This window comes from Pecten maximus, chromosome 7, assembly GCF_902652985.1.
Source record: "Pecten maximus chromosome 7, xPecMax1.1, whole genome shotgun sequence".
Classification (NCBI taxonomy): Eukaryota; Metazoa; Mollusca; class Bivalvia; order Pectinida; family Pectinidae; genus Pecten; species Pecten maximus.
Genome location: NC_047021.1, coordinates 28,331 through 100,419, shown reverse-complemented (window position 1 = coordinate 100,419; position 72,089 = coordinate 28,331). Strand labels below are relative to the sequence as shown.

The 72,089-nt window shown below is 35.2% G+C and overlaps 1 protein-coding gene across 1 annotated transcript; it reads left to right on the top strand.

Annotated features, from left to right (window-relative positions):
* The first annotated feature begins 24,579 nt into the window (after positions 1-24,579).
* LOC117331262 (muscarinic acetylcholine receptor M3-like) lies at positions 24,580-42,450 on the top strand. Its single transcript, XM_033889860.1, has 2 exons — positions 24,580-25,075; positions 40,775-42,450. The coding sequence occupies exons 1-2, from the start codon at positions 24,630-24,632 to the stop codon at positions 41,643-41,645; spliced, it is 1,317 nt and encodes a 438-aa protein (XP_033745751.1). The 5' UTR covers positions 24,580-24,629; the 3' UTR covers positions 41,646-42,450.
* Positions 42,451-72,089: the final 29,639 nt, after the last annotated feature.

The following is a 72,089-nucleotide window of genomic DNA, read 5'->3' as shown; positions in this document are numbered from 1 at the left end:
TTGTATATACATTTCATAAGGAGAGGGCTTTTATAGGCTTGTCCTGTTGCCTAATTCCCTTTGTCTGTACCATCTTGACAATAAAATATTCTGAAATAAAAAAAAATATAATAATAATAAATAAAAATCGTTGAATTTAATTATCATAACGAATTTCACATATATTTCATTTAAGATTATAACATATCTCAATACACAGAATAGAACTCAGAACTCCATTATATGTCAGATAGGGTAGGATTGTTTGTCTCATCGAGATTATTATTTGAATGAGCATAAGAGGCCACACACAATTTCTGTCAACATGTTACTATGATGAACGAATCCATTTAAGAGACTGGCATTTTACAGGAATAACGCTCTCTCTTATAAATTTACAGGTATGTCAAATTGCCTTATGCACTTGATTCTTTTTAACGCAATCTGCTACTGACGCGGCACGACTGTATGCTTCGTAAATTCAAGAAATGTCAAAAATACTATATTTAGAATTGGTGGCTGAGCCCTTGTGACCGTTGTTGTCACAGACGCTGTATTGGCAGCAGACGACACATTAGCTTGCATTGAAGGGCGTGCGGTTTTCGTTTTTGGGCTCTGGCTAAATATATATAACCGTGAGCCGTACATGTTTATATTCCACAAATCAGTGTCAGATGATTACATTGCGGATACAGATTATAAGTCTACATTAATAAATACTAAAGAATATTTTGTTATTCGGTACATAAAAACACTGGGAAATGATGAATAATCAGCCAAATGTTAATTGTTGAATGAGAGGTGTTTGTGAAACAAAACATGATCACAGTAAAAAAGCAATAACATATGAACATTCTGAAAACAAATCCATTATGGCATTTTCAGTTTCAAAAATGGTCAGACAATTAAGGCTTTATAAAGATACCATCAAGCTGTGTAACAGCAGATTCCTACCCACCAGGGACTCCTATGTAAGCAGCCGTGTCTTGCATGACATCGCTGATTTGATCCTCAAGTACCCCCAAAGCAGCGGGAGAACCCCTCCTCCAGTGTTCTGTCTCTCCAGGCGATGATGTGTGCATTTGTCCTTCGCACTGCGAGACATATTACGCCAGCGGCTCCTTACTTCTTGCAAGCTACCCCCAAGGCATTCACCTCTTCGGTTAAAGACTCCAGACGGCCTGCTTCTGGGTATTACTAAGATCATTTGAGTGCATGCCTCTGATGGTGTGCAGCATCACTGTAGCCCTGCTACTGATTAAGTTACTGTCGCTGCTGCTAAAATATTAGACCAGCAGCAGAACCCAGTTGCATTGTCTGAAAAAAACGAAACTAACTGTCGCTAGTATTAACTTTTCTTGTTAAGTGATTAACATTTGACGTTAGTTAACGACAGCGTCAAATGTGTTTGAACAACAACATTTAACGTAGTCGTTGATTAACGCAGATTAAGAAGATAACGACTCGTTAAAGATGACGATGTCGTTAGTTTAACTATAGTTTTGAACAAACGTGTCCAGATTAAAGATATCTTCTTGCAGCCATATCAGTAACGTCATTCCCTATTTCTGTGCGCTAATTTATAGACATTCTGTTTGAAATGTTTCCAAGCAGACATTATTCTTCTTGCTTCCCCTTTTCCTCTATTTCTCAACGAAAATCCATAAAATGAAGGAAAATGGCTATCATCTCGTAACTCCTGATTTTGTGAATTTACTTGTATCAGAAACCTTGATTTTACTTTAAAATATAATGATTGTAAACAAGCCATGTAACCATTGTCATGAGGTACATTGCATTCATTGTAGCGTTAAATTCATTAAATTTATGTATCCCGCTTTCAGGAATCTGGCATACACTTTGTCAAACCCTTAAGATATTTAACCCTGGTCACAAATTGCCAAACAAAAGTTATTGCATGGACATTGCAGTTGATTATGTTTCCTGAACTGAAGGCGCCATAATTCCACAAAAAAGCCCACTGAAAATCATCAAACTTGGTCGACCCTTTTAGTCCAGTCCCTTAGTGTAATTTCTTTGTCTAATCGTAACAGGGTTGATAAAAGCACTGCCATAATATGGCAAGCCAACTTAACATTTATTCATGGAGCGATGTCAATACCGAGCTTCATATACGTAAGCTATATAAGATATTTTACATAGAAACAATCTTTTAATTATATACTATATAATATGTCATATGTTTTAATTTAGACATATGGTATTGTATATTAGATATCTTATATTGCACTGAAGAAATCTCGTTTAGAATATAATAAATCTCATTTATAAGATATATTGTATAGTATATATATGATATCGAGTATACATGTATGGTACATCTTATATAAATTTTATTGCGTTAGCCCTGACCCACTGAGGACCTGTATATACTGACCAGTTGCTATTTATATTGAAGAGAACTCTACCTCAGTTATTGCCTACTTCCAACATGGCTACTAGTAATCTAAGGAGTGGTAGTGCAAGTGGAAAAACTGCTAAAAATAATAACCCCAGATTGAGTGATGCTAATTTAACATCTCGAAAACTATCAACTGATGAAAGACTAGATAAAATCTGTGTAGTGTTAACCTCACTTAAAGATGACATGAGATCTCAGATAAGGGCACTCGGTGATGAGATGAAAGTTGAAAATGGAGATCTTGTTTACAGGCTTGAAAGTAGAGTGTTGGACTTAGAGCTAGGAATTAATGTTCTTAATTAGAAAGTGACCCTGTTGGAGCAACAAGTTATTGACCTAAAGGAAAATCAAAGAAAACAAGAGTGGGTTGAAAATGATAATGAACAACAAGGACGAAAAAAATATATTAGAATAATTGGTCTTGAGGATAAAAACAGAAATGAAACTGTAGAACAGAGTGTAGAAAAGATAGTTAATTTTGTGAAAAACAAATTGAAGGTGCCAATTACTGAGGCTGATCTTGATACGGCTCTCAGACTTGGACCATATACTGGACAAAGACCGAGAAATTTGATATGCAAACTTACACACAGATGGAAGAAGATGGAGATTATCAGGAACCGACAAATTCTCAAAAAGTCAGGAATTATCATCACAGAAGACCTCACTAGGTTTAACCAACAAAGGCTGGAAATAGCTTATGAGTTACCTTGTAATGAGAAATCCTGGAGTATGGAAGGTAAACTTTTTGTGTTGCTGAAAATTGGTAAAAATAAACAAAAACTCCTCTACACAATAGAACTGGCTGAGAAGTTCTTGACAAATGACAGAAACTTCCCAAGGAGCTAGTAATGTTTCCGTTGTGCAATCTTTCAAGGACAAGTGAACTCTGTCAAACTTGTGTCTCATACATAATATACATAAACATAGATTAATATAAGCATGCATTTACATATATGTTTTACCAAAATATGTTATCTATATAAAGAATAATATTAATATACATGTAAAAATAATATAGCTTCAGTATTATGTTCAACACAGAGGAGAGTTAGGTTTACTCCTAAAATATGCTTATGATGAAGTGTTGAGGTTATTTAAAATTGTGGTGGCATTCTTTTTTGTTTTTCTTTAGCCCATTATTTTTTCTTTTTTTTACTCCTTAGCAGCACTGTATTGGGTTAAGTCTTTTTGACCTATTTCAATGATTTTACGTTTCCCGTTTGTTTGTATGTTTTTCTTGTTTGTACTTATTGTGTCTCGTTTAAATTCCCTTTCTTTCCTTCCTTCTGTTCTATCAGGTCAGGCATTTCAATATGATACTCCAGATACATGTATGTACGCCTCATACTTGCAGGATTTAAACACGTAATCTGTTTCACGTAGTCCTCTAAATGTAATATCTAGGCATGTCGAAAATACCTATTGTGTATCCATGTTACCGTTTGTCCAAGTTGACAAGTTGACAATATCATTTCTTCATGCATTAATAGTTTTGATTTCAACAATCCATTTAGAGATAAGAGTTACCTTCTCATAACTTTTATGGAAGGAATTAAGATATTAACTGCAAATTGTCAGGGGCTTGGGGACAAATTAAAAAGGAAGGATGTTTTTCATACTTAAGGGACAAAGTTTATAATATTTACTGTCTTCAGGACACACACTTTACAGATGAAATTGAAATTATAATTCAGTCTGAATGGGGGTATAAATGTTATTTTAGCTCTTTTAAATCTAATGCTAGAGGGACTGCAGTGCTGATAAATAATAACTTTGATGTGAAGAGTTTTAAAGACAAAAAAATTGACAGGCATTTTTTTAGCATTGTATTTAGAAATTGATGGTAATAAAACCACATTAATCACTCTTTATGGTCCAAATTTGGACACTCCTTCCGTTTTTAATAAGATTTCAGAAACTTTCTCAGACTTTAATTTGTGGAGATTTTAACTTAGTAATTGACGCTGACATAGATTATGATAAAAAATATAAACGGGTAAATAATCCAAAAGCTAGGGAAAAGATTTTAGAAGTAATAGAGAATTTTAATTGAGTTGATGTGTATAGAGAGCAACATCCTAATACTTCAAGATACACATGGAGAAAGATTAGACAAATAAAACAAGCACGATTAGATATATACTTTTTAGTATATGTAAACCTCCTACCAAGTATCTCTGATTCAGCCATAGATCCAGGATATGGATCTGATCATTCCTTTCCAAAAATAACTTTAGAATTTAATAAATTAAAAAAAGGTAAAGGCCTATGGAAATTCAATAATTCACTGTTGCATGATCAAAACTATCTTGATATGATTAAATGACACATTTGAAAAAATTAAAATGCAATATAGTCTTCCAGTTTACAATCCTGAAAGAATAACTGATATCCCTGATTCATGTTTGCATTTTTTTTTTATAAATGATCAGCTATTCTTAGAAACTCTTTTAATGGAATGAAACTATTTCCTACTCATCTTTTAAAAAGAAACAATGTCGACTAAGAGAAAAAAAATCTCCTACATGAAGTGCAATTGTTAGAAAGTCAAAATAATGTTGACGTTGAAGTTTTAAATCTGAAAAAAAAAACGAATTGGAAGATATAAGGTCACATATAATTAAGGGCAGTATAGTGAGAGCTAAGGCTCAATGGATTGATGAAGGGGGAAAACCAACAAATGATGTTTGTAATTTAGAAAATAGAAACTTTACATCAAAGGTAATACCACAATTACAACAAAATAATGGGGAAATAATAAAAAATTAGGAAGATATTTTGACTGAGGTAAAAACTTATATGAAAATCTATATGGAAAAGATTGTAAGGTCTATAAATTTTGGTTTTGTAAGTGGCCAATTACCGATTACCCAACGACAGGGCATTATTAATTGTATTCCTAAACAGCATAAATCTAAATATTTTATAAAAAACTGGCGACCGATATCCCTTCTAAATCTTGTTTATAAAATTGCCTGTTGATCAATTACAAGTACATTTAAATCAGTCTTTGATAAACTAATTAACTCGTATCAGACTGGCTTTCTATCAGGTCGTTATCTTGGAGAAAATACTAGACTTATTTATGACATCATGCAATATACAGAAGAAAATAATACACCTGGTATGCTTTTGCTTATATATTTTGAGAAGGCTTTTGATTCTGTGTCTTGGGAATTTATTAATATTGTTTTGAAATATTTCGGTTTTCGTATTGACATAAGAAAATGGGTTAAAATATTACATTATAACAGTAATTTTGCCATTAATCAAGGAGGTAATTTGTCATCTTTCTTCAATATCAAGCGAGGCTGTCGCCAAGGCGACCCGATCGCCCCATACTTATTTATAATGTGTGTAGAGATTCTGGCAATACGAATCCGAAATAACAAAGATATAAATGGTATACATGTTAATAACTACCCTATTTTAAACTCTCAATATGCAGATGATACTTCACTAATATTAGATGGAACCGAGAAATCAATGAAGAAATCAATGGAGGAATTAGATTGTTTTGCAAAAAAAAAAAAAACAAAAAAAAGAAATCAGGGCTAAAAGTCAATACAGGTAAAACACAAGTTGTTTGGATAGGAAGCAAAATATACAGTAATGACATTTTTCTACCAGAGTTGAATTTTAAATGGGGAGTGGATAGATTTACCTTCTTGGGATTATATCTCATGTAGATTTACATAAAATACCTAAAATGAATTTTGATAAAAAAAATTACTAAGATGAAATCAATAATCAAGAGTTGGAGTAAAAGGTTACTTACTCCAATAGGAAGAATCACAATAATTAAATCACTATTAATAATTATTATCACAGTTAAATCATTTGTTTATTTGTTTATTTTCCTACCAAATCCAGGCAGAAAGTTTGTAAAAGAACTGAATTCACTTATGTTTAATTTTTTTTATGGAACAGTAAAACAGATAAAGAAAAAGGGATGAAGTTATTCAACATTATATTGATGGTGGCCTTAAAATGGTTAATTTGATCGCTTTTATTTACTCTTTAAAGATAGGTTGGATAAGAAGGATCTTCAATTCAAAAGAGAAATGGTTAGAAAATCTGAAGACCCGAGTAAACCTAACCTTTTGGCTATTTCTGGAAGGAAATATCTTGATCAAATTTTGACCTGTTGTAAAAATGTTTTTTTGGTGGATGTTTTTAAAGATTGGAATAATCTTGCAGTGAGAGAAGAAATACATGTAAATAAGAAAGATTGCTATTCTATTCTTAAATCACCGTTATGGTATAATAAAATATAATTGTGGGTAAAAAAGTACCCAAACTGGTTTAAGAAAGGAATAATTAGAATTAATTATCTAATTAAGGATAAAAGTGATGGTTCTTTCTTTTCATTTAAAGAATTTTGCAATATATATGGGAACATTTACTATAACTTTTTACAATATCATGGAGTGATAGGAAGCATAAAAGAGTTCTTTAAAAACTATCCTATCCTAAATATAACCCCACAATTCCCGATCATCCCATTAGATTTAGAAATTATTTTAAACAGAAAAAGGGGTCTCAAGATTTTTACAAACAACTTATAAAACAAGAAAACATTGTTTTAGCTTAAAATAAGTGGGGAAATATATTTGATTTTAATAATGATGCATGGAAAAAGATATACTCTCTCCCATATAAAATAACAAAAAATACAAAATTACAATGGCTACAGTTTAGAATTAATCATCAGATATTAACCACTAATGCTTTTATTTTGGCCTAACAAATAATCCTAACTGTACATTTTGTAATGGTGACAGGGAGCCAATCACTCATATTTTATGGGAATGTAATGAAGTTCAACAGGTTTTTGGTCAATTTTGAATCACTTTTAGAGATCATTACTATTCCTTTTGCAATTAATAAACACGCTCTGAATTTTGGATTATTTGAACATATAGGCATTTATAATAAAGTTGATAATGAAATTATTTTAATTTTTAAACAATATCTGTACCAAACCAGGTACGCTTATAAATCATTAAATATAATGGCATTGGTTAATTTGATAAACGATTATTACAAAGTCCAAAAGTACATTGCTCAGGAAAAATGTGAACAGTGCCTCAATGTTTTTAATGATGAATGGAAAAAAATGGTTAAAACTTGTTGAACTTGCCTGATCGAAAAGGTTGAAAACACTTGTTCATTTATTGTCCACAAATCCCAGGCGTCTAGATAATAATCCGGAATACACAACCAGAATCCGTGTTTCTAATTTACCCCTATCGGCCGATTACGGGCAAATTAAAAGAGCTCTCACACAACACAAGTGCGTAATAAAGTCCAGGTATCGTGAGAAGTTGAGGGTAGACAATAGACTAACAAATTGTGATATGGGAGACCGTATAGTGGTAACGGACAAACTAACCACCCCACTCCCCAGAAGCATGAAAATTGGTAGATATAATGCAACCGTATTTCATTCGGAGCAACCAAGACCAGATATACAGATTGATACTTGTAATGCGATCTGTAAAAAGTGCTTACAGACAGGGCATGTGATCAAAGACTGTAGAAATGTATGGGTGTGCAAACAATGCAACATGCCAGGGCATCGTATGATGGATGATAGACTGTCCCACCATACTGCAGGACACACAAACTATACATGTACATGACGAACAAGAACTAAATTCAGGTCCCCCGGGGGAACGCAATGTGCAATATGAACATCTTACTGACATTGACAGGTCCGATGATGGCACAAGTACATGCACAGATGCAGATCGCGATAGTGACTCATCAGATGGTGATGAGATAAGAAAAGAGACTCTTTCGCGCGCGAGTTCGAGTAAGTCAACCCCTGTACATGAACAGCGCAGAAAGAAGAATGCAACAAGATCTAAAGGCAGAAAGATCAATCGTTTATCTCTCGAAGAGTTCATGAGCACTTCTAGTAACGTGAAAGGCACACCAAAAGATTCAAAAACATTGCTGAAACAATCGCGAAGAACTCCACCTTCTCCTCTAGAGCACTCCTCAAAGAAAGAATCCAAGTTGCAGGTGCAAGTACAGGTGCACAGAGACAGTACATAGCACCCACATCATGTTCAGTAGCTGCAAGCAAACACTTTAAGTGTTGAATTGGTTAGTAAAATGGAAAAAAAAACTGAGATATCAAAACAAACATTTACTGTTATAAAAAAGCAATAAGGAGACATGAATGCAATATAAGGTATGTGATTATATCCAGATATACAACTTTGGGAACAAATAATAATAATAGAAATGATAAAAAAAAAAGATTAACAAAGATGAACATATACTTTTATGAGAAACTACCGACTTTATATATATATATATATAAATATATGTATATTATATTGTTTACATGAAAAATTTAGAAATGTACATAAAATTTACAAAAAAATCCAAGGAAAAATTATATATGTAAAATATAATTTGTGCAAATATGTATGTACATATCCTTGCACTTTTCTCATATGCATTTATAGGTGCAGGTATGCAGGTAAATGTTGCGGACATGTGAGTACTCAGATAGGCATAAGTACAATTGTACATCATACATGTATGCATATGCAAAATGAAAGTATAATAATTAAAGTAAACATGCAATATATATACAAATTATTATTATCCATGTATGAGAGAATGTACATACACATTAGTAGTTGTATACATATTATTATTCGCAATCATGTCTGAGAGAATATACATACATGTTAATTGTGTATACGTATTATTATTTTCCGTGTATGGTAGTGTATACGTATTATTATTTTTATCCATGTATGAGAGCATGTACATATATATAAGTAGTGTATACATATTATTATTATCCATGTATGGGAGAATGTACATACATATTAGTGGTGTATAAATATTATCATTCATGTATGAGAGAATGTACATACATATAAGTAGTGTGTACATATTATTATTATCCGTGTATGAGAGAATGTTCATATATATAAGTAGTGTATACATATTATTATTATCCGTGTATGGGAGCATGTACATGTATATAAGTAGTGTATACATATTATTATTATTCATGTATGGGAGCATGTACATACATATAAGATGTGTATACATGTCATTATTATCCATGTATGAGAGAATGTACATTTATACAAGTGTAAGTATAAATGCATTCAATTCTTTATTTAATTATTTTTTAACATATGCAAATTTCATGAATGAAGGAGCAAGTGTAAGTTTTCACAAAATACATGTGTACGAAAATGGCACATATAATTGTATAGATGTACCCATCTGTTTTGAAGTTGTTGCAAAATGCCTAAAAATAGAAATACACTATGTAAAATGTAGGGGGATACGTTTGAATGCATTTGTATATGTATGTCACAATCAGTTACATATATGTACAAATACATGTATAGTGCATATTAAAATAACATCATCAATATATTCAAAACATAAAAAAGTGCACAAGTATACACAGAATGTATGCATTCGCACAATATGTATGCTTATGCATGTATGACGTTAACCTAATATGCAAGTGTAAAGTACTTTGTTACAAGTCATTGAAGTCAACTATGCATAATCTATTAGAAAGTAAAAGTGTAAAATATGTTGACAGAGGGGAAAAAAGTTGATGTACATGTATGGATTTGTATACAATTATCATTACAAGGTATGCAACTTACATGTGCCACATTAATGAATACCTGTATATTAGGGTAGTATAAAAATTATGTTTAGTGTATAGCTGTAAATATTATATAAAGATGTGTACAGGTTCGTTTAAAATACATGCATTTCTAAGTATCAATTTTTACCATAAAAAGTCAAACGCAAAAAACAAAAAGAAAATAAGAAAAAAAAAGAAAACAATTTGAAAAAAAAAATCAATCATGGATAATAATACCAAGCACCTACACTTCATAACATTAAATACACAGGGATTAAGATATATATCAAAGAGAAATCGCCTGCTACAATATATACAAGAAACACATTATACACCAGAATTATTTACACTCCTAGAAAAAGAATTTAGTGGATATATTTGTCACAGTATTGGAAAAAGTGATAGCAAAGGGGTAGCAATTTACATTAATAAAACTGTACAATACACATTAATAGATCAATACAAGTCAAAGATGGAAGACTTTTAATCCTAGTTTTAAAAATAGATAACAATATATTTACAATTATAAACATCTATGCACCAAATGACTCAAGCAAACGTAATGCTTTCTTTAAAAAGATTAAAGAAAAGATCTCTCAAGTAAGTGTCGGTATTAATATTATTGGTGGTGACTTTAATGAAACTTTATTACAAATAGATAGAAAATCACGAACAAAGCAAGCTAAAAATAGAAAGCCTGTTTTTGGTCTAACAGATTTAATTAAGTCCTTTAAATGTACTGATGTTTGGCGTACTAAGCATCCAAATATTATGCAGTTTAACTGGAGGCGAAACAATGGAAAAGAAGCAAGCAGGTCAGATTACTGGCTGATTACAAAAGATTTCTTAAATAGGGTAAAGTAATGTGACATAAGACCTGCGCAGATTCGCTCAACTGATCTTTTCGCCATATCACTGACATTGATAAATGTAGGTGAAAACAGAGCAAAAAGGATCTGGAAATTAAATAACAGTATATTAAAAGACAAAAATTATACTGCAAAAATAGAAGATGTGTTTGGGAAAACAATAAGAGAATGTCTAAAGACTAATTTAAATAAAAGACAAACATGGGATTATACTAAAATTATTATCAGGAAAGCTACAATAAATTACTGTAGAATAAAAAGTAATGAAAGAAAAGAAAACATCTTGTATCGGAAGAAAAGCTTGTGCAACTATATGCAAAATATGATAGTGTAGAAGAAACAATAACTGAAGAACAGATGAAGATATTAGAAAAGGAAATAGAAGAATATTATGATTATAAAGCACAGGGAGAAAAAAATTAGAGCAAGATGTCAGTATGTTACTAATGGGGAGAGAAGCAATAAATATTTTCTAGGATTAGTAAAGCAAAGAGAGTCTAAAAAGTTATACATGAAGTTCGAGATAAAGACATTTTTTAGTAACTGAGGAAAAAAATCTTGATGTGATACGGTTGTTTTATAAAGATCTATATACAAGTGAAAAACTAGATATAGTATCCATGAAGATTTATATAGAAAATACACATATTCAAAAGACTCTAAATGAAACAGAAAAGGAAATATGTGATGGGGTTCTAACAAAAACAGAATGTACACATGCTATCAAAAAAATGGAAAGAAAAAATAAAAGCCCTGGCTTAGATGGTCTAACTGTAGAATTTTATGAGCTTTTTGGAATATGATTGGGGACACTGTTATAGATGCACTAAATGAAGGGTATAGTGAAGGTGAAATGTCAGAATAACAAAAAATAGGTTTATTGTCATTAATTTATAAAAAAAAAAGGTGATGAAACTTCCTTACAAAACTGGAGACCTATCACTCTGTAAAATGTAGATTATAAAATTGCAGCATATGTTTTAGCACAAAGATTGAAAAAAATAATGCCAAAAAATCATACACACGGACCAAAATGGATACATAAAAAACAGATTTATTAGATTTAATTTTAGGCAAATACAGGATATAATACAGTATTCAGAGAATTTTCAAATAGATAGTGCAGTTTTATTTTTGGATTTTAAAAAGGCTTTCGATACTGTTGAATGGGATTTTATGCTAGAGGCTTTAAAACATTTTGGATTCGGATAATCTTTTGTATCCTGGGTTAAAACAATGCAGTATGATATATATGGGTGTATATCTAATACTAATTGTATTTCTGATACTTACCAAATATCGCGTGGAATAAGGCAAGGCTGCCCGTTAAGCTGTCTAATCTTTGTAATTGCAGTTGAAATTTTGGGAACTAGAATAAGGGAAAACAGTAGGATTAAAGGAGTTACAATTAAAGATAACACGATGAAAATCTCCCAACTGGCCGACGATACAACTTTGTTCTTAAAATCAGATGAAATAAAAGAAGCAATTAAAGAAGTAGATTGTTTTGGTAAACATTCAGGACTTGAATTAAATAAAGACAAATCTGAAGGAATCTTATTGGGTAAAAATAAAACAAGAAGGATTGGTTTGGGATAAAGATGTCGAGAGGAAACATCAAGTCTCTTGGTGTGATATTTGGAGTTCAAAAAAAGGAGTAGAGCAAATTAACTGGGAAAAAAACATAGACTCTATAAATTATCTAATCAAGAATTGGAAAAAAAGAAAACTCACTTTAATGGAAAAAAGTACAATACTAAATGCACTAATTATACCTAAAATAACATTCCTAGCATTAGTGAAGCATGTTAGTACTGAACAGATAAACGTTTTAGAAAAAATAGTATTTAAATATCTATGGGATGATAAGCCAGATAAAATTAAACGAAGTGTAATGAAAAATGAATATGAAGAAGGGGGGCTAAAAATAAGAGATATTGAAACACATGTAGAAATGCTAAGATTCACAAGAGACTGTTTGATACAACACAACAATATTCTGACTTGACCATAATACCTAAACTTTATTTTATTTGGTAAGGACCTGATGCTTTTTAGGATGAGAATACAATCATTAAGGAAAATAGATAATATAGGGGAAAAAATCCTTCCTTTTACAGAAGCGTTCTGGAGTCGTGGATAACATTTAATGCTGGGGAAAGAAAAAGTAAACCTAAACATATTCAAAATGAAATAATATGGGGAAATACTCACAATACCTGTGGTGGTAAATCAATCATAATAAAACAAAATGGATAGAAAGTGTTATAATGAAAATGGAAGACTTATGTGATGAAACCGGAAAAATAAATGATGCTTATATTTATGCGAAACTAGTAATTAAAGGAAATTGGATTGCTGAACTGATGAAATTAAAAAAATCAATACCCAAAGTATGGATTGAAGAAATGAACAAAACTGTAAGGACAGAAACAAGTAAAGACGAAATTGAAAGATTAAGTGGGCATACAAATAAATTCATTCATAAAACCTTACTTAAAAATAAAAAAATAAAATCCATATTTAGCCGAAAAGTGGAATAACAGTATTCAATGTGAGAATATCAATATACAAGATTGTTTTGAATTCATATTCAAGAAATTGCCTGATAATGTCTTAATTTTTTTAAATGGAAGCTGATAGATAATATCATTCCAACTAGGAAAAATCTTAAAAGATGGAGGATTGAAAATACAGATGTATGTCCACATTGTAATCAAGTCGATGACAACTTGCATTTTTTCATAGAATGTTCACATTTAGATGATTTTTGGAATGTTATAACAGTGAATTTACATAAAATGGGAATATTTACAAAAATAAGAACACTAAAATGTATTGTCTTTGAGTATCAACCAGGAAAAACGAAGTTTCAACAGTTGAATTTTTTACTTATACTAAAAGGCTATATTATATATAAATCATTTTATGTCAGTGAAAAAAGAACAAAAAAACTAGATAATTACAATATGTTCATGGCAGACCTTAATTACTACACGAAGTATTTTCATAAGGCCCTGGACCAATAGTTGTATGGTATGCTGACTGCAATCCAGGGCAGATCTTCGTCTTCAAGCACCAAATCCTTCTAAAAATAGATTAAACGAAAAATTAACATGAACAAGATAATTAGTTAAAGTAAAAAAAAATAAAAATAGAAATAAATAAATAACCAAAACGTCATGGTCAATAATAAATATTGCAGGTATAAACTTTAATAGTAATATTTTATCAATTACCGTGGCCGGCATGTGCACTACCCGCACTGGTATATTCAATTTTCAACTTTTAATGCCAAATGTCGTGCATGCTGATTATATAAGTCATATGTCAACAATGAACTGAATAATAAGTTTTCAAAAATACTTACTCTACATCATGTTACCCTATCCAACTCGCTTAGCTCCGGGAGATCCGTGCAGCTTCGTCCACGTGCTGTCTTTCATTCAAGACTTCCGGTATAAAATTACCTCCCTTATTTGTAGGTAGCACGACACTAATTTACACGCACATTGATAACAGACATACATCTAAAGTTAAATTTAAGGCATCTACATACATATGTTATATACTTTATACGAACGATTAGTAATAATGATATACATGGTATGTTATTGATTTAAATGTTGTGCGAAAGGGCGAGGATGTGTGAATGAGAGGGAGATGAAGAAAGAGTATTATGTACTGGTATGATTGAAGAATGGCGAATGATAGCCCTCTTACACGAGGACATTGATGTATATGTATGAGACTTCGAAAAATAAAAGTTATTTCAACTTAAAAAAAAATACATACAATATACACAGTCACAGATAAAATAACGTAAATCATTTTCAATAAACAAGTGTGTCAAGAAACAAAACAGAAAAGTTTCTCACGATAGCGACAAAGTAAAATAATTTTAATCATTTTCAATAAACAAGTGTGTCAACAAACAAAATAGAAATAGTTCACACGATAGCGACAAAGTCATAAAACACATGTACACGTTATTGTATCACAGGTTTCAACCTCAAATCAAAGTCATCATGTTAACCTGTATTCTCCCCGGATGTTATTATCGGGACTAGATTTTATTGTTATCCTTGTGTAGTTTTAATTAGGAGTCACCATCACCATATTTATACCTTACTAGACAGACGTCTGTTATTAGCTTAATGAAAATGTCTTTTGTTTTAATAGCGCTTCTACTACATACATGTATTATACTTATATGGAGTTTCACAGCTTCAATTATCAGAAAACAAAATTAAAAGATACCTTACTAAGTTGTTTATAGCATATTTCGTTAATAAAGGAACTATAAACAATTAAACATCATACAATGAGTAACACTTCTGAAGAAATATAGAACATCAAATGTGCTCCTTTATTATTTTATAAATTTTATACTTGATTTTGTCAACACACTCACGTATACCTTTTTAATAATCGCAGGCTAGATAAAAATGTTCGCTAGTTACCTTTCACCAAACCTTAATCATCATTTCGATAAATCTATCACTGGTTACGTATGATGTAGGTAATATCAGCGTTGAATAACACGCCATGATAGTAACCAGGCTGTATGAATGATTAGCGATTGCTGTTTCGATAGTGAACTTTCATTTTCTTGGTGTTAATATATTTGATTCTCAAGGTGTTGCTATAGCCTGCTGTGAATGAAACTTTTTTGAGATAGATATCTTACACTGAGGCATTATCCTTTTGTGAATTATGTTATTTTTCATGTGAAATTGAAGGCTTGATTTAACTATCAGTTAGTGAAATAAATACTAACGTTTCTCTGTATGCATAAAAAAAAAAGAAAAAAAAAGAAAAACAAGCTTTATCAAACGTGCTCGGTAGAACTTACAAAGGCAGAGCTGAAAAGAAACAGCGCTGTTTACCAACATTCTGGATAACGGAATGATTTATTTATAGAAAATGAGTTTACCAAATGCTTGTCTCCGTGTGTCTATCATTTGTAGTGTATGATTCCATTGACGGGCAGGGATTTAGAGTTTACAGTATGATGTATAAATGTGGTTATATTGTATACCATCAGAATAAAAGACATCATCAAGTAAAAAATATACATTTTATCAGGAGTTTCAGGAAGCAAACGAGTTTGGTGCAATTGTTAATTATTTGTGTTTACGGCAATGTTGTTAAAGGCAAAAGTTGGTATCAATCTTAACGCCGCGTAAGGCATGACATTAATTCTATAAAACGCATTTTAGTAAAGAAAAAAAAACCAAAAAAAAAAACAAAAAAACAAAAAAAACCTACCTTTTTAATATATGAAGCGAAAGTCTGACCATCTCTCACCTTCATATCCCTCTCTTCCCTATCTTTTCCACCCCCCACCCCCTTTTCTCTCTCTTTCTTTGCTATAGCTCTTCTATATGTGTTATGTTTTTGTTCTGCTGTTTCTTTGTGTTTTGTCCGTTTCTATATGTCTTCATGTTGTATGCGAGTGTGAATGTAAGGTGGGTTGGATCTAACATAAGCATTATTGTGATCAGTTAAACTGTTCAAATGAGAAATCTGTGAGCGAGTAATTATTTAATTATACTTGTGAAATGTAACCTATTAGTTGTTTATCATGCAAAATGTTTAAAAAATAAAAGAAATATAAAAAGAAAAAATAATCTTATTGAATTCGGGACCTGCATTTACTCATTGAATAAGTGTTAAGTTGGCTTTCCATATTATAATCTTTTTGTACTCTATCTATGAGTATAACTTTATGATTTAGTACCAGGGAGCCCAGTTTTAGAGGTCCAGTATTTCAGAACATACGTTAATTCTACGGATTAGTGCACCCACCTCACGTCGCTAAAGGATATATGCATACATATTATAAATACAAAAAGATGACAAAATATAATGTCAGTTTGACGTTTGATTTTTTATATGAATGTCTCCAGAAAATTAATTCAACAATCGGCATAATGTCATTATTGGCGGAGCAGTTGTAAATCTTCGAATTGGCGACGAAAAAGCGTTGGCAATGCAATTTAACATCAAATGCCAATTTCATATACCGAATGATCGAATGATACATAGCAAACATACTAATGAATGACACATACCAGCATTGATTGGATTCAATAAGTGTGTCCTGTATTTATAATTCTCGTGATCGTAGCCCTATTTTTTAACCCTTTGAGTGCCAAGTTTGTTAAATTTGCAAATCAAGCCAGACACCTGCAGCGAACATATTATGATGCTTTCCCATTGGTGACGTCATCAAACACAAGCAAATTGAAGAAATTTCCTAGATATATTTTATTCACTATAATTTTGACGTCATAAGCCGATTTACTATGCATTGTTTAACATTGGTGATCCCATTCCGAGCTGAAAATAACATTGTACTGTGTATGTTTATCTATGTACATTTTCGCCGGATACGCAATTGCGTATACAATTAAAAATAACAACGGTAACCAACACAATATAAAAAGGTGTATGTCAGGTTGTCGAGCATGTTAGTCATACTCGGCATTTGTAAATGATAATAACAGTGCATGTACATGTTCTCTGTTTAATTAAATCTTAGTTAATCTAATACTTCATTGATATCATCTAGATAAAGTGCCGCTCAACTTATATTTGAATTATATCTTAATCTAGTCATAATACATGAACTTTGAAACACGTTTTATACTTTACATAACAAAGCACAGTTCTCTCACCATTTCACCATTCCTCAAAGTTTACCCCCAATTTCATATTTCGATACATGTGGTGTGCCTTTCCTGACAGTGTCTATGAAGTCCCTTTTTACACAGGGAACAAACAGTTCTAATCCTTCGGCGTATTCCCCTTCCGTTAGGCACACAAAGCGATTCCTTTCCTTTCCTGGAGGTTCAGTAGTAGGATCTAGCATTGCCGACGTGCACGTCTGGGTAAGATAGTCGGCCCGCGACCAGACAGGGACTCGACAATCTGCATTATGAACTGTAATCGACTCAGCACGGGGCGATATATAGTGTTCTCTCTGTAAAGAATATAAGCATTTAACATAAAACTACGTAGTATATGTAGAAACACCGTTTCCCCATACTCTCTTAGTTTTCTGCTGGGTTCCAAAAAAATGCTTTATAACCAAATCCATATCAACCGCACCCATTATACGGTTATACGCCGTAACCGTTTTTGGCCGCCGTTTGGAAGGTCTTGGTAAGGGAGAATTGTAGAAATAAGCCGCACTGGCTTTTTGTCGTCGGCATCGCGAGAAGCTACGTATGCAGTAGCGCATGGCCAAGATGCACGGATGTGAAAAAGCTATCACAGAACCAGCATGGTAACCATGGCCAAGGAGGGATGCTTCTTGCAGAAGGTTGCGCACTCACATGAAGCCGACTCACATAGTAACCAGACTTTCACACCGTATTTTGCCGCTTTGGAATATGCTAGCCAAGGACTCATCAACGCAAAGCTCCCTCCGTGGAACTATTAATCTCTCTGTTGGCAAAGTTGAGAAGGGGCCGGAATTTTGCGGCCGGGTCATATGCTGAATTAAAACGAAAAATAACTTGTTAATCATGCTAATGAATCTTCATTCTTATGATCATATGTCTAGATTATATAGTTATAGCTTAACGTATCTATACAGCTCACTTTCTCCGCCACTCCAATATGTATACCAGAACGTACACATTGGGAAAGGAATTGATATAAGCTTTAAGTTTGTTTTTTATCCCAGATTATACAAATGTATACTTGATGAATATTGAAAAAAACATTATCAAAATAAATCACTTATATTTCGTTTCATAAGGTAGTTATGATCGCGTTTATTTGCGAAGAAAGTCAATAACGAATTCGAACCTACTATAATCATCATTCGGATTTTAAATACCTTTGTAGTTGTTCGTGACATTATGTATTTTGCAAGATATCTGATGAGTTGAGCCCCCGAATTGATATTTTATTAACAGTAAATTGTTTGAGGAGCTGAAATTGTGCAAGTAGAGACCCGATTTCCCTGCTGGCAGAATGCTTGCCAAAGTCGCTAGTTTGAGCCTCGTCAAGGGCAAAGTATTTCTCTTTACTCCTTCGATATAACAAAATAAATTAGTTTTCCTTTATACATAATGACGAACGTCTTTATATACATTGTATTACTGTACTTTAGTACAGTCATTGACTCGGATTGGAGGTTGGTGTATAATAATAGGCCTTGTTTATCCGTGATTACATATTGAGTTAGAGACTCGTCTTATGGTCAGGTAAAATGTTACATTATTTACACCACCATTACAATATTGATATCAATAGCTAAATAGAAATACAACTGGTTAAGTTAAGTAATAATTGGATACAAAAATATGTAATACATGTAGTTGTAAATAGTTTAGTAGTAATATAATGATGGACAAATATCACAGTTATATTATTTGAGATTGACGTATTGCACTAATGTTCCAGTTTCCTTGTAGCCTGATCAATCATGCAGAAGGCTTTGCTGCTGTGTTGGTCGTATCAACTCTTACAACGTCTACAGCGTCATAAGCACGATTGACCAGAGGCTCAACACTGATTTACCAATTTTAATTAGTACAGATACTTCTATCACAGCTTTTAATGATTTCATCTAAAAAGCAGTATATTTCAATGGTAACAAAGTAAAACAAATATTGGATTACGAAATCATAAAATACTGTTTTAGTACATCAAAATAGGCACCTTTAAGTTTTTCTTCAGTAAATTGTTGAAGTGTACTCAAACGTTCGGGGGTAACACTTCTATTTGTGTTCAGTATAGACTGTTGCGAAATGTTTGTAAAATACTGGTTAAAACATTACTGATTTTATTTGTGTCTGTTACGTCTTGTTTTTCAAAATGAATAAATGTTCGGGATCGTTTTTCAGTTTTAGGGCAAACTTTTCTGAAATGTTTCCAGTAAGTTTTGCTTGAATTTTTGTATTGCTCTAAGACTTCCCAAAAGTATTTTTTCTTTGCATTTCTGATCATATTTGTAACCTTATTCCTCCGTTGTTTGTACAATTCAGTGCTGCCTATTTTATTTTTGTTTATTTCTGCTGTTAATTCCCATGTTGATTTCATTGTTCCAGCACTCAGGAATGGTATGATATTTAACATGCGTTTCCTTGAGTGGTGCTTGTTTGTCTATTATGACTAAAACTAAATGCTGAAAACCAAAAATGATGTCTTCTTTACAGTCAAATGATCGAGATATGACCATGGAATGTTTTCAATATCTTTTCTAAACTTGGTTTCATCAAAGTTTTTAAACATCTGTATTTAATTGTCTTTAGTTATTTTGTGTCCTTTTTGCCTGGTGCTCTTATTGCACTGACAGGATAGTAATGGCTGGGAGCTATGTCAGGCACCTCAGTGTGTATGATGGTTGTGGGGCGTGAAGTCAAAATATGATCCATTCAAGTACCACTGTCTATTGTTGGCAGATTTATGACGTTATATAGATTAAACGAGTCGTGCATCAGTGAGTTAAAACGATCAAAAAGCACACTTTCCATTAGATAGTTGATATTAAAATCTCCCATGATGATGTGTTCTTTGTTTTCATAGAAATTGTTTTCAGGTATAGTTTCAAAGTTTTCCATCCATTTGTTGTGAGAAACTGGAGGTCTGTATAATCATTTACTTATATATAACATGGTACATACATTTGCCTCTCTTCCAACCATTTGCTGATAGTCAGCGATCTGAATGACTTTAAATACGTTTTGAAATCTGTTCCTCGCAATCGTCTGATGTAAACAATCAGAACGTTGACTTGAAGGCGTTGAATTCCACCAGTGCGAAATCGATGGGTTTCTAATAATGGACATATTTAAAGATAAAACCTCGGTATACCCCGTTATTATAGACACGCCAGTCAATAACTAAATCAAATCACATTTTAATAATTCCATTCCTGACTGAAACTCGCATCATTAAAACTATAATCTTGAGTTTGTGATATATTGTAATTGTTTTTTCGATCATTGTTTTTTTTTATTTGAATTTAGTCTTAACTTTGAAATTTCGTATATACAATTGCAAGTAATTTTAGTAATCATGTCGTCAAAAAAAACAAAAAAAACAAAACAAAAACAAAATAGAAAAACACAAACACATAACAAAAACAAACACAGAAAACAAAATTCTATGATATATAAGCTGTTTTCCATTTTTTTTTTTTTTTTTTTTTTAAATATCTTATTACGGAAGCCAGTTATGGTCACAACGAAAAAATATACTATGTCGTAACAACGGCTTAGCTATGTCTTAACTTTGAGCAAGTCATCTGTGGGGTATTATTGCGTGCACAAATATACAACATATCAACAACGACTGGGGTTAAAGCCACGTAACAATTTTAAATTCTAGTTGCACACGTATTAAATGCAATCCTAGATGCTCATTCACTCTCTCCTAACATTAAAATGACCATTGGCCTGGACGCTTGACCGGGGGAGTCCTTGAGACATTAGTGTATAAAAATAACTCGCCGCATTTATATTTATCTTGAGATTTGTCAGGGAGCCGAGAACGAGGCTATAGCTGCATAACAACGTGCACTGCACATAAACTACACACATGGCCGTTGTTTACATATCGAGCATACGTGAACTTTGTCCTAATAATGTTTTCATTTAAACATATTAACAGAATATTCGCATAATAACAGAACAAAATAAACATAGTTTACATTTAGATACTTAATTTTAAAAGGTAGCAATATGCATACAACAAAACATCAATGGAATTTTAGATCGGTGAAGTTTGGTTGAAGTGAAGTGATTTGGTTGATTATTGGATGACAACTTGACTTGCCATACAAAAAGTCAAAACAATAAGACACAGGTTCAAAACTGGTTTAATGAAAACAATAAAATACTTACCGATAATGATAATACCTTGAAACTCATATTTATGGCTGCACGTGTACTCTATTTTAATACATACCTGCTGTGTAAAACGATCGAAAAAGTAGGTGATGAGTAACAATGTTGTCGGTGCTAGGCAGATTTCATGTCTCACCAGTTGCAATATGATGTTCGTTCTACTCATTTCTGAGTGTCCTTACCATGAACACCATAGTACAAACTTATTGAAGTATGGTTTTGTTTATTATGTTAAGCGTCCTATTAACAGCTAAGATCATTTAAGAACGGCCTTCCGTGCGTGCGACATAAATGCGTGTGGTGAGTGCGTATAGGTGATTTGGAAGGCTGCGGCATGTTCGTGTTAAGTCTCCTTGTGACAGGCCGGAACTTTTGACGATTTATAGTGCGATATCACTGAAGCATACTGCCGAAGACATCCAGCAGGACACCACACCCGGTAAAATTATAATGACAACGGTCGAACTAGTCGTCCCACTCCTTGTATGCTGAGCGCTAAGCAGGAGTGGCAACTACCTTTTTTAAGACTCTGGTATGTCTCGGCCAGGGGACAGAACCCAAAGCCTTCCTCACAGGGGCGAACGTTCAACTAAAGGCCAAAAGTGAGACAGTGTCAATGGAGACATTAGGAAGAAGAAAGTTGACTTACTAAACCATATTTTACACTGCGCTCCACTCTTCCAAGATGAACTTTAAATGTATGCATATGACGTACCAAACTTGTAGAGTCCGGTTGAACATTACCAGTTTTTGTGTACTCTTAAAATCTTTGTGGCGATATTGTGATTCTGGTCAGTCCCAAACAGTAAAATGCAAAAGGACAAGATTCTACTACATTCGAATGTACAACTAAATTAAAATGGGATTTGAAAAAGGTATGTGCAATACTTTCTGATAATAAGCAATCAAAAACTGAAACTGATTATCCCAATTAAGTCACATGTCTCAACAGATGCCTTGCTGCAAGTTAAGACATAGCTAGGTCTTTATAACCTGTTACTAAGTCGTTATTACGACAAAGCTAAGTCGGTATTACTATATACTAAGTCGTTAGTACGACACAATATATTATTTCGCTGTCAACCTAGTTGGCTTCCGTAGCAAATTGATTGTTGTTGTAACCCGCCTTAGAACACTCACCTGTGTTACTGATTCTATCTCTATGATTTTATTAGACCTACTGCAATCCAACAATAAAACGTAATTGAAGTAATAGAACATGAATCCCTCGTGAAAACGCCAATGTTATCCTTTTCACAATTAAATGCATGCTTGGTTTATTCACTAGCATGCCTCCTTACGTTAAACACCGTAAATATACTAACTGCGCGTGACCATGAATTTTGTTAAAATCGCAGGAAACACCGAGACATTTTTAAGTTGTGATATTGACAATGAAAACGTACGATACTGGTCAGCAATGATTTGCGCTTGAAATTAAATCCAATCACGAGTATTGCATAGCACCATCTTGTTAGACTTGATTCATTTACTTCCCATCACAAACAAGAGGTGAGTGTAGTTACCTATGACCGGCCTCCAATAGAAATTGGATGGTAGTGTATCGCCATCAGGCTCTCTTAACTGATTGACTCAATTACTTTGGTTGTGTTTGGTTTTTATAACCAAACACGCTACCGCCCCCGCACGTGGTGACATATCATTATCAGGCGGCACGTGGTGACATATCATTATCAGGCGGCACGTGGTGACATATCATTATCAGGCGGCACGTGGTGACATATCATTATCGAGTAAAGGCGGCACGTGGTGACGTATCACTATCGGTCAAAGGCGACACATGGTGACATATCATTATAGGCCAAAGGCGGCACGTGTTGACATATCATTATCGGACAAAGGCGGCACGTGGTGACATATCATTATCGGTCAAAGGCGACACATGGTGACATATCACTATCAGGCGGCACGTGGTGACATATCATTATCAGGCGGCACGTGGTGACAAATCACTATCGGACAAAGGCGACACGTGGTGACATATCATTATCGGACAAAGGCGGCACGTGGTGACATATCATTATCGGACAAAGGCGGCATGAGGTGACATATCATTATAGGACAAAGGCGGCACGTGATGATATATCAGTATCGGACAAAGGCGGCACGTGGTGACATATCATTATAGGACAAAGGCTGCACGTGGTGACATATCACTATCGAGCAAAGGCGGTACGTGGTGACATATCATTATCGGACAAAGGTGGCACGTGATGACACATCATTATCGGACAAAACAGAAAAGTACGTACGACCAGATTTGTGTTCAATCTCGTTTTACTCCTAAAGCAATTTAAGATGAGACTCGGTTTTATCGCTTTCGTTTTGCTATTATATCTGTGTTATCTGCCACCGTTGTGATAAGAATCGCGTACTTACTTTCACTGTCATCACCGGCCCGGGATGATATTGCGCCTAATAGGTAAACATTTTCTCGAGTGAATTCACACATCTGATGATTATAATCCTATACCATAATTTCTGCTACAGGATGATAGGGTTTATTTATGTTGCTGACCATCGTGGGTCAAAGTTCAAGATGTACGCTTTCGGCAAAGCGATAATGCCTAAGACCACGTCTAGAAATAGAAACATCCATTTCAACATACAGGTAACTTAAAACTTTTGTTGATATGCCAAGTCGGAAAATCTCTTGAACAGATCAGCTTACTGAGCCTGTAATGCGAAACACCCGCGGGAGTTACAAGCACTAACAGCGCGCGAGCAATTTGTGTATTTAATCAACTGTGGGATACACGTGTATACAGTCTGTTGGTAGTTGCCGGACCGGTCATCGAAGTGGTCAATCACAACGGAAACACATGGCAGCCTCTTTGGACACGTACAATGTTACCTCCATGGCTAACGATGACTTTGCTATACCGTGGGAAAGGATTGTCATTGGAATATCTATGTATATCATTATTCTTATTACAATATTTGGGAATGTATTGGTACTTACAGCTGTGGCTAAAAACAAAAACCTACAAACAGTGTTTAATTTCTACGTAATAAATCTAGCTGTGACAGACACGCTTGTTGCGGTGACCGCTATGATTTCATATACAACAGAAATTATACTAGGATACTGGCCGTTTGGAAAATTCTGGTGTGGAGTGTGGATTTTTTTCGATTATGGAATGACGTTTGCGTCCGTTTTTACACTACTGATTATCTCAATAGACAGGTTTTGGTCAGTTACTTGGACAGTCCACTACAGGGTACATCATAACACCAATAAGTGTGTCCGGCTTATCATAGCTGTCTGGTAAGTTTTAAAATAACATCTAAATACTTCATTAACATAATATTTCAACGTTTTTTGTAACATATAATATTATATGGCGACATAGATCGAGGAAGACACGACTGAAAACTAAAGTGATGTTATAGAGACAACTAAAAATATATCTGTGTAATAAAAATATATGTAACATAGTAACATAATAGACGAAAGCACACAACTTTATGAATTGTGCCCTGACCGGGCCTCGATCTACGGAAACCAGTCGCCTAGCCAGAAATACCCGCGGCTTATACCGTTGCGCCACATCGATATTATATATATATATATATTAGTACTCACATTGACCGTACCTTGGACATTCTCCCCTATGAGGTACCCCATCTCTAATACTTCTTACTTTTTTTTGCTAAATGACTTTATTGTCGGTTCAAATCAAAGTGTCGCCCATCTAATTTCAACTTTGTTTGTCCCGCGGTGTTTAACACTGGTACAGTATAACCCATACAGATTTTTTTTGTCACTTTTCGAATTTTTTCAAGTTAGATTTTTTAATAAAACCTTATAAATCGCAGTGATAATGCCTGCAACTCCGTCACTCGGTAACCAGGTGTTATACCACTGCGTCATTCGGTAACCATGCATTATACCACTGCGTCATTCGGTAACCATGTATTATACCACTGCGTCACTCGGTAACCATGTATTATACCACTGCGTCACTCGGTAACCAGGTATTATACCACTGCGTCATTCGGTAACCATGCATTATACCACTGCGTCGCTCGTTAACCAGGTATTATACCACTTCGTCCCTCGGTAACCATGTATTATACCACTGCGTCACTCGGTAACCATGTATTATACCACTGCGTCACTCGGTAACCAAGTATTATACCACTGCGTCACTCGGTAACCATGTATTATACCACTGCGTCACCCGGTAACCATGTATTATACCACTGCGTCACTCGGTAACCATGTATTATACCACTTCGTCCCTCGGTAACCATGTATTATACCACTTCGTCACTTGGTAACCATGTATTATACCACTGCGTCACTCGGTAACCATGTATTATACCACTGCGTCACTTGGTAACCAGGTATCATACCACTGCGTCACTCGAGAACCATGTATTATACAACTGTGTCACTTGGTAACCAGGTATTATACCGCTGCGTCACTCGGTAACCATGTATTATACCACTGCGTCACTCGGTAACCATGTATTATACCACTGTGTCACTCGGTAACCATGTATTATACCACTGCGTCACTCGGTAACCATGTATTATACCACTGCGTCCCTCGGTAACCATGTATTATACCACTGCGTCATTCAGTAACCATGTATTATATATACCACTGCGTCACTCGGTAACCATGTGATATACTACTGCGTCACTCGGTAACCATGTATTTAGTGTATTCAGCCTATCGATTAACGCGGTCACTATTACCCAATATAATACCACCTCAAAACATTCTACAGTTTTATCTAGACTTTCTTTTATTGGATTTTCTCTTAATCTTGCCAGAATGCTTTCTCAGTGAAATAAATTCCGGATGAAGAGAATGTCCTGATATAGCCGTTGGTTAACATGGAAAGGAAATGTTTAAAGATCTTCCTACGACTTGTTAATTTTGTCATATGATGTTCTTATTATTTCTAATCCATTGGCGAATGGTTTGCTACAATGTATTTTTCATACCGTACACATCGCAAATGGTTCTTTTTATAATATATATTTCATACCGTACACATCGCGAATGGTTCTTTTTATAATATATATTTCATACCGTACAAATCGCGAATGCTTTGCTCCAATAGATATTTCCACCCGAACACATGACGAATTCTTTGCTGCAATGGATATTTCAATCAGTACACATTACGAATTGTTGGTTATAATAAATTAGTATTATTTATTATTTGAAATGCATATCTTTACGGATGTTTTGGTTGTTGGTGACTATATATCGGTACATCTATACATGTTCATACTGGTGTATATTTAATTTCTACTAAACATGTTGGCATTGACAAAGTTTGGGAAGGTTTAGGTAATAATGATAGTAATGATCGACAATGTCAATCGTCGATATTATAGCAGGTTTACACCTGTGTGGTATATGGTCTCATAGTGGCCAGATCAATAACAACCTGGTCCATTATACCGCACACAAATAATCGGTAATAAAGTGTTCCGTCAGTAGATCATTAATATATCACTACTACTGGGCAGGTGTAAGACAGGTGTGACACAGGTGTGACACAGGTGCGACTTGCGGAAAGACCTAACAATACACCATTCATTATGTAGACATATCACTTCACATTTTTATGGTGTTTATTTCATGAAAGGCTGCCGTAATTTACCTAGTGTTCTATTTTTTATTTAGTTTAGGTCGATAATTATACATCTATATATGTGGCATTTATCGATGAATCGTTAGTCAATCAAGTTGTAGCCAAGAATAAAGAATAGAATAAGTTTGGCGTCAATGTAAAAAAAAACTTATTTAAAACCATTATTGCCTCGTTTATGATGAGATAATATTGCTATTTTTACTGAAAAGATTGTCTGTTCTTGAAACTGAACTTGTTGTTGTCAGTGTTTTTGGTAATTAGCCGTAACTAACGATGTCGCATCACACTTGTTTAAGCTAGGAGCAAAGATACAACGCATTCAATACCTCTTAGCGTGATGATCCATCAAGTAACGTTGTATTTAAGCAATCGTAATCATAACTCTAAACCTAACCGTTCCTCATTTTATGGTAATATACATATTGGTTTGTAATCGTTTTCTGGAGCTTACTGTACATGAGTATACACTTACTTTTCAATAGATCCGGATCTAATTACAATATTAACAACAATGGTATCTATTTAAAACGAGCATACGACATACCAGATATATATCTGTTGTATCGTAACGATCGTCATACTTTATATTAGTTATGTAGTTCTCTATGGGAGATCGTCATACTTTGTATCTTCATCCTTTATATCAGTTATGAAGTACACGATGGGAGATCGTCATATTTTATATTAGCTATACAGTACACTATGGGAGATGGTCATACTTTATATTAGTTATGAAGTACACTATGGGAGATTGTCATACCTTATATATTAGCTATACAGTACACTATGGGAGATCGTCATACTTTATATCAGTTATGTAATACACTATGGGAGATCGTCATACTTTATATTATCTATACAGTACACTACGACAGATCGTTATACTTTATATTAACTATACACTACACTATGGGAGATCGTCATACTTAAGATTATCTATACAGTACACTATGGGAGATTGTCATACCTTATATTATCTATACAGTACACTACGACAGATCGTCATACTTTATATTAACTATACACTACACTATGGGAGATCGTCATACTGTATATTAGTTATGTAGTACTCTATGTGACATCGTCATACTTTATATTAGTTATGTAGTTCTCTATGGGAGATCGTCATACTTTGTATCTTCATACTTTATATCAGTTATGAAGTACACTATGGGAGATCGTCATACTTTATATTAACTATACACTACATTATGGGAGATCGTCATACTTCATATTAACTATACAGTACACTATGGGAGATCGTCATACTTTATATTAGCTATACAGTACACTATGGGAGATCGTCATACTTTATATTAACTATACAGTACACTATGGGAGATCGTCATACTTTATATTAGCTATACAGTACACTATGGGAGATCGTCATACTTTATATTAGCTATACAGTACACTATCGGAGATCGTCATACTTTATATTAGCTATACAGTACACTATAGGAGATCGTCATACTTTATATTAGTTATGTAGTTCACTATGGGAGATCGTCATACTTTATATTAGCTATACAGTACACTATCGGAGATCGTCATACTTTATATTAGCTATACAGTACACTATGGGAGATCGTCATACTTTATATTAGCTATACACAACACTATGGGAGATCGTCATACTTTATATTAACTATACACTACATTATGGGAGATCGTCATACTTTATATCAGTTATGAAGTACACTATGGGAGATCGTCATACTTTATATTAGCTATACAGTACACTATGGGAGATCGTCATACTTTATATTAGCTATACAGTACACTATGGGAGATCGTCATACTGTATATTAGCTATACAGTACACTATGGGAGATCGTCATACTTTATATTAGCTATACAGTACACTACGACAGATCGTCATACTTTATATTAACTATACACTACACTATGGGAGATCGTCATACTGTATATTAGCTATACAGTACACTATCGGAGATCGTCATACTTTGTATCTTCATACTTTATATAAGTTATGAAGTACCCTATGGGAGATCGTCATATTTTATATTAGCTATACAGTACACTATGGGAGATGGTCATACTTTATATAAGTTATGAAGTACACTATGGGAGATCGTCATACTTTATATTATCTATACAGTACACTATTGGAGATCGTCATACTTTATATAAGTTATGAAGTACACACTATGGGAGATCGTCATATTTTATATTAGCTATACAGTACACTATGGGAGATCGTCATACTTTATATAAGTTATGAAGTACACTATGGGAGATCGTCATACTTTATATTAGCTATACACAACACTATTGGAGATCGTCATACTTTATATTATCACATACCTATGCAATCTTACAATAGTAATACAACAATTTTCGAGGCGCGTTTTCTGGTGGCGTGTATCACACATGTGTGATACAAAAAAGTTGTATCACCATACTAGCCGGAACTACTTTTTAGGGGAATTCCCTTTTTCCATCTTCTCGATGGAAACTAAAAATAGACAGTTCATTGGATGAAATAAACTATGGCTGGATGTTCAACATTGATTTAAAAAATATTAAAATATTTTTTTTAAAACACATGCAAATAAATAAATAATTACTACTGGGATATTTTTGAATATGTCAACTTTATTAAAAAGAAATAAAATTTTCCTCTGTTCCGTCGTCTGCTACCGTCTGATTTGACAAGTTTGACAGTTCTTTCCAGCATGGAACTTTCCGATGTGAATTTCGAAATCCTACATGATCTGGTATTTGATGAAGAAGATGACATGGATGGGTTTGTAAATAATGAAGAAAATGATACCATGCTCTCAAAACAGCCTTTACAAACTAATGAAACCCTCCTCGATGTACCCGTGTCTGCTTCCCAGTTTATGCCTGTCCCCCCACCCGTACCCCCACCAATGCCTGTCCCCGAAACAACAATCCCAATACAACAAACTTCGGAATCTACTGGAATATCTTCCGAGAGAACATTCACGTCTGGAATCTCAGATTTAAGGGATTATATAATGAGTAAGAGAAACCCCAACACTGTTCGGAAAACTGAAGGTTGTATCAGGAAATTTGTTGACTGGATAGCACAACCACCCCGCTCTGACGTAAGGCCATTGTGCGATATTTTGCCATTTGAAATGGACACTTATATAGGAGGGTTTCTTTTATTTGCCCAGAAGGATGACGGATCCCATTATGAACCCGACACTTTGACAAGCTTCCATCGCGGAATTGACCGTCATTTACGCGAAATAAACTATGCACACAACATCATGACGTCAGAGTTTTTCAGCACGAGCCGCCAGGTGTTGCAGTCGCGAAGGAAAGAACTTAAACAACGGGGGTTAGGCAACAAACCAAATAGGGCCGAGCCGGTCAGTGAAAATGAGGAAAACGCGTTGTGGGAAAGTGGGCAGTTAGGGTTGGACAATCCAAAGTCTCTTCTTAATACCATTTGGTACCATAACACGAAATTGTTGGGGTTCAGGGGGTGTGACGAAAACAGGCAATTAAAATGGGGAGATCTTGAACTGAAAACAGATGAAAACGGCCAAGAATATTTGGAATTCAATGAAAGATCGACTAAAACCCGTGGAGGAAATTCTACTCACCAAAGATCGTTTAATCCAAAACTTTTTGCAAATCCACAGAATTTATCCAGGTGTCCAATCGAATCTTATAAACTTTACGCAAAACACAGACCAGTTGAAATGAACACTGGCGAATCCCCTTTCTATCTTGCTGTTAACCACAACGAGAACGGTAAAAAGTGGTTCAAAAATCAGCCAGTTGGGAAAAATAAACTTTCCGTAATGATGAAAACAATGGCTAATAATGCTGGTCTTGTTGGAAAAAAGACCAACCAATCTCTCCGAAAAACTCTGTGCACAAAACTTTTGCATTCTGGCGTTGCACCGACGACGATTATGCAGTTGAGTGGCCATAAAAATGTAAACAGTGTGAACAATTACGCAGTTGCGTCTATGGATCAGCAGCGTGAAATGTGTGAACTTTTACAAAATGTCCCCAAAACATCTTTGTCATCAAAGTGTACATCATCAACACTGTCTCGCCGTGACGTAGTAGGTTCCAAAGAGATCGCACCTGTTCAAAATTCTACGGTCCCACGGTCATCTGGAGACTGTCAAAATCTTGCTACCGGGATGTTTTCTGGAGCGAATATTACTGGCGGCACATTTAACATTTCATTTCAAATATCTTCCCAATCTTCCTCTCAAGTTATATCTCCTCCTAGGAAATATCGTAGAATCCTACGAATCACTGACGATGACGATGACTCGGTGTGACATGTCACTTGTTTTTTTGAATGAATTGCACGCGCTGTGACGTAGTCGCTCAACGACAGCCCATCAGCTATATGTCTAGGTATGGAGAATGTGTTTGATGCCATCGATATATAGGTTTAATTTGATTTTTTTACTATATCCATGCTTAACTAATGCTAAATCAAATTAAATTAAACAGTATTTGTAAAGTTTGCTGCTTGAAGTAAACGATGTTGTATTTTAAATCATAATTAAATGCCGAACACTTTCACTGACAGTTGGGAGAATTTATTAACATATATCTGATTGAAAATAAATGATTTCGCATCAATTAGTGCTGTGATTTTCCTTTACATTATCAGTTTGAAAACAGAATGGAGTTAATCAGTACAAAAATATTGATAAAGTGTAAACTGGCTAGATCTGTCAACTAGGCCTACACTTTTAATCAGTTGACGAACTTATGATGACGAGATGACGATTTTTTTTCTTCATTGAAAACGAAAATAATACATAGTGATGTGACGCCACTTGAAACCGCAAATGGATTTCATAATTAAGGAAAGTTGTAATTAATAAAGGTATGTGATAAAAGCAAAACCACCCATATGTGTTGATCTGTCGAGTCGGATCGCCCTCGTTTCTTGCGCGGAGGAAAGATATCACTCGTGTGCTCCGCACACTCGTGATATTTTCCTCCGCGCAAGAAACTCGGGCGATCCGACTCGACAGATCAACACATATGGGTGGTTTTGCTTATTTATCTATACAGTACACTATTGGAGATCGTCATACTTTATATATTAGCTATACACTACACTATGGGAGATCGTCATACTTTATATTAGTTATTTAGTTCACTATGGGAGATCGTCATACTTTATATTAGTTATGTAGTACACTATGGGAGATTGTCATACCTTATATATTAGCTATACACTACACTATTGGAGATCGTCATACTTTATATCAGTTATGAAGTACACTATGGGAGATCGTCATACTTTATATATTAGCTATACAGTACACTATGGGAAATCGTCATACTGTATATTAGTTATGTAGTACACTATGGGAGATTGTCATACCTTATATTATATATACAGTACACTATGGGAGATCGTCATACTTTATATTAGTTATGAAGTACACTATGGGAGATCGTCATACTTTATATTAGCTATACACAACACTATTGGAGATCGTCATACTTTATATTATCTATACAGTACACTATTGGAGATCGTCATACTTTATAAATTAGCTATACACTACACTATGGGAGATCGTCATACATTATATTAGTTATTTAGTTCACTATGGGAGATCGTCATACTTTATATTAGTTATGTAGTACACTATGGGAGATTGTCATACCTTATATATTAGCTATACACTACACTATTGGAGATCGTCATACTTTATATCAGTTATGAAGTACACTATGGGAGATCGTCATACTTTATATATTAGCTATACAGTACACTATTGGAGATCGTCATACTTTATATTATCTATACAGTACACTATTGGAGATCGTCATACTTTATATATTAGCTATACACTAGACTATGGGAGATCGTCATACTTTATATTAGTTATGTAGTTCACTATGGGAGATCGTCATACTTTATATTAGTTATGTAGTACACTATGGGAGATTGTCATACCTTATATATTAGCTATACACTACACTATTGGAGATCGTCATACTTTATATCAGTTATGAAGTACACTATGGGAGATCGTCATACTTTATATATTATCTATACAGTTCACTATGGGAGATCGTCATACTTTATATTAACTATACAGTACACTATGGGAGATTGTCATACCTTATATTAACTATACAGTACACTATGGGAGATCGTCATACTGTATATTAGTTATGAAGTACACTATGGGAGATCGTCATACTGTATATTAGTTATGTAGTACTCTATGTGACATCGTCATACTTTATATTAGTTATGTAGTACTCTATGGGAGATCGTCATACTTTGTATCTTCATACTTTATATCAGTTATGAAGTACACTATGGGAGATCGTCATACTTTATATTAACTATACACTACATTATGGGAGATCGTCATACTATATTATTAGCTATACAGTACACTATGGGAGATCGTCATACTTTATATTAACTATACACTACATTATGGGAGATCGTCATACTTTATATTAGCTATACAGTACACTATGGGAGATCGTCATACTTTATATTAGCTATACAGTACACTATCGGAGATCGTCATACTTTATATATTAGCTATACAGTACACTATGGGAGATGGTCATACTTTATATAAGTTATGAAGTACACTATGGGAGATCGTCATACTTTATATTATCTATACAGTACACTATTGGAGATCGTCATACTTTATATATTAGCTATACACTACACTATGGGAGATCGTCATACTTTATATTAGTTATGTAGTTCACTATGGGAGATCGTCATACTTTATATTAGTTATGTAGTACACTATGGGAGATTGTCATACCTTATATATTAGCTATACACTACACTATTGGAGATCGTCATACTTTATATCAGTTATGAAGTACACTATGGGAGATCGTCATACTTTATATATTAGCTATACAGTACACTATGGGAAATCGTCATACTGTATATTAGTTATGTAGTACACTATGGGAGATTGTCATACCTTATATTAACTATACAGTACACTATGGGAGATAGTCATACTTTATATTAGTTATGAAGTACACTATGGGAGATCGTCATACTTTATATTAGCTATACAGTACACTATAGGAAATCGTCATACTGTATATTAGTTATGAAGTACACTATGGGAGATCGTCAAACTTTATATTAGTTATGTAGTACACTATGGGAGATCGTCATACTTTATATTAGTTATGTAGTACACAATGGGAGATCGTCATACTTTATATTAGCTATGTAATACACTATTGGAGATCGTCAAACTTTATATTAGCTATACAGTACACTATGGGAGATCGTCATACTTTATATTAGCAATAAAGTACACTATGGGAGATCGTCATACTTTATATTAGCTATACAGTACACTATGGGAAATCGTCATACTGTATATTAGCTATACAGTACACTATGGAAAATCGTCATACTTTATATTATCTATACAGTACACTATTGGAGATCGTCATACTTTATATTAGTTATGTAGTACCCTATGGGAGATCGTCATATTTTATATTAGCTATACAGTACACTATCGGAGATCGTCATACTTTATATATTAGATATACAGTACACTGTGGGAGATCGTCATACTTTATATTAGCTATAGAGTACACTATCGGAGATGGTCATACTTTATATAAGTTATGAAGTACACTATGGGAGATCGTCATACTTTATATTATCTATACAGTTCACTTTTGGAGATCGTCATACTTTATATTATCTATACAGTATACTATGGGAGATCGTCATACTATATATTAGCTATACAGTACACTATTTGAGATCGTCATACTTTATATATTAGCTATACACTACACTATGGGAGATCGTCATACTTTATATTAGTTATGTAGTTCACTATGGGAGATCGTCTTACTTTATATTAGTTATGTAGTACACTATGGGAGATTGTCATACCTTATATATTAGCTATACACTACACTATTGGAGATCGTCATACTTTATATCAGTTATGAAGTACACTATGGGAGATCGTCATACTTTATATTAGTTATGTAGTACACTATGGGAGATCGTCATACTTTATATCAGTTATGAAGTACACTATGGGAGATCGTCAAACTTGATATTAGTTATATAGTACACAATGGGAGATCGTCAAACTTTATATAAGTTATGAAGTACACTATGGGAGATCGTCAAACTTTATATTAGTTATGTAGTACACTATGGGAGATCGTCATACTTTATATTAGTTATGTAGTACACAATGGGAAATCGTCAAACTTTATATTAGTTATGTAATATACTATGGGAGATCGTCATACTTTATATTAGTTATACAGTACACTGTGGGAGATCGTCATACTTTATATTAGCTATACAGTACACTGTGGGAGATCGTCATACTTTATATTAGTTATGTAGTACATTGTGGGAGATCGTCATACTTTATATTTACTATACAGTACACTATGGGAGATCGTCATACTTTATATCAGTTATGAAGTACACAATGGGAGATCGTCAAACTTTATATTAACTATACAGTACACTATGGGAGATCGTCATACTTCATATTAGTTATGTAGTAAACTATGGGAGATCGTCATACTTTATATTAGTTATGTAGTACACTATGGGAGATCGTCAAACTCTATATTAGTTATGTAGTTCTCTAAGGGAGATCGTCATACTTTATATTAACTATACACTACACTATGGGAGATCGTCATACTTTATATTAGTTATGTAGTTCTCTATGGGAGATCGTCATACTTTGTATCTTCATACTTTATATAAGTTATGAAGTAAACTATGGGAGATCGTCATATTTTATATTAGCTATACAGTACACTATGGGAGATGGTTATACTTTTTATAAGTTATGAAGTACACTATGGGAGATCGTCATACTTTATATTAGCTATACACTACACTATTGGAGATCGTCATACTTTATATTATCTATACAGTACACTGTTGGAGATCGTCATACTTTATATTATCTATGCAGTATACTATGGGAGATCGTCATACTATATATTAGTTATGTAATATACTATCGGAGATCGCCATACTGTTTATTAGCTATACAGTACACTATTTGAGATCGTCATACTTTATATATTAGCTATACACTACACTATGGGAGATCGTCATACTTTATATTAGTTATGTAGTTCACTATGGGAGATCGTCATACTTTATATTAGTTATGTAGTACACTATGGGAGATTGTCATACCTTATATATTAGCTATACACTACACTATTGGAGATCGTCATACTTTATATCAGTTATGAAGTACACTATGGGAGATCGTCATACTTTATATATTAGCTATACAGTACACTATGGGAAATCGTCATACTGTATATTAGTTATGTAGTACACTATGGGAGATTGTCATACCTTATATTAACTATACAGTACACTATGGGAGATCGTCATACTTTATATTAGTTATGAAGTACACTATGGGAGATCGTCATACTTTATATTAGCTATACAGTACACTATGGGAAATCGTCATACTGTATATTAGTTATGAAGTACACTATGGGAGATCGTCAAACTTTATATTAGTTATGTAGTACACTACGGGAGATCGTCATACTTTATATTAGTTATGAAGTACACTATGGGAGATCGTCAAACTTTATATTAGTTATGTAGTTCACTATTGGAGATCGTCATACTTTATATTAGTTATGTAGTACACTATGGGAGATTGTCATACCTTATATATTAGCTATACACTACACTATTGGAGATCGTCATACTTTATATCAGTTATGAAGTACACTATGGGAGATCGTCATACTTTATATTAGCTATACAGTACACTATTGGAGATCGTCATACTTTATATTATCTATACAGTACACTATTGGAGATCATCATACTTTATATTAACTATACACTACACTATTGGAGATCATCATACTTTATATTAGCTATACAGTACACTATCGGAGATCGTCATACTTTATATATTAGATATACAAAGTATATGTGGGAGATCGTCATACTTTATATTAACTATACAGTACACTATGGGAGATCGTCATACTTTATATTAACTATACAATACACTATGGGAGATCGTCATACTTTATATTAACTATACAATACACTGTGGGAGATCGTCATACTTTATATTAACTATACAATACACTATGGGAGATCGTCATACTTTATATTAGCTATACAGTACACTATGGGAGATCGTCATACTTTATATATTAGATATACAGTACACTATGGGAGATCGTCATACTTTATATTAGATATACAGTACACTGTGGGAGATCGTCATACTTTATATTAGCTATACAGTACACTGTGGGAGATCGTCATACTTTATATTAGTTATGTAATATACTATGGGAGATCGTCATACGTTATATTAGCTATACAATACACTATGGGAAATCGTAATAATGTATATTAGCTATACAATACACTATGGAAAATCGTCATACTGTATATTAGCTATACAGTACACTATGTAAAATCGTCATACTTTATATTAGCTATACAGTACACTATCGGAGATTGTCATACCTTATATTAGCTATACAGTACACTATGGGAAATCGTAATAATGTATATTAGCTATACAATACACTATGGAAAATCGTCATACTTTATATTAGCTATACAGTACACTATGGGAAATCGTCATACTTTATATTAGCTATACAGTACACTATGGGAGATCGTCATACTTTATATTAGTTATGTAGTACACTATGGGAAATCGTCATACTGTATATTAGCTATACAGTACACAATGGGAAATCGTTATACTTTATATTAGCTGTGTAGTACACTATTATAAATCACTGACCGTGTATAAGCTATACAGTACACTAAACGGGATAGTACACAATATATAAGAATTCTGGGGCCGATCATCATCGGAAAATGAACACAGGAAAACTGATCGTAGTTGAATATGAGGTCGTCTTTTTAGTGAAAAGGGCAGCCATTTGTCGATCAATTGTCAAATTCTTAAACTAGGCATTATGCCGGGTACATTGTCATTAGGTAAATGTGTGTTACATTGCCCACTCTCTTGTCCATATCACTACTTCTGTAACCTAAGGGACCTGATACGTATTAAACAGTAATACTACAATGCTACATTAATGTATACAACATGCCAACATTTAAGCTAAGTGGTGTGATTTCCATAGTTAATTCCCTAACTCAACAATAAGGATTTTTTTGCAAATTACATTTATGTACTTGGCTTCGGTACTTTCTAATTTTGAAATGGTTATTTTGAAATGATTACTAATATAAGATATTGGTGTTTTAAAGAAGATTTACTTACTGCCCTTTCAGTGAACGACATATACTCAATATATGGCGACGACTGAACATGGTTGTCAACTCTTCATTATTATGAACCAGAAACGTATTGGATTGATTACTATTCTAAATAAAGTCACATCAAACACACGGAGATCCGACCACTATCAATTTAACATCAACAGCACGTTACAATCAAGTTTGATATAGGCCTACACATTCCCCACAGCAAGACTCGGGTATCCCCCTTTACATTAGATATAGATTAGGTTTGATATCATGGTGTTCACCGACTATAGTCTTTGGACGAGGTGATAAAAAGAATCTCGCTCCGGCTCTTAAAAAAGTATATAATCAAACCCTACCATACATATTAAACTTCGGAACTGTTTGCCACAAAAAAGCATGCAATATATATGCTATCAATGATCAATTTATCGATGTCTAATTTTTGAAGGTCTTTAGAATTTATGTATTTCGGAAAGTTTTTTTCACTATCGAAAAGTGTTCAGTCGAGTTCGCTGTTACTGTATATATAAAATTAAAACACCCTGGAAAGCGTGATTTTTCTAAATTTCCGACGAAATATTTTTCGGAAAACGACGAAAAATATACCAATCACCCCAGGGTCTCTGTCGATGAACGTAGGGAACGTGGGTTACCGACGAATGGTTTCACTACGATCAACCTGTCGGTGAACGTAGAGAACGTGAGTTACCGACGAATGGTTTCACTACGATCAACCTGTCAGTGAACGTAGGGAACGTGGGTTACCAACGAATGGTTTCACTACGATCAACCTGTCGGTGAACGTAGAGAACGTGAGTTACCGACGAATGGTTTCACTACGATCAACCTGTCGGTGAACGTAGGGAACGTGAGTTACCGACGAATGGTTTCACTACGATCAACCTGTCGGTGAACGTAGGGAACGTGGGTTACCGACGAATGGTTTCACTACGATCAACCTGTCGGTGAACGCAGGGAACGTGGGTTACCGACGAATGGTTTCACTACGATCAACCTGTCAGTGAACGTAGGGAACGTGGGTTACCGACGAATGGTTTCACTACGATCAACCTGTCGGTGAACGTAGGGAACGTGGGTTACCGACGAATGGTTTCACTACGATCAACCTGTCGATGAACATGAGGAACGTGAGTTACCGACGAATGGTTTCACTATGATCAACCTGTCGGTGAACGTAGGGAACGTGAGTTACCGACGAATGGTTTCACTACGATCAACCTGTCGGTGAACGTAGGGAACGTGAGTTAACGACGAATGGTTTCACTACGATCAACCTGTCGGTGAACGTAGGGAATGTGGGTTACCGACGAATGGTTTCACTACGATCAATCTGTCGGTGAACGTAGGGAACGTGGCTTACCGACGAATGGTTTCATTACGATCAACCTGTCGGTGAACGTAGGGAACGTGAGTTACCGACGAATGGTTTCACTACGATCAACCTGTCGGTGAACGTAGGGAACGTGAGTTACCGACGAACGGTTTCACTACGATCAACCTGTCGGTGAACGTAGGGAACGTGAGTTACCGACGAACGGTTTCACTACGATCAACCTGTCGATGAACGTAGGGAACGTGAGTTACCAACGAATGGTTTCACTACGATCAACCTGTCGATGAACGTAGGGAACGTGAGTTACCAACGAATGGTTTCACTACGATCAACCTGTCGGTGAACGTAGGGAACCTGAGTTACCGACGAATGGTTTCACTACGATAAACCTGTCGGTGAACGTAGGGAACGTGGGTTACCGACGAATGGTTTCACTACGATCAACCTGTCGGTGAACGTAGGGAACGTGGATTACCAACGAATGGTTTCACAACGATTAATCCTGGTTTATTTGTCCTCCTAAATTACGAGTCCTCAATTAGAATTAACATTTCACAGATGCTGTTTTATGATAATATTCTTTAAATCTTTTTGAGAGCTTCTTGACCTTATACATATTCATAGTGTTCGATGAATATTTGAATATTTATACCCTACAACCCACAATAGAAGCTAAATGGTAACATAATATTGAGTGTCGATTTGTTTTTCAGGGTCGTGATGGTGGTACTATGGCTCCCCCCATGTATCCTTGACAGGATGAACAACTCCGTGCCATACCAATGTGTTTGGGATCCTTCCAAAAACAAAGAGTTTGTTATCGTCATAGCAACAATCGGCCATCACGGATCATTTGTTGTCATGATGCTGTGTTATATACGAGTTTTTCTTGTTGTCCTAAACCGGAAAAGAGTGGGAAATGTATATCAACATTCTAAGCAAGAAATTGTCAAGAAAACAACGAATCTGGTAAAAATTTACGCCAAATCAGACACAGATATTAATATATCGGAACCACCTGCCGGGAAAGGTATTAAATCATCTTCAGTGGAAGAAGTAGGTGATAATAAGATAGGACCGGAAGTGACAACAAATCCGACGTTTCCCTGGAGAAGCGACCCGTACCTACGACCTGATTCATATAAAACGTTACTGAAAGTGAATGACAAAAAGATGTTTGTTTCTAATGTTACAATAACAACGGCAGCTTCTGGAGCACTAGACACGGACCTAGATACAAGCGACGGGTCATGTAAAGCTTACCAAGAGAGGCCACAAACGAGAGATAGAGGTCATTCCAAGAAACGGAAGCAAAAAGAGGACAGAAAATATGAACGAAACGAAAGGAAAGTGTTTAAGACTTTAACGTATATCTTAGTTGGTTATGTGATATGTTGGCTTCCGTTTCATTTAGTGTTTGACGTCAGATGTGCTTTGCCGGAAGCTGTACCGCCACTTGTTTATAATATTACATTTTGGTTATCTTACATGAACTCTACTATCAACCCATTCCTTTATAACTTCAGCAGTGCCGAATTCCGTGCAGCATCTAAGGCTTTACTCTTCAGAAAAAGCCGAACATGAAAGCTCGTATGAATCTTTAAAGAATGCACTGTGGTGCATTGTGAATTATTTGAATTACCTGTCGAACTCGTACAACATTTTGTATACACACATTCTGTCTCTGAGGCGATCATTAACACTCCAATCTAGCGTCGTCTTTAAAGGACTGGGCGTGTATGCGCCTTTAATATAGGTGTTAAATGGAGATTATTTTTAATCTCTGTGATGAATTTGCCCCGTTGTTGTCGTCATCAGAGTTGACAGGGACACTAATTTATTGTAAAATGATATTTGGTGGCGCTCTTTTGGGGTAAACGGGGGCTTTTTTTTTTTATTTATAACGACTGCAAAAACCAACTTTACCAACTATTATGAATCCCTTTTGTTGGCCTTGATGACAGCATAAAAGGTTTTAATGTGAGAGGAAACAGAAGTACCAACAGAAAAGCCACTTTGTCGGGCAGGTGCCATACATTTCCACGGTCGGTCAAGGAATCGAATCCTGGCTGCCTACGAGAATGGCAACTGTGTAACCACTGTGCTACCAAACTGTAACGCTTTCAATGATATTTACGAAGCACATGACTTTGTATCTATTTGAGTTTAATTCAATTAACAAAAACAATAACAAAAACAAGGATACCAAGCTACAGATAAAACTCGATGATTAAAAGTACTACTTAATAACGTAAACTTTTGAAGACATTTTGACATAAAATGAATATTTAATTAAAATAGTCTCGTGATTAGAAAAAAATACTATGCTATGTAAGATTTATGTTTTAGTTGTCCGCTCGATTTTATAAATAAACATTGATAGAACTAGGTTCGTATATAGTGTCAAATAAATTGACCCTACGGCCTCGTTTCCACTTTACACCGGTCTAGAGGCTGTGCGAGAGAAGGATACGGAAGTACTCCTACACTTATTGACGTCATTTACAATTCTCATCGACAGGTGCCATTACTGGTGGATCCTAGGGGAGAGGTTTATGTTCACGGAAATCGATGTTAATAAAGGTTGATTGTTTGTGTGAACTCCAATAAACGTAATGACTTAGACTGACAGGTGTGTGATCTCTACAGACCGCAATTTACTGACAACAAACAGAATAGTTTGATTTCTAAATCAAAGTAAAATTGCTTCTAAAACGTTGTTCAGTTTACGTACATGTAGATGGGGCACCTCGAATGGCGTTATATTTACATTATGATTATTATTTTTGATTTTATCTGTTAAAGCATATGATTCATTAATGTTTCTTAAATACATTAAACTTTACATTTAAGGTGAAAAGTATTAGCCCAATACTATAAATAGAAGCAACGGACTGGTTCAATGCTGATGAGTACATAAGTTTGCTACCAATTTGGGTTGACTTGGTATTTCTAGGAACACTTTTCAAAAGATAACATGAAATGACAATTCAACATAAAAATATAGGAACAATAATCAGTAATTTGTGACACGGCAGCGAAACTGTTTAGAACCGACTAAAATTCAATAGAGACTACCCGTCAACATAGGAGGAATCAGACCTTGAAGTCAACAAGAAATAGGTTTCAGTCAGACTTTTACGCTGCTGAATTATATCTTCAGTAGAATGGATAGTAGTCTAAAAAGTCATCAATAAAAGAAGCCACCATGCAGGCCAGTATACCTCGATCTCTGCTTCCAGGTCTTTAGATTGGCATAGGGGAGCAGCTACGCCATCATATTGATTCCAAATTTCTGATAGATACATATCATAGAAAACAAATATTACGAGAATTTTTAAACAATTACTTTAAATGGATATGACATTATCTTTGTCTGTGTGTTGCAAGCTATGTGTTGCTAACTGAATAAATTAATGATTATTTAAATAATCTGACCTTGAGTTCTTAACAAGGGATTACAAATATAGGTAGGTTAGTACCAGCGTTTGGGTCTGGTTTTATGAAAATTAACAAAGTGTCAAGTGGAATATTCTACAAGTAGAAAAGGTAAAAAAAAAGCATTTAGATACTTTATTAAAAGCTTCTGTATAAGGGCTCGCCTGCAAGGTCTAATCTGGTGGCTATCTTGTAAGTAGTGTTAACTACATATACAGTGTCTTTGTCTTTACGACAGTAAGGCTAGAGGACAGCGGTTTTATCCATGCCCACATTAGTATACTTATATATATTCTTTAAATTGTGTGTGTTTATGTTCAACTTCGCGGCCGTGTAGCCGAGAATCCCAATCCCTTCCAGAGCATAACTGAAATCTACCTGGGGTTGTACGTTACAACTTCGACCAAACTATGGTAGGCTACAATAAATATCACGGTGTGGGAATTATCTCTGGGATAACCTATGGCATTTGTACTGCAAGACCCATTTGCATCTCTCAATCAGAGGTATAAGATAGGTTCCACTTTGAAACGCGCAAAGGGGTGGATTAACGTACTGTATAGCTCAACTACAGTTTTTTTCTTTTCCGAAGAATAATTTTACACCTTTCCGACACCCAGATTTCATAATGTCAGTGAAAATGTATTTTTATAAAGTTGTCATTTTGAGCATCAAAGACATAAGGTCGTAAATAAAAGAAGGTTATCTCGAAATTGTAATTCGCAACATAGTATAAATTTCTTTTGATAAATATTTCCAAAACATCGTGTTTATTCATAAAACATAAAACAAAAATTTTCTCGGATGAAAATGCACTTGCAGAGACACAATTATGAAGAAAAATGCCATAAAATTGCAATTTTCTCCCGTTATATAGTTTTGGATGCAAATTTCCATCACAAAATCGGATAGAGCTTTACTTGTTTCATATGTGTACCAAAAATCAGCTAATTCCATGTGGTGGAACGTTCTCATATCGCCGCCTGAATGTGGTTGTAAATTGAAAGAAAAGGGGAAATGAGTAACAACCTTGTCTGAAACCCTATTATATAGCTTATTATATACAAAATTTTATATTGAATATCAGAGCGGATATTTTCATGACAGTTTTATGATATCAAACGACTAAATAAACAGTATCGATATAAAGATTTACACTGAGGACACCCTGATACATGAATACTGTTCTATCTCAAGTTGTCCTCTTTTGAATTTTCTGATCGTGTGGCCTTATTGTCTTTGTCTATACGTTTACGGACTCATTGACTCGACGCTAGCTATTCTTGTCTCACTTTCCTTGTTTTATTGTCCCATCTCCAAAGCGTTATGGCCCTGTCAGGGTTGGGACCCTGACTTGTCTCACTTTCTTTGTGCCGACCACATCGAATAGATTAACTGAAATCTAATTAAAACATGTTTTGTGTGATAAGGGGAGGTAACTCTTACATTTGAAAAAAAAAATATTAAAAAATACGATAAAATTATCTCTGTATTACTTAAGGTATAAAATCCACGCAACATATAATAATACATGCAATAAAGTCAGATGATGTGCAAAATGAAAATGATGCAAAAAAGACAAACAAACGAAATTTTACAATAATAAAAAATTGTCAAATTTAATCGTATTTTTTAACTATTTTTTTCAAATGTAAGAGTTGTCTCCCCTTATCACACAAAACCTGTTTTAATTAAATTTCGGTTAAGAACAAACTGTTGGATCTACATGAAAATTATTTCATGCATTTGTAAATTATCTTTTCACCAGAAGAAACTTAAAATCAACTCAAGAAGTAATAAAACATTAAATGAATAATGAGAATAAAACAAACAAATAAGTAAAACCTTTACCCTGAGCATATGCAATTATGTAACGAATTCGAATTCGTTACATAATTGCATATGTTCACGGTTAGACTTTTTAACATTAATAACTGTGTTTATTTTCTTTAAAACACGATATATTAATTTTACTTAATGTTTGCTGTCGTTATTTTGCAACATTAAGACGATTTGACTCTAACCCGCAGTGCATTTGACGCGGTTAGAGTGAAATCGTCTTAATATCACAGGGGAAACAAAATAAAGCATTAAATACAAGTTATCTGTCGTGTTTTAACATAAAAATAAACAGCTATTAATGTTGAAAAATCTAACCCTGACCATGTGCAATTATGTAACGAATTCGAATTCGTTACATTATTGCACATGTTCAGGGTTAGATCAAAACAATTAATTTTAAGTATAAATATACAGTATTTCGTATAGAAAAACATTTTTATTTACTGTGTAATATTGCTTAAAAACATCTTGAATAATTTCATTCAAACGTTTTACGTCGTTGTTCTTGTAATTTTTGGTCAGTTTGCCTCTAACCGCGAACAATTGCAATATGAAAAGAATTCAGCCATGAAATTAATATGCGTTCTTACCTTTTTATTAGTTTTATTCTCATTGCTCATTTAACTATTTTTTTTCAAATGTAAGAGTTACCTCCTCTAATCACACAAAACCTGTTTTAATTAGGTTTCAGTTAAGAAAAAACTGTTCGATCTACATGAAAATTATTTCATGCATTTGTAAATTATCTTTTCACCAGAATTAACTTAAAATCAACTCAAGAAGTAATACAACATTAAACGAATAATGAGAATAAAACAAATAAAAAAGTAAAACCATTACACTGAGCATATGCAATTATGTAACGAATTGAATTCGTTACATAATTGCATATGTTCAGGGTTAGATTTTTGAATATACATAACTGTTTATTTTCACGTTAAGACACGACAGATAGGTTTTACGTATTGTTTTATGTTGTTTTCATTGCAATATCTAACCTTTTTCACTCTAACCGCGGTCAGATGCAATTATGTAACGAATTCAAAACTTCCGTTACATAATTGCAAGTCAATAGGGTTAGGCTAAAATTTTGTGTTATAGACACGTGTATGTGGAATAAAGCAATGACTTAATTTAAACTTTAATATTATAGCGATTTAATGTGTATTTTCCCAGTATTTTACCAAACCGCCATGATATGCAATTATGTAACGAATTTAATGTTTGTCTTATTTTTTGGAACACGGCAGTTAGAGTGAAACGAGTGGGTTTTTCTGGAGGAAAATACTTGCAAACCTTAAACATAACTTTCTATCATGAATTGAACAAAAACCGATAAACACGATATCGGTGCTAAACTATGTACAAATTCATGTAGGAAAAATAAGATAAAAGTTCCATTCGTTACAAAATTGCGACCGTTCGCGGTTAGGTCAAATAATTCTAAAATGAGCATTGAATTAGTGTTTTACATATCTTTTAAGGGTATTGGTGAATATTTTTCGAAAGAGACTTTATATATCACGTATTTAATCCTAACCCTGTTGATTTGCAATTATGTAACGAAAGTTTTGAATTCGTTACATAGTTGCATTTTACCGCGGTTAGAGTGAAATCGTCTCAATATTGCAGAGAAAACAAAATAAAACATTAAACAAAAGTAATCTGTCGTGTTTTAACATAAAAATAAACAGTTACTAATGTTAAAAAATCTAACCCTGAATATATGCAATTATGTAACGAATTCAATTCTTTACATAATTGCACATGGTCAGGGTTAGATTTTCTAACATTAATTACTGTGTAATATTGCTTAAAAACATCTTGAATAATTTCATTCAAACGTTTTACGTCGTTGTTCTTGTAATTTTTTGTCAGTTTGCCTCTAACCGCGAACAATTGCAATTATGTAACGAATTCAGCCATGGAATTAATATGCGTTCTTACCTTTTTATTAGTTTTATTTTCATTGTTCATTTAATGTTTTATTACTTCTTGAGTTGATTTTAAGTTTCTTCTGGTGCAAAGATAATTTACAAATGAATGAAATATTTTCATGTAGATCGAACAGTTTTTCTGAACTGAAATCTAATTAAAACAGGTTTTGTGTGATAAGGGGAGGTAACTCTTACATTTGAAAAAATAAAATAAAAAATACGGTAAAATTTGACAATATTTTTTTTTATTGCAAAATTTTATCTTTTGTGATAGGTTTGGCATTATTTTGTTTTTACACAACATCTGATGTGTTTTAATCTTGATATTGAACTGACAATTGTTTTTATCATTCTATTTGCTAATCGCTCGAAAAATGATGCTTAATGTAGGTTTTCGTTAATTTTCCGAGATTATTGTATGTGTTATTACACATTGCGTGGTTTTTAAGCCTTTGGTAGTACACAGATAATTTAGAAATAAATAAAACGTATTGTATTTAACAGGAAAGGTAATTTTAATCATGAAAAATACCCTTTTTTTATCCAAACCCTGACAATGTGCAATTATGTAACGAATTCGAAATTTTGGTTATTCTCTCCTCGAATGCCACTGATTCGTCAGTGCTACATGAACTATTGCCTGACATGTCAAAAAATGTAACCTACATCGCAAAACATCATAAATGATGACGGAAAAGAGACGTAAACCTCATATAACACTCTAAAAAAACGAATTACAGCTGTGATATGTGATAAGACAGTGTGTCGGTATCTAATAGAGAACTGTCTGCTACCAATAATGACTAAAATACATAAGAATAACGTGCAGATACCATATGCAAAAACAGTATAAAACAATCATTCAGATTGATGTAACACACTGACTCAGTCTGCAAACACTAAACAAGTGTTGCGCACTAGAAAACATTTGATTACATCAATGAGACACTATTTTATATTTGAGATGCATTAATTATCTCGTTAAACGTATGTTTTATTCATAATTGTAAACGGCAAAACAAAGAAAGGAAAATGAAACACAAAATCGGTGAAAGATGCTTTATTTCAATAGGTGGATTAACGTAAAACACGTTTTTATCCTGCAAAAAAGTATCTTATCTAACTTTCATAGGTCTTTGTAGATGCACGAAAACGAAATAATTCCCGAAAATGTAGAAATTTACTAAAAATTAAGAAATTACGCAATGCAATAATCATTGGAAACATTTTTGTGAATTCGTTACAAAATTTCAAGAATTCGTTACCTAATTGCAACCCTAACCGCGGTTGACGTCATATCACGTGGTATCAGGGGGAGTAACTTGCTAACCGCGGTCATGCAATTATGTAACGTATTGAATTCGTTACACAATTGCATTTTCGTTTAAACCTATTGCGGTTGGGTGTAGTTAACTTGAAATTGGCAAAATAAATGTGTAAATCTCATTATTTGTTTTCTAATAGTTCTGTTTGTTCTGTTTTCTTAGTACGATTATAAAACGGAAATTAATCGAAAACGCAATTATGTAACGAATTCAAAAATGGTCAAATTGGCGTGTTTCATTCTAGTTTTTGAAGCAAAAGGAGTTGATATTTCTGCCTGAATTATTTGGTGGTTGTTGATTGAATGTCAAACAATTTTTTAAAACTGTTGGCGATGACACGCACCGGCTAGATTTCTTGCTATTTTGCCACGAAATAGCGAAATTTGGTGACGAATTGGTGTCGGGGTTAGATTTTCCAGTGCAAATGTATCAAAGGAACCTATTTAAATTGTTTTATTATTGTTATCTGATCAAAAATATGTATCTAGAGTTTGAAAAACATTTAAGACAAAAAGGTTTTTTTTGCCCCAAAACAGCACCTTTGGACGACTGTTGTGGACGCATTTATGAATAATTTTTTGCCATTTTTTCATCAAATGCGGGTAATTAGACGATAAACAAGTGTACAAATATACAAATCGATATCTTTCGAAAAATGTTATTTCAGGTAATACAAAAACTACAAAATTTCGACATTTCTTTTGCCTCCGAATATTCTTCACTACTTTTGTATCCTTTGAGCTAGAGAGTTGTCGTTTCTAAGGTTGTTAGATAATTTATTCCCATTAACGAAATCCTTTGTTTCAACTCTAGGGTTAGGGTTAGGGTTAGGGTTAGGGTTAGGGTTAGAGTTAGGGTTAGGGTTAGGGTTAGGGTTAGGGTTAGGGTTAGGGTTAGGGTTAGGGTTAGGGTTAGGGTTAGATTCGGGGTTAGTTACGTTGTATGCATATTCATTCTGATTTGTTTGCAACATAGTGTAACCCTAACCCTGGAATTTATTTCGTGGATATAACCGACAGGAAGTAGTCAAGATATTGGCATATGGCGTGTTTACATTCAAAAGCTACATAAACTGAGTATAGGGACCACAGAACCAAATCAAAAATGGAATGTGGGTTTTCCCCGTTTGGGCAGAAGATTTAATAGGAAGGTGAATACATCGGGGCCTACTGATTGGATATTAAGGTGAGAGAAGTTTCCAAAGTTTTAATATGTGGGTTGGGCAATACATATAGAGGTAAAATATATAGAAAAACAGTTATTTTTTGCTAGCCTGTTTTTGTCAGGGGGAGTTAAGTAAGTGTGTATTTTGTTGTTAATTTAGATGAATTTTTGGTGCTGATTTCAATACAAGATGGCGGCCCCCATATAAAAAAAAGTTCAGATTGGTAAATTTTTTTTATAATTCCATTTAGAGGTTTCCGAGATGACGTACTTCAAAATTATTGATACTGGACCAGTGTTGAAAACTGCATTTAAGCAGTACAGTGATAAACGTTAACATTACCGTCTATGGCAAATCATTTGGTTCCGTGGTCCTTATAAAGTGATGTGCTGTGCTATAATTGATCTCAATCCGTTTGTTTGTTTTTTCTTTACAGGAATAAGGGTTTAAATGCTAATATTAACAAGAATAAACAGGAATAAGGGGTTAAATGCTAATATTAACAAGAATAAACAGGAATAAGGGTTAAATGCTAATATGAACAAGAATAAACAGGAATAAGGGTTAAATGCTAATATGAACAAGAATAAACAGGAATAAGGGTTAAATGCTAATATGAACAAGAATAAACAGGAATAAGGGTTTAAATGCTAATATGAACAAGAATAAACAGGAATAAGGGATTAAATGCTAATATTAACAAGAATAAACAGGAATAAGGGTTTAAATGCTAATATTAACAAGAATAAACAGGAATAAGGGGTTAAATGCTAATATTAAGAATAAACAGGAATAAGGGGTTAAATGCTAATATTAACAAGAATAAACAGGAATAAGGGTTTAAATGCTAATATTAAGAATAAACAGGAATAAGGGTTTAAATGCTAATGTTAACAAGAATAAACAGGAATAAGGGGTTAAATGCTAATATTAACAAGAATAAACAGGAATAAGGGTTTAAATGCTAATATTAACAAGAAGAAACAGGAATAAGGGTTTAAATGCTAATATTAACAAAAATAAACAGCAATCAGAGTTAAATGCTAATATTAACAAGAATAAACAGGAATAAGGGGTTAAATGCTAATATTAACAAGAATAAACAGGAATAAGGGTTTAAATGCTAATATTAACAAGAATAAACAGGAATAAGGGTTAAATGCTAATATTAACAAGAATAAACAGGAATAAGGGTTTAAATGCTAATATTAACAAGAATAAACAGGAATAAGGGTTAAATGCTAATATTAACAAGAATAAACAGGAATAAGGGGTTAAATGCTAATATTAACAAGAATAAACAGGAATAAGGGGTTAAATGCTAATATTAAGAATAAACAGGAATAAGGGTTTAAATGCTAATATTAACAAGAATAAACAGGAATAAGGGTTTAAATGCTAATATTAAGAATAAACAGGAATAAGGGTTTAAATGCTAATGTTAACAAGAATAAACAGGAATAAGGGGTTAAATGCTAATATTAACAAGAATAAACAGGAATAAGGGTTTAAATGCTAATATTAACAAGAATAAACAGGAATAAGGGGTTACATGCTAATATTAAGAATAAACAGGAATAAGGGTTTAAATGCTAATATTAACAAGAGGCCCATGGGCCTTAACGGTCACCTGATTTTTGAAATATTTTAGTAAATTTGAATGAAAGAATGAATTTCAAAACAAATAAAACAAATGATAGTCAAAAATGTGATTTCCCTATAACTATAGTAAAGTTTATCCCCTCCCATGGGGCAAACGCGAGACCCCAGGGCTAGGAAATTCACAATTATGGTAAAGCACCTTAAGACCCTTTCATCTATGTAGAGTATCTGATTCTACCATATCTAAGAGTAGAGAAGAAGATTTTTGAAATTTTTGTCAATTTGACCCTTTTTGGCCCCGCCCACCAGCCCCTGCGGGTCAACTAGGGCCAACATGTACATACCATCAAAGTGTCATCCCATGCTGATAATTTGATACAAGTTAGAATGAATTCCAATACAAATCCAACAAACAATAGTCAAAAATGTGATTTCCCTATATAAACTATAGTAAAGTTTATCCCCTCCCCAGGGGCAAACGTGAGACCCCAGGGTCATGAAATTCACAATTTTGGTAAAGCACCTTAAGACCCTTCCATCTATGAAGAGTATTTGATTCAACCATATCTAAGAGTAGAGAAGAAGATTTTTGAAATGTTTGTAAATTTTACCCTTTTTGGCCCCGCCCCGCAGGCCACTGGGGGTCAACTAGGGCCAACATGTACATACCATCAAAGTGTCATGCCATGCTGATAATTTGATACAAGTTAGAATGAATTCCAATACAAATCCAACAAATAATAGTCAAAAATGTGATTTCCCTATATAAACTATAGTAAAGTTTACCCCCACCCAAGGGACAAACGTGAGACCCCAGGGTCATGAAAGTCACAATTTTGGTAAAGCACCTTAAGACCCTTCCATCTATGAAGAGTATTTGATTCTACCATATCTAAGAGTAGAGAAGATTTTTAAAATTTTTGTAAATTTGACCCTTTTTGGCCCTGCCCACCAGCCCCTGGGGGTCAAATAGGGCCAACATGTACATACCACCAAAGTGTCATCCCATGCTGATAATTTGATACAATTTTGAATGAATTTCAATACAAATCCAACAAATAATAGTCAAAAATGTGATTTCCCTATATAAACTATAGTAAAGTTTACCCCCTTCCCAGGGGCAAACATGAGACCCCAGGGTCATGAAATTCACAATTTTGGTAAAGCACCTTAAGACCCTTCCATCTATGAAGAGTATTTGTTTCTACCATATCTGAGAGTAGAGAAGAAGATTTTTGAAGTTTTAGTCAATTTGACCCTTTATGGCCCCGCCCCGCAGGCCCCTGGGGGTTGGGGACCATATAATTCACAATTTTGGTTCGCCCTCAGCCATGGAAGCTTCCTATAACATTTCATTGAATTTAGTTCAGCGGTTTTTGAGAAGAAGTTGAAAATGTAAATTGTTTACGACGCACGACGCCGGACAAAAGGCGATTGCAATAGGTCAACTGAGACTTCGTCTCAGGTGACCTAACAAGAATAAACAGGAATAAGGGTTAAATGCTAATATTAACAAGAATAAACAGGAATAAGGGTTAAATGCTAATATTAACAAGAATAAACAGGAATAAGGGTTAAATGCTAATATTAACAAGAATAAACAGGAATAAGGGTTTAAATGCTAATATTAACAAGAATAAACAGGAATAAGGGTTAAATGCTAATATTAACAAGAATAAACAGGAATAAGGGGTTAAATGCTAATATTAACAAGAATAAACAGGAATAAGGGTTTAAATGCTAATATTAACAAGAATAAACAGGAATAAGGGGTTACATGCTAATATTAAGAATAAACAGGAATAAGGGTTTAAATGCTAATATTAACAAGAGGCCCATGGGCCTTAACGGTCACCTGATTTTTGAAATATTTCAGTAAATTTGAATGAAAGAATGAATTTCAAAACAAATAAAACAAATGATAGTCAAAAATGTGATTTCCCTATAACTATAGTAAAGTTTATCCCCTCCCATGGGGCAAACGCGAGACCCCAGGGCTAGGAAATTCACAATTATGGTAAAGCACCTTAAGACCCTTTCATCTATGTAGAGTATCTGATTCTACCATATCTAAGAGTAGAGAAGAAGATTTTTGAAATTTTTGTCAATTTGACCCTTTTTGGCCCCGCCCACCAGCCCCTGGGGGTCAACTAGGGCCAACATGTACATACCATCAAAGTGTCATCCTATGCTGATAATTTGATACAAGTTAGAATGAATTCCAATACAAATCCAACAAACAATAGTCAAAAATGTGATTTCCCTATATAAACTATAGTAAAGTTTATCCCCTCCCCAGGGGCAAACGTGAGACCCCAGGGTCATGAAATTAACAATTTTGGTAAAACACCTTAAGACCCTTCCATCTATGAAGAGTATTTGATTCAACCATATCTAAGAGTAGAGAAGAAGATTTTTGAAATGTTTGTAAATTTTACCCTTTTTGGCCCCGCCCCGCAGGCCACTGGGGGTCAACTAGGGCCAACATGTACATACCATCAAAGTGTCATGCCATGCTGATAATTTGATACAAGTTAGAATGAATTCCAATACAAATCCAACAAATAATAGTCAAAAATGTGATTTCCCTATATAAACTATAGTAAAGTTTACCCCCACCCAAGGGGCAAACGTGAGACCCCAGGGTCATGAAAGTCACAATTTTGGTAAAGCACCTTAAGACCCTTCCATCTATGAAGAGTATTTGATTCTACCATATCTAAGAGTAGAGAAGATTTTTAAAATTTTTGTAAATTTGACCCTTTTTGGCCCTGCCCACCAGCCCCTGGGGGTCAAATAGGGCCAACATGTACATACCACCAAAGTGTCATCCCATGCTGATAATTTGATACAATTTTGAATGAATTTCAATACAAATCCAACAAATAATAGTCAAAAATGTGATTTCCCTATATAAACTATAGTAAAGTTTACCCCCTTCCCAGGGGCAAACATGAGACCCCAGGGTCATGAAATTCACAATTTTGGTAAAGCACCTTAAGACCCTTCCATCTATGAAGAGTATTTGTTTCTACCATATCTGAGAGTAGAGAAGAAGATTTTTGAAGTTTTAGTCAATTTGACCCTTTATGGCCCCGCCCCGCAGGCCCCTGGGGGTTGGGGACCATATAATTCACAATTTTGGTTCGCCCTCAGCCATGGAAGCTTCCTATAACATTTCATTGAATATAGTTCAGCGGTTTTTGAGAAGAAGTTGAAAATGTAAATTGTTTACGACGCACGACGCCGGACAAAAGGCGATTGCAATAGGTCAACTGAGACTTCGTCTCAGGTGACCTAACAAGAATAAACAGGAATAAGGGTTAAATGCTAATATTAACAAGAATAAACAGGAATAAGGGTTAAATGCTAATATTAACAAGAATAAACAGGAATAAGGGTTTAAATGCTAATATTAACAAGAATAAACAGGAATAAGGGTTTAAATGCTAATATTAACAAGAATAAACAGGAATAAGGGTTAAATGCTAATATTAACAAGTATAAACAGGAATAAGGGGTTAAATGCTAATATTAACAAGAATAAACAGGAATAAGGGTTTAAATGCTAATATTAACAAGAATAAACAGGAATAAGGGATTAAATGCTAATATTAACAAGAATAAACAGGAATAAGGGATTAAATGCTAATATTAACAAGAATAAACAGGAATAAGGGTTAAATGCTAATATTAACAAGAATAAACAGGAATAAGGGATTAAATGCTAATATTAACAAGAATAAACAGGAATAAGGGATTAAATGCTAATATTAACAAGAATAAACAGGAATAAGGGGTTAAATGCTAATGTTAACAAGAATTGACATCAAAATAGCTTTTGTTGCAAAGGGATTACGGGTAAGGGTTAGCGAAAGCCTAACCCCAGCATACCCGGATGTTTTATGTTTCAAAAAGACCGTACGGTTTCGATTGCAACCTATTCTAACCCTGAGACAGGATTAGAATCAGTTGCAATAGTCCAGTTAACATACCCAATGCAACTTAATCTAACCCTGAGACAGGGTTAGGATATGTTGCAATAGTACATTATTTTAAAAGTTGCATTTGTACGACAAGTATTTTGCTACATAACGCTAACCCTAACCCTGTGACAGGGTTAGAGTATGTTGCAATAGTACAGTAAAATATACCAATGCAACTTGATCTAACCCTAACCATAGCTTGCAATATTACATTTCAATATACCAATACAACTTAAGCTAGCCCTGATTCAGGGTTTGATATGTTGCAAATGTACAGTGAAATGTAACAATGCAACTTAATCCTGTTATTTTGTGGAACGCACGCGACAGGAAGTTAAACAAAGCGTGGAATCAAACTGCGAGAGAAAAGAAAGATCGTCGTTTTCAGGTAAACAGAGCCGACTATGTTTGTAAAATTTCAAATGTAGTCGTTATTTTGATTCATTGATGTTCATAATCAAAACTGATGCCATAGAAAAGTTGTAGTGATGAACTGATCATATCTTGCAGACATCGATGAGTTGTGTAATGATTTGATCCTAACCCTGACTAATCTGAACACGTGGTTAGTGATTGGGATTAGATTATGTTGCAAATGTTTCAAATAAGTCAGCATTATGTAACGTATTTATAACTATTCGACGTTCCTTCCTTCCAGCAGACTTTAAGGTATTGAGCAAAAATTAAACCTGCCGCCCCAATTGCATGACCGTAAAAGGCGACTAAAAACAGTTATCTTAGTTTTTCTCTTCTTTCTAAGTTACTCTTGATCTTTCAAACTATTATATCATTTGTAACCATCATAAATGTCGCCTAAGCTGATTGAAACAGGAAGACAATAATCAGTTTACTTCATATTTCCCCTTACACGAAGAAAGAAGACGTCTAAAACCGTCAAAAAGAAACCTTCACAAGGCTCACTGAATAGTAAAGAGATAGTTCATTAGGGCCAGGAGGAAACGCGGAATAGCAACAATGACCTTGAGAGTATTAGCACAGAGGGTGAAGCGATAATTCATGTGGGCCAGGATGAAGAGCATAATAGCAACAAGGGCATGGGAAATATTAGCACAGAGGGTAAAGCTATAATTCATAAGGGCCAGGAGGACGAGCAGCATAGCAACACGGGCATGGAAGATATTAGCACAGAGGATGAAGCGATAATTCATCAGGGCCAGGAGGAAAAGCATAATAACAACAAGGGCATTGGAAGTAAATATTAGCATAGAGGGTGAAGCGATTATCCATGTGGGCAAGGATTTTGTTTGGTTTATTTTGTTTAACGTCCTATTAACACCCATGATCATTCAAAGACGGCCTCCCTTTGCGTGCGACATGCAAGCGTGTGTTGAGTGCGTATGGGTGTTTTGGGAGGCTGCAGTATGTTGGTGTTAAGTCTCCTTGTGATAGGCCGGAACTTTTGCCGATTTATAGTGCTACCTCACTGAAGCATACTGCCGAAGACATCCAGCAGCACACCCCACCCGGTCACATTATACTGACAACGGGCAAACCAGTCGTCCCACTCCCAACATGCTGAGCGCTAAGCAGGAGTAGCAACTACCATTTTTAAAGACTCTGATATTTCTCGGCATGGGGACAGAAGTCAAAGCCTTCCTCACAGGGCCAAACGCTCAATTAAAGGCCAAAAGTGAGGCATTGTCAAGGGAGACATTAGGAAGAAAGTTATTTAGAAAGAATAGAAAAGGTAAGATCCCAAATTTAGTCTCTATTTACGATCATGCAATGGGGGCAGCATATACAATTCTTACGCCCTACCTGCAGGGGTATGAGTGCAAGGAGGAAGAGCAGAGTAGCAACAAGGGTTTGGTTTGGTTTGGTTTATTTTGTTTAACGTCCTATTAACATCTAAGGTCATTTAAGGACGGCCCCCCGTGCGTGCGACATGTATGAGTGTGGTGAGTGCGTATGTGTGTTTTGGGAGGCTGCGGTATGTTCGTGTTGAAGTCTCCTTGTGATAGGCCGGAACTTTTGCCGATTTAAAGTGCTATCTCACTGAAGCATACTGCCGAAGACACCCAGCAGCACACCCCACCCGGTCACATTGTACTGACAACGGGCCAACCAGTCGTCCCACTCCAAATATGCTGAGCGCTAAGCAGGAGTAGCAACTTCCATTTTTAAAGACTCTGGTATGTCTCGGCTAAGGGACAGAACCCAAAACCTTCCTCAATGCGGCGAACGCTCAACTAAAGGCCAAAAGTGAGGCATTGTCAAGGGAGACATTAGGAAGAAGTAAGTTATCAAGAAAGAAGAGAAAAGATAAGATCCCAAGTTTAGTCGCCTCTTACGATCATGCAATGGGGGCAGCAGGTACGATACTTACGTCCCTACCTGCAGGGGTATGAGGGCAAGGAGGAAGAGCAGAGTAGCAACAAGATCGTGGAAAGTATTAGCACAGAGGATGAAGCGATAATTTATATGGGCCAGGAGGAAAAGCAAATTAGCAGTAAGGGCGTAGAAAATATTAGCACAGAGGGTGAAGCGATAATTCATGAAGGCCAGGAGGAGGAGCAGCATAGTATTAAGGGCATAGAAAGTATTAGCACAGAGGGTGAAGCGATAGCTCATGAGGGCCAGGAGGAAGATGATGACCTCAGAAGTGTTCACGACGACTCGGATCGTGATATAAATGGTGACTCTGACCCACAAGAGGACAAAGGGGCGGGGCCTAATGGGGAAATAGAGATAATTCCTTCACATCGCTACTTGTCATAAAGTTATGAATGGATTTGAACCCAATTTAGTAAAAAACATCCTTTGGGGAAGGGGAACAGATTTTGCATAAATGGTGACTCTGACCCCTAAGGGGCCAAAGGGGCGGGGCCTAATGGGGAAATAGAGGTAATTCATTCAAATCGCTACTAGTCATAAAGGTATGAATGGATTTGAACCCAATTTAGTAAAAAACATCCTTTGGGGAAGGGGAACAGATTTTGCATAAATGGTTACTCTGACCCCAAAGGACCAAAGGGGCGGGGCCTAATGGGGAAACAGAGGTAATATCTTTAAATCGCTACTAGTTATAAAGTTATGAATGGATTTTAACCAAATATGGTCAGGAATTGGTATATTTTTTTACTCTGAATCCCCAGGGGACTGGGGAGTGGGGTCTGATAGGGAAAATATGGGTTAATCCTTTAAATCACTATAAATTATTAAGTTACGAATGGATTTTAACTAAATGTGGTCAGGAACATCCAGAGAGGAAGGGGGGAAAGAGTTTGTATAAATATTGAGGGGTCTGATGGCTGGGCCAAATAGGGAAATAGAGGTTTATCCTTTAAATCGCTATTTTTCATAAAGCTATAAATGGATTTGAACCAAATTTTGTCTAGAATATCCTTAGGGGAAGGAGGGGGAAAGAGAGTTTATATAGATATTGACTCTGACCCCCAAGGGGCCTGAAGGGAGAGGCCAAATAGGGGAAATAGAGATTTGAGTTTCAAATGGATTTGAACCCAATTTGGTCAGAAACATCCGTGGTGATGGGGGAACAGATTTTGCATACATGGTTACTGTGACCCTCAATTCCATGACTATGTATAGTATCGCTAGGCATTAAGAGATAAACACAATTCTTATGTAAAAATAGGCCAAAGGGTTTTCCCCACCCTAAGGGACTTAGTTTCTTTAAACACCATTATGGTGTAAAAATAATCCATATGGTCTTTCAGAGAGTACATTTTTGTATTGACAAATTAAACATGCACATTATTTTGATATTTGGTCAAATCCAACCAGGTGAGCGATACAGGCCCCATGGGCCTCTTGTTAAAGACTCTGGTATGGCTCGGCCAGGGGACAAAACTCAAAGCCTTCCTCACAGGGGCGAACGCTCAACTAAAGGCCAAAAGTGAGGCATTGTCAAGGGAGACATTAGGAAGAAGTTGTTCATGAAGAAGAGAAAAGATAAGATCCCAAATTTAGTCGCCTCTTACGATCATGCAAGGGGAGCAGCAGGTACAATTCTTACGCCCTACCTGCAGGACATACTGTAAGAAGCTACCTCAGCACTTTCAAAGAATTCTTAACGTACCTGCAAATAAAGAACATGAACCGGTCAGAGGCAGCGAATATGCGACTTTCAGTTGACAGATGGTACAATGCCACAACCAAAAAAAGAAAGAACAATTGAACGCCGAATCCTTGATGTAGAGGAGGACATTTCCATCGACGACATTCAGAGATTCACAGCAAGCGAGGCCGCCGATGATGCAGAGAAGCTATTCATAGATTGTAAAGACGAGGTCAAGAAGCAAGAGCATGCCCTAATTCGAAGTTATCTCATCTTGGTGATTCTCTTCCACATCGCTCAGCGGTTGGGGGCCATAAGCAATATGGCGATAAAATCAGTGAGGACTGCTGTAAAAACCACAAGACCGGATACAGGTGCGTTGCGGTGCTCTACTTACCATCGAACCTGTACTAACAGTTGCTGATATACATCGAGGCACGATCTACCATACCCGATATATCCCCGATATATCACTTCATCTATTGGCGGATGACTCTCAAGTTTTCCTGGTGTGGCCAATGCCAGTATATCCGGCGCACCCAATTGATACCCATACTCTCTCTAAATGTATCAATCGCCTATGGAGTATAGCCGTGCCGAAGTCTGAGAATATCGCTGCGACAAAGATAAGGAAACTGGCTGTAACGGAGGTCCGTAGCCTGTTTCCTACATCACGGGAGGCCCTAGCATCCCACATGGGCCACAGGGCTTCTACTGCGGACTCAAGTTATCAACTTCATGATCATCAATCTGAAGCACCGAGAGTATCCGGAATGATCACGGCCAGTTAAGACAGACGACAGATTCCTTTCAAGGCGGGGGCCCCAGATCAGGTTGCGGTATGTCAGAGGTATGATACAGAACGTGAGATACAACTACAGAAAGGCAGATGACGTTTGCACCATACGAGGAACTCGACAAGGACGGCACGACGGGGTTGGAAGATAATTCAACAGAACGCGACAAGGACAACGAGGTGAAAACACACGGACGACGAGCTTTCAGTAATTACGTTTTTTTTTTACTTTTCTTTTTCATTTATTCACATTTTTATTTTTATTGGTTTATATATTGATCATCTTGTATAGTATTCTCGTCTCTTCAACAGGAACTTTGACCTGCAGGTACGGCGTAAGAATTGTGCCTGCAGCCCCCATTGCATGATCGTAAGAGGCGACTACATTTGGAATCTTATCTTTTCACTTTCTTGCTAACTTTCTTCTTCCTAATGTCTCCCTTGACACTGCCTCACTTTTGGCCTGTAGTTGAGCGTTCGCCCCTGTGAGGAAGGCTTTGGGTTCTGTCCCCTGGTCGATACATACCAGAGTCTTTAAACATGGAAGTTGCTTCTCCTGCTTAGGGCTCAGCAAATTAGGAGTGGGACGACTGGTTCGCCCGTTGTCAGTATAATGTGACCGGGTGGGGTGTGCTGCTGGGTGTCTTCGGCAGTATGCTTCAGTGAGGTAGCACTCTAAATCGGCAAAAGATCCGGCCTATAACAAGGAGATTCCAATTCAACTTGATCTAGGATTTTAGGGTGTTTTCAACCCTTGGTTGATATCCCAGGGTATAATCAAATGGAATCACCATGGCCAATCACAGTCTAATCAAACATTAGGAACATATTAAACTATTAACAAACAAGAGGCCCATGGGGCCTGTATCGCTCACCTGGTTGGATTTGACCAAATGTCAAAATAATGTTCATGTTCAATTCCTTTTGTTTGTTAACCTCAAACAATGCTATTTATGGTTATAGCGTGGGGATCCCAACTGCTTTAAAGAAATAATGAAGTCCAGACTCTCTGTTTACAACATGCATTTATAACTTTATGACTAGTAGCGATTTTAAGGAATTACCTCTATTTCCCCATTAGGCGCCGCCCCTTTGGCCCCTTGGGGGTCAGAGTAACCATTTATGCAAAATCTGTTCCCCTGCCCCAAAGAATGTTTCTTACTAAATTGGGTTCAAATCCATTCATAAATTTATGACTAGCAGCGATTTAAATGAATTACCTCTATTTCCCATATGGGGCCCCGCCTCTTTGGCCCCTTTGGGGTCAGAGTCACCATTTATGCAACATCTGTTCCCCTTCCCCCATTGATGTTTTTGACCAAATTTGGTTAAAATCCATTCATAACTTTATAACTAGTAGCGATTTAAAGATATTACCTCTGTTTCCCCATTAGGCCCCGCCCCTTTGGTCCTTTGGGGTCAGAGTAACCATTTATGCAAAATCTGTTCCCCTTCACATAAGAATGTTTCTGACCAAATTGGGTTCAAATCCATTCATACCTTTATGACTAGTAGCGATTTGAAGGAATTACCTCTATTTCCCCATTAGGCCCCGCCCCTTTGGCCCCTTAGGGGTCAGAGTCACCATTTATGCAAAATCTGTTCCCCTTCCCCAAAGGATGTTTTTTACTAAATTGGGTTCAAATCCATTCATAACTTTATGACAAGTAGCGATGTGAAGGAATTACCTCTATTTCCCCATTAGGCCCCGCCCCTTTGGCCTCTTGTGGGTCAGAGTCACCATTTATGCAAAATCTATTCCCCATCCCCAAAGGATGTTTCTGACCAAATTGGGTTCAAATTCATTCATAACTTTATGACTAGTAGCGATTTAAAGGAATTGCCTCAATTTCCCCTATTGGGCCCCGCCCCTCAGGCCCCTAGGGGGTCAGAGTCACCATTTATGCAAAATCTGTTCCCCTTCCCGCAAGAATGTTTCTTACCAAATTGGGTTCAAATCCATTCATAACTTTATGACTAGTAGCGATTTGAAGGAATTACCTCTATTTCCCCATTAGGCCCCGCCCCTTTGGCCCCTTGGGGGTCAGAGTCACCATTTATGCAAAATCTGTTCCCCTTCCCCAAAGGATGTTTCTGACCAAATTGGGTTCAAATCCATTTATAACTTCATGACTAGTAGCGATTTAAAGGAATTGCCTCAATTTCCCCTATTGGGCCCCGCATATCAGGCCCCTTGGGGGAAAGAGTCACCATTTATGCAAAATCTGATCCCCTTCTGCCAACGATGTTTCTGACCAAATTTAGTCAAAATCCAATAAGAACTTTTTGACTAGTAGCGATTTGAAGCAAATGTTGACCGACGGACGACGGACGCTGCACCATGGCATAAGCTCACCGGACCTTCGGTCCAGGTGAGCTAAAAATAAAGAAACTATCGGACTATTCATGTGTATGGTGGGCAAGGTAACGTCAAGTAGCAATATATTATTGGAACTTTGCCCTTGATGATAAGGTTACAATCTAATTAAAATCCTCATAATCGGAGCTGTCACTATCTGGGTCAGTGTTCTTTGTGGTCTCCACAGGGCCCTCGACAGGGTTCGGGCGTCTTCATAATTGCTCGGCAATCGCTTCACTAACCACCATGCTCTCCTCCTGTCTGTTATGCAGGTAGTAGTAATTGTCCGCGGTGGAGGCCCTATGTGTCATGTGGGAGGCTAACGTTTCTCTAAGCTCGGGCCGTTTTGAGCGAATCTCTGTGACTGTTGATTTCCCCAGCTTGGTTGAAGATATCCCAGACGAAGTGGGACATGCGGCAGACCAGAATTGATTAATTCCAACATTCACTTCACTTGCATTCATTGACTGCCGCGTGAAAGTGAGAAAAAATTGGAGCTAGGATCTGATAGAATGGCATCTGTCGACTCGAAATGAATCTTGTTATGTATATGGAATACTGGTCGGTGATATATCTATCTATTTCATGTACGGTCAAAGGGTAGATAACTCTTTTTTCGGATATTTTAGTTCCATTTCATTCTTATTTTATTAGTTTGTACTTTATTCCGTAATTAGTCCGTCTGGCCTATGTTTTTGTTGCTTAGAAGAGAGATGAAGAAAATAAAGATGGTCGACACATATACATCGAAGCTGGCCTGATGTTTCCCCCACATAGGCCCAAATTCACCCCTCTCACAGCGTGACAACATGGTGGAGAATCTAAATTGAGAACAGCAAAACAGAAAGTGGTAACTTTACGGTGCTTTGGATTCGAATTTTCTTTCATTCTAATTTGTGAGCTGATCCATTTTCGTTTTCTTCCCCGCGCCATGTGATGCCATGTGACAATTTCTTCTTCTCGTTATGACTACAGTCATTTTGGGAGACTCGCGTCTTCGTGGACTAAATAAAACTGTTGGTAAACCGAATGTTTTTTGCAATATTCTACCACGATTCCCATTTCACTTATATTACGAATCATACCAGCCAGTTTTCAGTTAAATTATGTATTATATTCCTTGGAATCAATGATGTACCTGACAATATTTTGGATCTTCCTCCACATGTTTTAGCTATATAGACAAATTACAAATGATTTTCATAGATTGATATCTGCTGTGACTCTATCTGCTCGCATTGTTATCGGAACAATTGCCCCAAAACATCTGTATGAATGTGCAAGCACCTTTCCTCATAAATCAAATTTACACATAAACAATATCACTTTTGATCATCAGAAAGCCTTTGAAAAATTTGTTCTGCGAATCAACAATGACTTCATTCAAAATTTCAATGAAAACCACACAGGCCAGCATCTTCCTTTCCACACAGACATGCGGGTACATAGATCTAGAGGCAGGACATCTCGTTTCTTCTATGGCGCAATGGGAGATGGAATTCATCCAGACCAAAGGTTGAAGATGGCCTGGTTCACAAAAATAGAAATATTGTTGTAAAGCCCCCCGGCCGACATATTTGTAAATGGTGTCATATAACTCTGTAATGAGCTTTACATGAGTATTATAAACATTAACTGTGATATGTGTATACAAATAATGTTGTAAAGCCCCCCGGCCGACTTAGTTGTATCTTATCTTACAGTGTCATAAACTTATATTATGATCATTACAATATGTGGGGTGTTGACAACTTATGAACAATGTGTGATGTATGTATATATATATGTATACAAATAATGTTGTAAAGCCCCCCGGCCGACATATTTGTATTTCATTATACAAACTCTGCAAGGCATATTAGCAGGTCATATATGTACAATTTATGTTGTAAAGCACTTTAAATCGGCAAAAGTTCCGGCCTATCACAAGGAGACTTAACACGAACATACCGCAGCCTCCCAAAACACACATACGCAGTCACCACACTCATACATGTCGCACGCACGGGAGGCCGTCCTTAAATGACCTTGGATGTTAATAGGACGTTAAACAAAATAAACCAAAGCAAACCAAACCAAGTAAAGCCCCCATATGTATAAAATGTCCTGTCTGTCTACTAATTGTATATTGCTGATCAACCCGGCCAACATATGTCAACTCGTCAAATTAGAACCAGTACTTCTGTAGACATTCTCAGTGAAATTACTGATAACAGCCTAAGTTCTGATGACAATAATGATTTACACATTTTTGATTAACACGTTTTGGCAAAGAATGCTTTACATGAATTCAGTTTTGTACAGACCCGTGTACGTTCGCAGTTCCGATTTAAGCGTAGCGGTTCCGTAGCGTTACCGTATCATTACCGTACCATTTGCGTCCACTCACCGTCGCATTACCGTACCATTTCCGTATCACTTCCGTAGCGTTTTCGTAGCATTACCGTACCATTTTCGTAGCATTTGCGTTTATCTATTTTCACTCGCAAACCGTCTCATAACCGTTCGGTGAAACTTTTTGCGGAATGTACCGACGGCATTTTCTCGAAACGAAATTCGATTAAAAATACTAACAGAACGTCAAAAAAGAAATATAGCGATAGAAAAAAATATTTTAAAATGAGGTGAGAATTAAATACATGCGGCTAACACTCTGTCTGTGTATTTGTGTAAAAATAATAACACGCTCACATATACAACGTGTTGGGTCAGTCCAGCGATCAACTAGTGTGATACAAAATGGCGGATCCTAGAAGTCGACGCATTACTATGGAAGAAAAGTTGAAGATCGGGTCAATGAAGACGAAATCAGGGAGTGAGATAGCCAGAATATTAAAAGAGAATTTCAACATCCTGACAACAAAGAAGTCCGTGAATGTATACCGCAGACGATTAAAAAGGACTGGAATGTTGGAAGTCGCGATCGGCCCACGCCACAATAAGTTGTCTTAGAAATGACTTGCATGTACAATCATTTCCGATTGAGAGGGTCAGAATACATTTGTTAATTAAGTCCTCTGTATTCTTGACTCGTCGAAAAATGGGACATAGAGCCTATTTGAGCATGATACAACATCCAGGACCAGAGGTCACTCACAGAAACTAAAGAAAAAACAATGCAAATTAGACATACGTAAATAGGCCTACTCCTTTTGATTTAGAATTATCGATGTATGAACAGTCTATCTGGAGATATTCTAAATTATGTAACAATACGGGACTTCGAGATAGGCTTGGATTAACATTGGGCAAATCTGGAACTTGAATATAATCATTTAGCTAGCTAGTTACAGACCAGGAAGTACTAACTAATGTTTGATTATATATTATTATAAGATTCAAGATATGGACATACCAATGCCTGCGTCCATTAATTATCCTATTAAATCGTATAAAATACTTCGCATGATAATAAACTGATATTTAGGCAGTTATATTAAGCTATTATAGCTATATAGCATCTCAACATGATCCGTAGTTACATTTACATCCATTGCGATTACAGATGTAAGAGTAATTATCAACGAAACAGCTAAAGATCACAGTAGCAATGTGTACATTTTTCACTTAACATCAATTATGGAGCTTTTTTGTATTTGAAGTTGTAGCATTATTTTTGTGACTTAAAGAGAGAGACCTTCTGTGTAAGGACCTACTTTTTATGAAAGCTTACCCCCAAGGATCCTACCTTGGGCTTGGCAGTCTTCAAATGTGTTCTTTTTCTAGGGAAGAATGTTTTTGCACCAAACAAAATATGTAATCTTAAAATTAAAAAGTGTGCTCTCTGCAGGATGGAAATTATATATTTCAGGTGTACTAGGATAATCATTTTAATACAGAAACTAGCTGGAATTTCTTTAGATTTCTTCAAACTGTTTTTGACCAGAGATAATTTTCATCTTAGAAAGGATTAAACTTAACTTAGCTGTTATAAACTTAGATGTATACAAAGAATGACAGATGAATTGAAAATTATAGGTGGTAGCAGTTCATACATACTGTACATGAATTGAAAATTAGATAACATCAGTACATAAAATTGTATATGTATCTGTATTCTTATTTTGAATTCAACCCACCTATTTACAGATTAATAGATATAACTTCTGCATTGAGGCTCTCATCAACTTGGAAACTTTTAGCAATGTCATATTTGTGGATGAGACCACCGTAGAGATGTCTTCTAATGGTAGAATGTTTTTCACCCAGCATGGGCCTTCAATGAACAGACTTCCTTCAAAGGCTTCAAAACCAAAACACGCTTACAAGGTAAGGAAAGACCATTGATTTGTTACAAACATATGGTTTGTTTATTATTTTTCCATTCTATAGGAGATAGCTATGATGTTGTTTTGTTATTAAGGTCAGTTCAATTAAATAATCAAGCCCTCTTGCTTCTTGCCTTGATGAAAGTCATATATATTGAACTTATCTAAAATATGGATAGTAATGCAAGTGCATCAATGATATGTGCACCTATGATCTTCATAATTGAGTAAAACTTGAACCTGAGAAAAATAATTTAATGGTTTCATTTGTATCCCTCACTTTCAGGGAAGTGGGAGATATAAATTAAGGTTTGTCCGTCTGTGTTCTCACACTTTGTTTACATGCAATAAATTCAACAAATATGAACAGATTTTCTTCAAACTTGGTGACAAGATTATACACTTTGAGGGCTTGCAAATTGGCTAATTTGTCCGGTATTTATTTTGCAGAGTTAAGGCTCCCTAAACGCCTAGGATATCAATTCCAAAATTAGGATATTATCGTATTATTGAAAAGATACCAGAATTCTGAATATTGTTTCATATTGGATTAATCCCAGAGTGAAATTGTCCCTTCAATACACACTTCTTAAGCTATAATTTTTACCTTTGGATTCATTTTATTTTTGTTTGCACATATTTCTTTAAATTTACAGGTCCATGTAATGGGAGGAATATCCTACAGTTGAAGGACTGATATATGTATTTTCTCAGGAACAAAGGATTCTGTTATTAGTCTCCTGCCGTTTGAAAAACGGGGGGACTATAGGTTTACCCTCCGTCCGTCCGTCCGTCTGTCACGCAATAGTTGTCCGGACAACTCCTTCTAAAGTACTGCTCCGATTTTAATGAAACTTGGTATACATGATCAGTATAACATGTAGTTGTGCATCCCACATTTTTTTTCGAAAAATCCAATTTTCAAAATGGATGCTGGCATCTCATTGGTTGAGGCTTGTCCGGACAACTCCTCCTAAAGTACTACTCCGATTTTAACTAAACTTGGTATACACGATCAGTATAACATATATTTGTGCATCCCATATTTTTTTTCAAAAATTCATTTTTCAAAATGGCTGCCGGCTTCTCATTGGTTGAGACTTGTCCGGACTACTACTCCGATTTTAACGAAACTTGGTATATATGATCAGTATAACATGTAGTTGTGCATCCTACATTTTTTTTCTGAAAAACTAATTTTCAAAATGGCCGCCAACTTCTCATTGGTTGAGACTTGTCCGGACAACTCCTCCTAAATTACTACTCCGATTTTAACAAAACTTGGTATTCATGATCAGTATAACATGTTGTTGTGCATCCTACATTTTTTTTCGGAAAAACTCATTTTCAAAATGGCCGCCAACTTCTCATTGGTTGAGACTTGTCCGGACAACTCCTCCTAAAGTACTACTCCGATTTTAACGAAACTTGGTATACGTTATCAGTATAACACGTAGTTTAAAAAATGTGAAATAAATAGTTGCAATCCTGGGTCAGGCAGGGGACTTTGTATTGCTGTTGCAATACTATCCATCCTTGTTTATCAGAGTATTTTACAAGACAACCTACTGAAATTCACCGCTACCAATTTCGGAGAGGATTTCAGATTATACCAAGTAAGTTCGTGATTTGTATATTATGAAGCCTCATTAAAATAAATTAAGGTATTCTATATTTGATGGCAGGTTTACAGCTGTTTTGCATGAATCTGATGTACAGTCACTTCCCTTCGGTTTCTGTGATTTTAACCTTAACTATTATTCTGATAATTAAGGAATTAATTATTTCAAGAGTTATTGGTCCCATACAGGTAAAACTGTGTGGGACTCTATTTGTCTATGTCGTCGGTCTGTTCCGCTGTAGTTTGTCATCACTTTAATTTATTCTATAGTTAATTTTGATCAAAATGCATACTTTTAACAGATGGGTTTTCAGATCAACTTGACTCCAGATCAAGGACACTGTTGTTATTTATTAGAAAAATCATTGTTAGATGGGTCCCGTAGGGGACATGTCAATATGGTTATTTCCCTTTTTGAATATAATATATACTTTTTGTTGTATTAATTATTATCTAATAACTGCAGAGTTTGGTTTTTAATGAGCCAATATTGTCTGAATGTAACGATTATTATTTTTATTGATTATTGATTTTCATAAAAGTGTTTATAATTATAAGCTTGCTGAAGGAATTTAACCAAATATAACATGAGTTTGCAAGGATAGTGTAAATTGACTTTAGATTTGTGATATTAATACATAAATAAGTTTGTTGGTTTAAAAAAAAAAAAAAGCTGCCAACAATGGATTCTGATTTAGTGAAATACATTCATATCATCTCACTTTGAAATTGGTACAAGTTTTTTTTTTCTTCTATTAAAAACAAATACAGTGGTTTGGTCTTTATTTAAAATAAAAGAAGACTTTAATAGTTACAATACGTAATATTGTTCGAATTGAGATTTCACTTCAAGCAAAGCATTGATTACAAGTGAGACATTGTTTTGGGCATTTAAATGAGGGACTTAGGTATTCAGTTAGAACACCTTGCTTATTTCAGTTGTTTTTTGTTCATCTTGACAGGACTATGACAGGAAGCACACAAGTAAATCAACACAGGAATGGATGCGTCAGAATGGAATTTTAGACAAAGTTATGGTGGTACCAGCATCTTCCCCAGATTTAAATCCAATCGAAAATGTGTGGTCTGGAATGAAGGATCAAATTCAGCGTCATGTGAAACCGAAGAAGAAAAATGAACTGATCAGTGGCATCATAAATTTCTGGAAAGGACTGACACCCGAGAAATGCCAACGATTCATTGACCACATTCACAGGGTCATACCTCATGTTGTGCTGAACAGAAGGGGGACCAACACAGTTTTGAAAAGTGACGTGTGTGATATATTTATGCCAGTGTCCGTCATCCTTTTGTATGCTGTCAGTCAACATTAGCTTTAAATAGCTACTTGTCATTAAATACTGAATGGGTTTTTATTCAAATAAACCCTCTGGGTCTCTTGTTATATCTAAAGAAAGTCATTCTTCAGTGTTCCTTCTGTGTTAAAGGGAAATCAAAGATAGTCTTCAGTGATGGCCGAACTAGTTAATTGTTTCAGGGTAAATGTCAATAAAATTGAGTTATGACATATCTGTGTTGAAAGTTAAATACTGTAGAAAAATTGCTAATGATACTACCAGAGCAATAAATAGTGGTGATCTAAGATCTAGAGATGTTATTATTTTTTTTCTTTCTTAAAGGTAGAAATAAACATGAGATAAATTTGCATGTACCAATTTCGATTTTGATATATAAATAGCAGGGCTTGAATCTCTGTCAATCAGTTCAGTAAATCTCAAATTGTGATAATGCTCAAATTACATTATTTACCTGCTATGGATAATTCAGCACCAATAACAAAATTCATTTGAAAGAGGGGAGTGGGAGATGCTTTTTAAAATACTTGTACTTACTGTAGCAGTCTCACCCTTTTTGGAGTACTTTATTTATAAGATTGTTCATGTATTTGTCCATGTTTTTAGATAAACAAAACAACGGAAATATAGTTAATTATACATTTATTCTAAGTCATCAATTATGTGTCTTGCATACAATTCTGAACAAATGCATTCAAGATAAAAGATTTATAACCAAAAGGACTATCGAAGCAAACTTCTCAAGGCATAATTAATAATAGTAAAAAAAACAAGCTAAGCTCAAATTTCTTAAATATGCTCAACAAAATACTATTAGATCTTCTCAGCCTTATTTTTCATTTTAAACAATAATCATATGAATCATAAAATTATTTGGGATTTTATAATAATAATCAGTATTACGTGACTTTGTACAACTGGCATCCATGGTTATCATTGCTACATACAATTAATCAATAATATATAAATTAGTTGAATATTTAATTGTAAAAAAAAAGAAACAAAGCGGTCATTTTAAGAATGTTCATGCAAATAGATATTTATGCACTGCACATTGTCTTTAGTATGTTTTTTCACATTTTCACTTGCTTTGAAGTTCCAGTTCCCAGTCTTTCACATGTATCACTGTTAGTCTTGGTGACTAGTCACTGGTGATAAATCCCTGGTGACACAACGTGTATTTTCCAAGGAACAAAGTGGACCTCTAGCTGCTGACACCTTCTCTCTATAGGTGATATTTCGTATTCCTATGTTAACAGATGATACGGCATACCTCAATTCTCCAGCTCCATAAATGTCAAAATTTTCTATGCTCTCCTTGGCGATATGGCTTGGCGTCCCCCATTTCCATAAAAATTCCTGCCCCGAAGTTCATCTCGTTCATAGATATGCCTAGTTAATCTCCAGGCAAACACTCCGGATGGTGTGTTGCTCCCTCTGAGTTCCTGGAATAATGCAGGCTTGATCCTTACTTCTGCATCTACATTAATACCTGTCATATCCTAGGCAGAGTCAATCTCCACCAATGCACCAGATCCACAAGGGATCTGGCATTTGGAAACTTTTCTACGTGTAAGGAATGGTGGTGAAATTTGAAGTGCAGAGCTATGAGGAGCTTCCCCGGATATGTAATCTGATGATGCAGCAGTAAGATAGGAATCTGGGTGTTCAGACATTACTTCCTCCTCGGTAGCATGTGTTGGTGTGATATCGCTTACTTGTAGAGTATTTGATTCCACACTATCTGCAGTTTGTGGTTCCTCAAACACTATCTGTAGGGTTCACAGCCGGAACATTAATGTCTGTTGATTCTATAATGTCATCATCCTCAAGCCTTAAAAAGGTCTGGATGTCACCTGGGGTACCTCTTCTATCAAGTTTCTCCAGAAGTGAGATAATCCTAGCAAGATGATTGTCTTTAATATCACTGACATTCTTAAACAATATGTCCATGTGGTTGTTAGGTAGGTCGTCATTCGATGTACTTTGATGGCAAGTTGGCCTGCTTGGAAAGTCCATGACATCCTCTGGTGTGATGACAGTGACAGTGTCAGTCTGTGTGGAAATGGTTGACTTTCCATTTACATGCTGCTGCATTTCTTGGTTGATCAAATTAACCTGGTCCTCGGGCAGATCATCAATGAAGAAAGGGGCACTGCTCTTGGCTCGGAATACTCTCCCGCTCCCTGGAAGTTCACCACAACTTTCCTGCCATTTGTGCCGTGTAATAATTGGAAAATAGTATGTTTAAGGCATATTGAAAGCATAGTCAAAAGCAGACAAAAAAAACATGTCATGCTTGAGCTACTTCATTATCAAAAAAAACCTTTGACC

Coding starts and splice junctions, on each gene's coding strand:
- LOC117331262 (XM_033889860.1), top strand. CDS start 24,630: ATGGCAGCCTCTTTGGACACGTACAATGTTACCTCCATGGCTAACGAT. Junction 25,076..40,774: donor CGGCTTATCATAGCTGTCTG/GTAAGTTTTAAA, acceptor TTTGTTTTTCAG/GGTCGTGATGGTGGTACTAT.